This window comes from Pleurodeles waltl, chromosome 3_1, assembly GCF_031143425.1.
Source record: "Pleurodeles waltl isolate 20211129_DDA chromosome 3_1, aPleWal1.hap1.20221129, whole genome shotgun sequence".
Lineage (NCBI taxonomy): Eukaryota > Metazoa > Chordata > Amphibia > Caudata > Salamandridae > Pleurodeles > Pleurodeles waltl.
Window position 1 is genome coordinate 1,763,529,366 of NC_090440.1, and position 72,089 is coordinate 1,763,601,454.

Genomic DNA, 72,089 nt, shown 5'->3' on the forward strand with positions numbered 1-72,089 from the left:
ACCACCTGAAACCCCCAAAATTTAGCAAAGTGACTAGAGATAGCACACTCATTTGCATTATAGACTCAAAGGTTTTGTGCACACGCATACAAGCGCGCTCACACTATATCTGTCAAGCCACCTGGATGACATGTTTTGAGACCTTTTCCAAGATCCTGGTGTTGTAAGGGATCATTCTCAACCATTATCAGTATAAGCAAAGAGCACATCCTGTTTTATGCAAATTCATGCTTTTCTATGTTGAACAAGAACCACTTATTATACCATGCAGCATTAACCGAAGCAGTTCCCTTGTTATGGTTCTTTTTTCACTTTCATTGACATCACTACACTGTTTCCTGAGCTACCCGTTTTTTTGCTTATTGAGTCATTGAATGTGGTGTTGGCCATGTGTGCCTTTTATTGAAAGTCACCTCATACTGTCTGACTGGCCTTGCAGTCAGCAATGTGCCGGTTTTTCAGGCCTCTGAAATTCATTCTCCATATATCACTGCTGGGAAGTGCTGAAAATAACAAAATCTATTTCTTTAGGTCACCCACTCCTTCCCGGTCCTATGACTTGTCGCTCCAGTGGGTTCTTCATGTTCTTTTCCTAGGAAATAAACCACATCGTCCCAGCGTCTGTGGTGTCTCTTGAGGGCTGTGCGGCTCTCCAGAGTGACCCCTTCAAAGTAACCTGCCAGCTCCACTTGGTCTTCCCCCACACTCATCCTAGTCATCTAAGGAATATTGTCAGGCCAGGTTCCCCAGGGAGGATAATTACTTGACCTCAGGACTGTTCAGGTGGGAGAAAGCTCAGGGCCCCTAGCAATTGTCACCAAAGTTATGCAGTCCACAACAAATACTGGAGGCTCATTAAGACATTCTTGACTCACTGGGTAGATGTGTGTGAGCAGTACATGGCTTAATTAAAAAGAGGGTGTGTGCATCGAGTTGGATTACAATACAACACAGTAATCTATGTGACAAAGTATCAATTTTCAGACAGGAGTTGTGCATAGAAAACAATTTTAGTGATAACACGGATATTGTATTTTCAGAATAAACAGAATGAGAGCAAATGAGAAGTACCCAGCACAATACTCAAAACTATACTAAGAACTACACTGATGTCACACAAGTCATGTGATTTCATGTTGTCATGTTATGTTATCCTAACAGAATTTGTAATCACCTGGGAGGGTATCCACACACATTATGATAAAATGACTCGGAGATCTCGAAGGGACACAATGAAAACAAGCAGATTACTTGTAAACACAATGCACCAATAACATTAAGGCGACTAACTACTGTATGACTTTTCTGAAAGGTTTTGAGTTTCTAATATTAACAAAGTGTGGATAATGCAGAGAACATTGTGTATGCAGAAGAGCAATGTATAAATACAATATTAACAGCAGTGGCTGCCGATAATCTCAAGTAGAGGGGCGGCGTGTGACGGGGGGAATAAAATAATAATATAAAAAATATACCAATCCGCCACTGCTGCCTGCCGCCTGGCTCCTCTGCTCTCCTGGTGTCCCAGCAGTTCCTGGGACACCAGCACAGGCTCCCCGTGCAATCCTGGCACTGATCTCATGCTATGCCTACCATGAGATTAGCGTCAGGATTGGTCTGAGCAGCTTGGTCTTCTGGTCAAACAGTGCACTGGGGTCTGTGCAGTTTCTCCAACCTTGCTGTGCAACTTAGCCCGGTTGGAGAAACTTAAGTAGGCATGTCAGTTTGGCTATCCGAAGATGGCCGGCCAAACTGACATGCACACTTAGCACACTTCACTCCTCCTCCCCCTTCCCAGCTCTGCCCCTTCCTGCACATGCTGGTTGAGCCAGCAGCTGGAAAATAAAACAATAGTAAAATATTATTTTATTTTTCAGCTGCTGGTTCAGCCATTGAAGCGACACTCCTTTTCCATTGCGAAGGAGCCGACCCTGAGTATGAATACAGCATGTAAAGATTTGCAAACACGATTGAGGACATTTGCAGAGAACTGAAACTGGAAAATGTATGTATGTATTTCTTTAGAACAAACATAGCCAAAAGGCAGCAGCGTGTAAGCGAGGTAGCCTCTCTGCGCCTCTGGCTACTGCTTGATCTTGCTGCATTTTTTAATTATTCCAGTAGTGAATGATAGTCAAAATTGCCTATTAATCTCTATTAGTATAACAAAAAAGGGTCGGAAAACAAGGAGGACGGAGCCCCGATGCCTAAAGGGTGAGCAGCCACTGACTAACTCACTCTTTGGTTAGCCATTGAGTGCTTGGGTCTGAGTCAGAAATTAATCTTCCTCTTAATTACAACTTTTCTGCCTCCAGCTGATATCTGCACTGGGTGGATAAACAAAGAGGTGTGATGTGTTTCCATTCATCTCTGTGGAGAAATAGCCCTATTTTATTAAGGTATGATACTCGAAATTCATGACATATGGAATGTATTGAGCAAAAGAAAGGCATTACTATGGTCATTTTTGGCATTAGAAGTATTATTGTTCCTAGTAGCTGCAGTAGTAATAGTAATAATAATAATAATGACAACAACAAGAACAATAAGGCTTCGCTTTCAAGTGATATATTCTGATATGTGTGGTCACTCTTAATAATGTATGTATCTGAAGTCCTGCAGTTTGCAGGTGGTACATTTTAGCATGTCATTTGAGGGAAATGGGAAGTAAACACCAATACTTGAGGAAGTTAATGCAGTAAGGGCCAGATTTAGCATGTTATTCCACACTTACAGAGTCTCAATTAGAAAAGGAGATATTGAGGCACCCAGTGGCGTAACAAAACTTGAGGGTGGCCCCCCTGCAAAATACATGGAGGGCCCCCTCCAGACTCACTCTAGCGCTGTCTGGCCAGAGTACTGTGCTGAGGGGGCCCCCTGGAGCTTGGGCCCCCCCCGCACCACAGGGGCGGCAGAGGCCTTTGTTACGCCACTGGAGCCCACCTTTAAATACTTTACTGTGTAATGTCAGTATTTACTGGGTAAATACACAACAAACATCTGCCCCACACCAGATCCGTGCCTAAGTGAATAGTTATAGTTGTTGCTATTGTTACTGGTTTTATAATTAGCATTTGTGTGTGTTTTAGGTGGTGAGTTTGCTTAGTTGGGTAATCACCTGCATAAAATTATGTATTTGCAACCTAAAGTCACACGTTCACACCTTACGTTATGTTGATTTGTATAGCGCACTAATCATCTGAGAGGGTATCCAGGTGCTTGGGCAAGGTGTGTAGGTTTGTGGTCCCAGAGTCTGGTCTTCAGCTTTTTGCAGAACCCAGGAAGTGAGGAGGAGGCTCTGGTGTGTTGAGAAGGTTGTTCCATGTCTTGAGTGCGATATAAGATAATGAGCAACCTCCAGTTTTGCTTTTGCAGATGTTGGGAGTGTGTGCGAGTGAGGTAAGGCATAGGTGACTGGTAGGTTGGTAAAAGTGGATGTGGCTGTTCAGGTATTCTAGTCCTGTGTTGTGTAGGACTTTGTGTGCATGAAAAGTTCTAATTGGCTACGCTTGTGAATGGGTAGCCAGTGAAGCTTCCTGAGGTGTAGTGTGATGTGGGTGCGGAATGGGAGGTTGAGTATGAGTCCTGTAGCTGCCCTCTGGATGGTCTGTGTAGGAGTTGTTTAAATGTTCCGGCATAGAGAGTGTTGCTTTAGTCTATCTTGCGCTATTACTATGACTGTCCTGGTGGGGGTGACTTATGTATAGTGATACCCTAGAGATTGGTATTTATCAGGCTCAGAAATAACTGCAAGGATGCATTTTTCCCAATAAAGTGCTCATTTTTGTTTTTATTGCACTAAAATCCATATGAACTGGTAGCTACTGATTAACAAGCCCCTCCAACCCCCAACCCTCCTTTGAAATGTTTGGGATGTTTGACCTGCCGAAACTCACCTGGTAAATATTTCAGGGCTGCAGTAATTACTGCTAAACCTGTGCGCAAACAAAAGAAGCATTTGCAATGTAATAGGCCTCGTGTATGCTCAAGTTAGAGCTATTAGCATTGTAAATTTCTATACTGGAACGTTCTTGCCACACAAACTGAAAATAAAAAGTAAAACAGTTGACATAAGCGAGCCAATTCAAAGCGCCGCCGTGAGCAGAAAGGATAGAGACAAGAGGAAAAAAGTTCACTCGCAGTCAAAGTTACTGGTAATATACTATTATCCATGTAACCGGGTCGATTGCCAAGGAAGTAACAAAACTTGCCTAAAGAGGGACAAACGTAAAGCAGTTACCAACAAAAACAAAGGTTTTTTGAAAGGCAGGCCCATGAACGAGTGATAGTGATTGGCGTGCGGTGGGCGTGGTTAGTAGCGCAGATACATACCAACATGTTGGAAAAGCAGCGCTAGCACGCTGCTATGCTCAACATAAAAAAAGTAGCCTCTCACAGTGAGGGTCTGGGTGGATCCACACTGCTATCCATCTTTCAATGTCAATAAAATAAATACCACTGGATTGAGATATATGAAATACATGCATTCCACTGGTAGTACATACATAACTATGACAATAATACTGCCCAATGTTGCTCATCATTTTATCTCGCTGCAAAGTCTTGGTTAAACTTAGTAGGAAAAGAATCCATGTCTTTCTGTTTGAGTGTTCTCAGATGATTTTATTGTTTGTCTTTCTGAGTGTGTCTGAGGTAGGTACAACAATGCACCATGCACAGCAAAGGTGGAGTTAGAAAAAAAAACAAAAAACACTTTGAACCATACCACAAACGGCACTCAAAGAGAGAGAGAGAGCTTGGTAGTCATTCAAGGAATGCTCTCTTCGAGTGAAATATGAATTTCCATGTTTCCGTTCATCCTCCTTTCAGTCCTGTTTCCTTCTTTCCTTCATTCCTTATTTAAATGTTTTTCTGACCTCTTTCCATCATTATTTCTGTCCTTTAATCATCATCCATTTGCCATTCCATCCTTCTTTGCACCATTCTTTCTGTCTTCTTCATCCATCCATCATTCATCCATTCGCTTTTTTCCTTCCTGTCATCCATCTGTTCATCTGTCCATCTTTCCTCCTTTGAACTAGCCTTCTAGTCTTCATTTAAAAAAAATGATTCTTCTTTCCATCCATACACTCTTATTTCAATCCATCCATCAATCTCTATGACTCCGCCCTGCTTCCTTCTTTTCATGTTGTATATGTTGCTTCCCACCAAGGCTCTATCACACTATCCTCTGGTAGTGGTATTAGGGCATCTGTTAAAAGACCAAACACTTTTTGAGCAAAGTCAAAGAAGTTGTAAACAAAAATGTAAAAGTTGTATATTAATCAGAAGGGCATAGTGGCACCCAACCCTGCTGAAGCTACTAAAGTGGGGGGCTCATGACGACCCAGGCGTCATGAGCACCCCTGTTATGTTCATGTTTTAGGAGCTCTACTTTTCTTAGCATGTCTAAGCGCTCGTCCTTGAGTTTCCTCAACACATGCCACAATTTATGAATTTGGTGTGAAGTGTTCAGAACGCTTGCCAAGGAGAATTCTCAAAATAGCCATATATAGTAACAGTTTGGTTAAAAAATCTTCTCTAAATGACCAGCCACAGCTGTTTGATCTCTGCACACATATTCTGCCGATTTCTTTCAGCCCAGTCACTCTGCACGTTTGGGCTTAAGGTAAAGTGAACAGAGAATTTGTAAAGAATATTTCAGAGTTGACGTGGCCACCTCAGGTTTAAAACTGATAGGCATACAGTTATTGATTGATTTTCACTTAGAACCATCGTTGTCTAGAGATGCCAGCGGTCTCTACTGCCTCAAAGGGCTACAAATACAAGAGACACCGTGATTTCGTCTAGTTCACACTGTGTGCGGAAATGCTTCTAGGCGCATGGGCATTGCTGTCTGTGGAAGATAATACATTACGGATGTTAGAGGCGAACAGGCGCAGCCCATCTTTTAAGGCAAGGGGCCACACCCCCCCACCTTTTGCCCCTCATGAAGAGTGTCCGTAAGGCTGAGCAAAGGTCAGCCCGACAGACACTCTTCATGTTCAGGTCAGGCAGCAAGGAGCAGACATGCGCAATTTGCACAGACTCCTGGAGGCCTGAGCTGAACTTTTCTGGGCTGAAGAGGTCACAGCTCCTATGAGCATGACCTCCTCTACTCAGCAAAGGTGTCTCGAGGCCCTCCCCCGGGTGACGAGGAAAGCATCACCCATTGACTTCGACCTGGACGCTTCAGGTTTAAGCCCTGAAGCGCCCAGGGTGAGTGTCAATCAGTGACACTTTGTCACAAAGTGGGGTGGGGTCAGCAGTCTCACTGACCCCATCCCACTCTGTGACGAGGCTGGGACTGCTGCCTTCCCTCACTTCCCAGCCAGTGAGGGAAGGCAGCAGTCCCAACCCTCCTGGGACCTCCGAGGCTGAAGATAAGTGTGTGTGTGTGATCTTTTTTAATGAATGTTTGGTGCGTGCGTGCATGTTTGAATGTTGATGAGGGTTTTTAATGGATGTGCATGCGTGTGTGTGAAAGTGTGAGTGTGCTTCCCGCCTGCCTCCCTCCCTCCTAAAACTGCCGGCCACCACTGGAGGTGAAACCCGCAAAAACTGGATCGGGAGACAAACAGGGGAGTCTCGCACAGCACCAAAGGTAATGGTAAGCCTGACCTTCCCTTCTCTAGTGGAGTTTTGGCAGGGAGTTGGGGAAGAGGATGGATTCTGGGGAATCAAGGTGCCTAAAAAGTCACGTGCAGACAATTCAGATGATGAAATGTCCCAAAACATTAGGGTTTGCCTTAATGCATAGGAATAATATTTCTCTGCAGCAAACTATCTATATCACATTATGTGCCTGATACAAAACAATGGATGCACAGCAGGCAATCATTATCCCAAATAAGAAACAGCATGATGCAGAGTGCTTTCAGAAATCCCTTGATAGTGTGCTAAGGCACAGTGACCAGAACGGTTCCCCTGCCTGTTAGGCCGGATAAAATGTATGCGTCATAAAATAAAGTACCATCATTATAGCTATAAGCAAGGCCCAGCCATTGTATCAACACAATAAATATCTCTCTCCAGTTTATAGAGCTATAGATATATGTTAATGACGCCAAAACAACAAAAATCCAATCAGGGGACCTGGAGATATGAACTTCTAAAGTTTTAAATTAAAATAGTGCCAGGAAGCATTAAGCACTAACCATGGTCATCTGGTTGACCTTTACAGGCACATAGGTAGGATTTAAGGCCAACCACAATGGGGCACGTATCGGATACAGAAACCAGGTTCGACCTGGTTGGAATTTTTACTTTCTGATTTAGTTTCTGAAATGGAAGTCAGAAATCCAAGGCAAGTCTACATGCTGTGGCCAAGAAGGGCGTAGTGAGGCCGGGGACCCATCAGGTGAGGTTCCAGTGAAGCCACTGGTCAGAAAGTTCAGAGCAGGAAAAATTCAAAATGTGTGCCCAATGAAGGTCCCTTGCCAGTTGGAACCATTTTGGCACCTTTGCCTAGTGAAGATTTTTACGTTTTAACTTAGTTACTGTTTTGGAGCTTGGATTCCTCCTGTGGGGCAACGCTGTAAGCTATAGCTGAAGAGGAATTTGTGAGGCTGGATACCTTCTCTGTGACATCCCACTGAAATAGCTTTGCTGCTCCGGAAAAGCTGAGATCGGGACAAACCTCAATCTTTGGCCCAGCAACAACACACCTTTCTCATACGGAATTGGCAGGTTTGGCTCAGTCCTCCAGAAATCTTTGTAGTGAAAAGGTTTCTAAATTCCAGGTTTGCCAGGAGTTTAGGTGGAGAACACTTTGGCGCAGCCAAATGTCCCAGGACATCAGGAACAGCACTTGGGTGTCACGACTCAGTTCATCAAAAGCAGCTAGCAGGGTCTAGGGCAGGTCCAGTTGGAACTGATCAGCTGGGCTTCTCAGGAAAAAGGGCTTATATTTGTACCCTGTAGCTTAAGAAAAGGTCAGCCAACTGACCCTTGGAGTCCACTTCATTATCCTTGGTACACTTGGGAGTAGCTCCAACCCTTCAGGTGACCTCACACATTTCAACAGCAGGTGAAGCATTTCTTTTGCCCATTATTGTTCTGAAGAAGGTACCCAGGGGTGCCACATTTTGACTGGCACTAGCTTGTGGGTGGGACCGGCTCCTGGACTCTTCCTGACCACTAGGGAAAAGTTCCCAGATGTAACTCTACACTCCTTTGCAGCTGGTCCAACCCCACAATCCACACTCTGCCAAAATCTAAGATGATAAAGTCCTTCTCACCTTGTGCAGAGCCTGTGTCCCCACACCAGAAGGTGTGGCCAGGGAAGTGAGCAACCATTCTTCTTTGGTCACTTCAGACCAATTCTGTGGGCACGTTTAATCATGCCCAGTGTCTTCCTATGCCCTTCTTGCCTGGCGTTCACAAAAACTGAAAAACAAGCCTTAGCTGCAGTGCTGGGCTGTGCTTGTGAAATCTGTGTTAGACTAAGCCCCCTCAAAATTGCTTCCAAAGGACCCTTGCACATTCAGGGTGAGGGAGAAAGAGACCCACTGATGAGGACTACTTCCTTTAGAAGGGGTCGTTAGACTGAACCGCTAAGACACAACCACGCTGTCCCTTACATTCATGAGTACCTGCCAGTTGATGAGGGGGTCCCAGAGGAAAGCCCTCATAATAACAAATTGATGAGGGGTGCTCTGGAGGCCCAACCTGCCCCTGAAGAGGCCTAGTTTTGGGCTACTGAGTAAACACCAGGGCCACATAAATGCGCCCAAAAGTGCTAGGAGAGTCCTGAAAATGGAGACAACCAGAACAAACAAAAATGGACAAATTTTGCTCTTTACTCCTGACAGTGAGTAGCACTTAATACTCCCAATACCGCTCTTAACGCTTTGAGTAGTTTCTAAACCTATATAAAAAATAATCTGGCAATGATGTGTCAGTGAGCTCTTCTCTTTGAATTACCAGCACTCTTTTACTACGTACATCTCACCGTTCCCGGATTCCTCCTTCGCCCAGACATAGACAATAAACTGCACACACAACATCTTGTAAGGATAACTATCTGTAGGCTCTCAGGAACAAAGCCCTTCTTATGAAAATGAAATGACTTTCTGTCAATCATGTCTGACAGTTTTATCCTGCTGAAGGCTCGCTGCTTGGCAACAGCATAACTTCACCTCTGCAGAACAAGTTATCGCCCTGTAACCTGCACAGCTCATCCTATACAGCTCTCTGCTCTGAAGCAAGGAACCATGGGAGCCTCGAAAATAATTGTACTAGTATGAAGTATTGTCTGTTGACCTTTTATGTAATGCAGTCTTTCAACTTGATAGTTTATTTTGGTTAAAATAATAGTCTATTACCTAACAATAAGAGAACATGTAATCGATGCAGGAAGAATGAAGGTGTAAATCCCTCTGGGTTGGTTTTGCTTACTAAAGGCTTCTATACCTTTATTAGAACATGTTATTTCGATGCTACTGCTCAGGGTTAAATACAAGGATTCTTAGGCCTCATTTACTGATGTGGTGTAATTGCATCATAACGTACCATACCCGATAAACAACAATACCCTAGGATTCTACTCATCTGAAGTGATAAATAACAGCAATTCTGTCCCGAAAATGGGGTATAACATGCAGGTGTTGGCGCATATTACACGAAAATCTGCATGTCCTGTTAATTTTCATGGCCTTTTTCACCCAATAAAATTCAGCAGGTTTAAACTATCAACTGATCGGGGGAAAACCCTACTGGTGAAAAAAATTGACATACTCGTAGCATAAGTGATTTGCACCAGTGTCGGAATTTAGTTATTGTCCAAATTGGAAATTAAAAATGATGTAATTTTGCACATGATACTATTCCATGCGGAATTACCTCTGCTGTTTCCGGAGACAAGTTTGTCAGGTCGAACTTTAAGGAATTTTTCAATAGAAACGGGCCCAGAATACAAGAATGGCAGGTGAAAAGTGGTGTAGAACACAGATCTTTTATGTCATCCTCTGTTATGGAGATGATTATTCCTACATCCAGGCTAATATTTCATTCCCAAATTACTGATACTAGCAGTATTGCTAATTCAGGGTAACATTGCAGCATCAGAAGTCACTTTGCAAGTATAACTAGTGTCCTATTGTAGCAAAGAGACCACCATCTATCCTTCCATTTCTACGTCTATTCCAGATACAAACGAGAACTTGCATGCCTGCCTCTCAAGGGCACAAAAGACATGCTGGCAGTTGAGGCAGGTCCCGTTTTTGGGAATGCCCACATCAGGGATCCAACATATTACATTACCGAGGTTCCACAAGCTACCACATGCTGAACATAGGGAGAAACTAACTTGCTCATCTTCATAAGCTCAATAGTTTGCAGGTTGGGACGGGTGAAAAACGTTGCTTTGCTGGCAGAGTTCGAAGAGTTTTGCCCTCTTTGTTCACTCTGCATTCCGCTTGGAGCACGGATGTCTGGCAAAACTCTGCCAATCGCTGTGTGGTGGAGTTTTTTAAATTGGTGAGTGCGAGTGAGAATTCCACCCACACTCGGAATTCCACGAAATCTTATGGAGTTTTTATGCAACTCCACAAGTTCTGACCAGACCTACTTGCAAGTGGCACAAAGTGGCACTTTTGTACAGAATGCCACACTACTCCATTTGCTTTCCAACATCCTTACTGAAGTGAATTTTAATCCTATTATCAGAAAACCCTTTGTTCAAAAGCAGGGCAAGAAAGTACCAAATCTGACTGGCAGTGGCATATCACACAAATGACAGAAGGTATAACATACCATATCATACTGTATGTTGATGTGATGCAACATAACTACAGCTGTGCAAACTCATCGGTAAATAAACATTGGCAAAGCCAATACGTATTTCCTTTTCGACCTGTTGGCTTTCCCCAGTGTTTTTGGTGGTGATGGTCAGTATTGACAAAAAAAAGGTTATTGGCATATTGCTGATCTTTAAAAAAAATAATTAAAAAGTGTGATGCTGTGATGATACATATATCCACCAACGTAATCACTCATACAAATGCATGCATCATGACATTATGGAATCCTCCAGTAAGACAATGCAGCAATCTTTTATTTTCTCAATTTACCATTCCAAGATGTCCCACGCCTATTTTGGAGTTACGAATTAAAAAATCATGAAATGTTTACTGAAGTGTGTTTTTAGATAGGAACATCTGGACATCAAATTACACCTTCAAAAATATATTTTTAAAAACATAACAGGGATCTGAAAATCAATGGTTGAGAGGGGGAATAACATCGGGACATACTTCAGTGACACCAATCATTCAGTGTAAAAGGTCATTTATTTAGGACAGGATTGTAACAATAATATATAACTTTAACTTTTCAACGATAAACTCCAACTTTAATAGAGCCCACCCTTTAAGATTTCCTCGCTCATCATTTCACTCAAAACCCACATTTTTCGCTTCCACTCTCCTAGACACTCTCCTTTCCCTTTCATGCCCTACTTGCTTTGTGCATCCCCCACACTCTGATCCTTCAACTGCTTGTTTTTCCCCTGGAAGGGTGGCCAAGCCTGCATCTGACTCTCCACCCTTCCCCTATCTACTGCCTCACTTTCTTCATCACAACCTGCCCTAACTGATGTTCAGGAACCCCCCCACCTACATCCCCTCAGTATAACCCCGCATCGCTATTTCCTTACTACTACTTTTGCCTATTGCCGGGTGGGTGGGTGGCCAAATTCCGCTCCGTGTGCTGATCGGCGCAGAAAGAGGCCGATCCCTCCCCCACGCCCCTTTTATCCTCCCAACCCTTAAACCCACACCCACCTACCTGTAACCTGTCCTCTCTCAGTCACTTCCTGTCTCCCGAATGTACCCGCAGAGAGACTAGAGCGAGTCTCTCTCTCCGCGGGCCCCTCCATCGGGACATACTTCAGTGACACCAATCATTCAGTGTAAAAGGTCATTTATTTAGGACAGGATTGTAACAATAATACATAACTTTAACTTTTCAACGATAAACCCCAACTTCAATAGAGCCCATCCTTTAAGATTTCCTCGCTCATCTTTTCACTCAAAACCTGCATTTTTCGCTTCCACTCCCCTAAACACTCCCCCTTCCCTTTCATGCCCTACTTGCTTCGTGCATCCCCCACACTCTGATCCTTCACCTGCTTGTTTTTCCTCTGGAAGGGTGGCCAAGCCTGCATCTGACTCTCCACCCTCCCCCATCTAGTGCCATCCAGCACAAACTCACTTGGCGTATTGCTGCCACACCAAAAGGAAAAAAACACACTACTGCAACCTGATTACTTTACGCCTGCTCTCTGAGTCACATCTTCTCTCCCCACAAATCTCACACCAATCACCTCAGATCTGTCAGATAATGTGCGTTCCCCAACTCGGACAAGTGTATTCTGTCTGCCCTGAAAAGTGCCTCATCATGCTCCGTGATGTCCTCATGTTTTAAAAATTTTATTGCATGTGCCCAACAGAAACCCTTCATAGCCCGATTAAGTTTCTTACGAGCCCGCTCCATGGCTCCGTGCTTGACTGCCCCTCTCCACGCTTGTCGAGGCACAAACTCAGTCCAGACTAAGCAGGTACCATGCAACTTCTGTTTGAGGAGCTCCAAGTATCTCTGCATGTGTTGCAGTAGTGTGAGCCTTGACAGTTTCACAAGGTCGTTTTCCCCCACATGGATCAACAGCAAATCAGGACAACCCCAGTTCGGCAAGCTAGAAGTAATGAATGGAAGCAGACTTCCCCACCTCATTCCGCTTTTGCCCCACCAGAAAACTTCATGGTGACTGCTAGGGAGTCCCAAAGCCCGTCCATAAATCTGCTTTTCTGCAAACTTCGCCGCCCAGTGGATAAATGAATGGCGGACCAGCCATGTGACCATCTTCTCCTTCTGTGGGCCGGACACACACCCTGCAACGAAAAAGAACTGTAACAGTGGTCCCCAGATTTAATCCCATACCCCAACGCATGCTAAACTTGACTAACCAGCACTGCTCCAAAATAACAAAACCTTTCTACGGCCTCATATAGTGCTCGCAGCATCTAGACTTCCATCTCCCTATAGCCCTAATCTTTGTCCAGTCCCAACCCAAATGGGCCGCAGCTGTAGCTGCCCCAATCCTGAATGAATGTGTACTCAAGGCCATCCTTAGCACGTGCAGCAACTGGAAACTAGTAAGCTTCGCACCAGACCTATGTACAAAAACTCGATTCTCTCCCGCCAAGCATCTCACTCCCCGAAAACTCAGCCATTCCAAAACCGGGCAAGCAGCCACATTACCACCTGTGTCCAACCACCCCTTTCCCTAACTGATCAGTCTTAGAGCACCTGAGCCAAATCCCCAAAAGATCCCCATGCAGGCAGACCTCCTTGACCTTCACACCTACTCCTCTCCCTACCCCCAATAATTCTGACACTCGAAACGCGCCAAAAAACATCCACACCATGCATAAACGAAACAAAGCCAACTCGTATTCGTCTGGGCAGCATACAGGCAAAACATGCAAAAGTTCCAGCAATATATCAAAAGTAATGGGCTTCCTAGCCGCCCTACCTGAACCAAACCAGTGATCATCACGCCCCCCACTCCCAAATGTCTGCCGGGACCGCAGTCTTGTTCCGCTCCGCTCCTGGTGCCAAAGTGCGAAAACGTTGCCACTGTGAACGAGACAGGGAATCTGCAATCTCGTTGTAAACCCCAGGTATGTGAGCAGCTTTGAAACTAACATTTAATGACAAACATTGAAGTGGTGCAACAAGCCCAAAACCCTGAGGTCCCACGCTCTCTGCCTGTTAACTAGGTCAACGACTGTCATGTTGTCAACCCGAAAAACCACTGTCCTATTAGCTAACTCATGCCCCCAAACTGCCAAGGCCACCAAGAGTGGAAACAACTCAAGAAAAGCAATGCTCCTCCCCTGCTGCAGCCATTGGGTGGGCCATGTTTCTGCGCACCATCTTCCGTCCCAAAAAAGCCCAAATCCTGTGGATCCTGCATCTGAAAATATCTGTACTTGCCAAACTGTAGCCTCCTTGCAGAAAAACATGGACACACCATTAAAATCTGGCAAAAAGGTTTCCCACACCCTGATATCCTCTCTCAAACCTACCGAGAAGTGGATTCTATGGTGTGGCAGCACTGCTCCTGATATGGCTAAACCCAAACGCCTACAGAACGTCCTACCTCCCCGCACTAAATTAAGGTAGCCCAACAGCTTCTGAGCTGTCCGCAGATCAATCTTGTGGAGTACATGCACAGTACCCAAAAACTCCAGCTTCTCTTCCACCTTAGGCGCTGGCAATCTGGCGACCAAGATGTTCGCATCCAATTCTATACCCAAAAAGGTTAAAATGGATTGTGGCCCTTCTGTCTTCAAAGGCACTCCCACATGTTGAGATAACTCTTGAAAAGCCACCAGCGCCCTCCCACAAGCCCCAGAAATAGCTGTCCCTACAAAAAGGAATCATCCAAATAGTGCGTCACTGTACGATGACCACTCTTTTTGACAAAAACCCACTGTGAGAAGGTACTGAAGGCTTCAAAAAGTGCGCATGAAATGGCGCAACCCATAGGCAGTACCCTGTCAACATAAATTGCCCCATCAAATTGCATACCCAGTAGATCAAAATCCTCCAGGTGTATGGGCAGCAGCCTGAAAGCTGATTGGATGTCGCATTTTGCCAACTCCGCACCTTTGCCACACCCCCGGCCAACTTGATGGCATCATCTACAGATGCATAAACCACTCTAGTGTCCTCGGGTGCAATGAATTCATTAACAGAGGCGCCCTCCGGTCATGTCAAATGATGAATCAGGCGAAATTCACCTGGGGCCTTTTTAGGCACTACTCCCAAAGGAGATATCATCAAATCCACACTTGGCCAATCATAGAAAGGCCCCGCAATTCTGCCTAAAGACACCTCTTTAGCCACTCTTGCCCGCACCACTTGTGGCATCTCCTTGGCAGACCGCAAGTTGTCTGCCCATCTCCTCAGACGTGGACCCTGGTAACCAACCCGAACCCTCTCGAAAACCCCACGCTAACTTACAAGCTGTGACGCCATCTGGGTAGCTATGCAGCCAGGGCAGAAGAGTCTCCAGCCTAATTGGCGTAGGAGCCCTTTGGCGCAGTAGCGCCCTGCATGCCTCATCCCTTGGACGCCCTCCATTGCTCTGCTGGGCTGGAGAGGGAAAAACATTGTGTGACCGGATGACGGCCCCCGCACTTGGAGCAGTCATGCTTAAATTTGTAGAGCTGTCTGGAACAGAAACCTTTATTAAAGTTCCAACATGCTCTTGTCATGGACACCGGGGTCCGTTGACCCACGCCCGCCCCTCCTTGGGCGGGACGGGCCTGAAAAGGCTTGTAAACCACTGGTAAGCCACTTGCCGTGTGTGTAGACGCCGTGGACTGCGCTGACGCCATCCGCTGCATCCACAATTCCAGGTCTACGTCCCCCCAGGGTTTATCGGGATTGACACTCACCCTAGCCCTGAATTCCTCGTCATAGCTCAGCCAAGCGAAATCCCCAAAATGCATCTGGGCTTTCCTGATAATATCCATGTACTTAAAAAGTGCTATGGCCCTGTCTGGGAACTTTTCACAGTATATGCGTGCAAAAATCAAAAAGGCTGAAGTCCAGTTATCCATCGTGATTGGAACTCTTGGCCTACACACTAACTCCCACTCCTCTTCTTTGGATCTCTCTTTGGCATGTATGTCCCTATGTAGGAGCTTAAAAACGTCTACATATTCATGCTTCCATATCCTAGCTTTTGTTTTATCCCCTGCGTGTGAACACAAAGGCATGGCCAGACCCATGTATGGAAGCCGCTTCCTGTGTCCCCCCTCCATCTTTGCCCTCAGACCTCGTGGCCTCCCCAGTCGTCTGGTTTCCTGTTTCACTCGCTGTTGTTATAACGGCCTCCTTAGCTTTTGCATTGTCCCACCCTGCAATACCCCTTCCGTACTTGCTTCATGAACCGAGAAATCATCTACCCCTATAGACTTACGTGTACATGACCCACTGAAACCAGAACTGTCCCCCCAGACAGACCACCATTGCCCCTTACCTCTGCCTTGTGCCCCCAAAGGCTGCGTAACTTTCTTTGACCCACGACCACGTGCCAGCCCGTGCCGCACCTCCTGTGGCCTGCCAACAGACATGGGATCCTGCAAAATAGAAGCAGAAGAAGGGGTTGCACCGCACTTGGGCCCTCGCCCCTCCCCTTAACACTGCTCACCTCCGCTTCACGAATCTCCCCATCCTCCCACTCATCCATATCCTCCTCATAATCGAGTTCCACCACATCCTCGTCAACCATCTCACACCTGTTGTCAAAACCACCCCTTATTCGCAAATTACTCGCCGAGTCTTCTTCCGGGCCCTCATGACGCACACCATCTCTGCGTGGACCCCGATCCAATGGTGTAGTGAAGGCTGCCGAAGACCCCTCTAGTGCTTCAGACCAACGTGCGGGGGCCGTGTTGTGCCCTGTTGGCATCACCTTCTTTCTGCCCGCCTCAGGAGCTGGCATTGTCCGTCCGCGCCCAGCGTGGCCGTATGCGCCACTGGGACTTACTGCGACGATCAAACCTCCGGCTGCACAAGCCTCCTGATCCCTCCCCACCTCTACCTGCGGCACCCAGACCCAACTACCTGACCCCATACCTGGAGGAGAGGGTCCCATCCCCTCTATACCATCAGCAGCACTTTTTAGCTACCCGCCTCGTGTCCCTGCCTCGTCCCTGTCTCTGCACAGCTGGGCCCACCTCTCTCCAGTCTCCGCCACAATACGGTGCTGTTCCCGAATCCTGGCCTCCAAATCCCATGCTTCAACCAGGTCCCACCTGCCCTGCTTGTCACTACCCCCCAGCTCCGTCCCTGCTGTCACCTCCCTGACCCCAGCTTTGACCTTCTTGACCTGTTCACTCCCTGCCTTAGCCTTAACAGACCCACCCTTTGACTTGCCCACACTCTTACCCCTCTTTTTTATTGGGGGCCCCGGGTCCTTCACTGGTGCTGCACCACCCCTGGGGCAAGAGAGATCCAAAGGGGCCCACTCAGTACTGGGCCCGGGCAAAACCTGCTCTTTCTGGTCAATGGCCAATTCAGACCAATCAACAGTTAACTGCTTTTGGCAGTCCCCAGGGGCCTCCTCTATAAAAACCTCTGGCCCAGCTTCAACTATTGTTCCCTCCTCTGCCTGCCCAGTGCCAGGCTCCTCGGCATCTTGTGGAGGGGAGGACGCGCCTCGCCCCTTTCTGGGGAAGTACACGCGGCTGTTACTGCTGCTACCCGGTCCGACGCACTATACGTCGGCCGCACCATGCCGACCCAGGCCCGGTTGAGTTCCCCAGGCCTGAGGAGATTGGCTCGGCCGGCTTCACCGATAATGCGAAGCGCTGCCCTCACTGCCTCAGCGTCGTGGCCTGTTGCCATGACGCTGAAGCAACAGTGCTCAGCTCTACTAGAAACTGTTCCGGCATGGCGTAACGCTGAATGCCGGTAATAAGTGGAGCACTTGCCTGCACTAAAACACGCCCAAAACCACCCTCTGCCAAATTCCGCTCCGCGTGCTGATCGGCGTGGAAAGAGGCTGATCCCTCCCCCCCACGCCCCTTTTATCCTCCCAACCCTTAAACCCACCCCTACCTACCTGTAACCTATCCTGTCCTCTCACCGTCACTTCCTGTCTCCCGAATGTACCCACAGAGAGACTAAAGCGAGTCTCTCTCTCCGCGGGCCCCTCCAGTTGAAAATTTAATAAAGTAATTGATGAATTTCGGGCAGAGAGCAATGGCAGAGCTTGGCAATGACAGAACCTTAAAAATATTTTTTTTAAAGACAGGGCGAGGCAGTGGAACCAATGGACAAGCTAGGGAAGTGGGTATGAGGACCCAAAGGCATTTAGTGCTGCAAGAAAAAGGAACAAGCATTGGCAAAGCCATTTGGTCTCGCCTTTCAAAAGCAATGCAGATTTATTGGCTCTGGCAAAGAATTGTGCTGATGCTTTCCCATGCTAGCAAGAAAATAATGCTTGTTTGCCAAGGGTGAGCAGCACTGCCAAAATATACGTTTTGTGTATATGCCATGTTGTTACAGTGACATAGAGTGATGACATATACACACACATGCATCACCAGGCATGCATATAGCATGACGTGATCTCCGTTTTTTGTTTGCTTTTTTTAAATGTGTAGTTCCAAAATGGGGGAATTCTTATTTGGAGCCGTAAATAAAAAAATGTAAATTACAAAATTTTGCACCAAAAACTTAAGCAAGAGTGGCCCGTCATCTAATTGAAGTTGCCATGCCTTCACAAAAAAAATGGTAAAAAAGAGTGCAGTGGACGAGTTGTGGGTGTAACGTAAGGGTGTATGACGGGATAAAGTCAGCATCAGAGCGAGGGGGCAAGAAGCAATGAGGACCTTGAGGGTAGGGAGCAATGAGGAGCAGGGGTTTAAAAATTAAAGTAATAAAAAAGCCGGACAAGTAGGAGCAGGGATGAATGGAGTACCTCAGAGGAGGGAGAGAGCTCTGCAGAGTAGCTGGATCTTGTGAGAGGAAGTAACACATGAGGGAGAGAGCATGACAACACATGTGCTACCACGGAGGGCTGAAAGAAAAAACTGTTGTTCTCTGAATGCAAGTAGTACAGGGACACAAGTCACCCAATCACAAAATAGTAAAGAAGAGATGCTTCTGAGGTGGGACAGTCAAAAACACAAGAAGTGGAAACATTTAATAAGAAGCAGGCTAATGAGAAAGAGCAGAAGGCCATATAATCAAGAGCAAGAGGCTGACATAAAAGCCACTTTATTGTATTAGAACAATAGCTTAACCTGTCTTTTGTCAAATACCTGTCTGTAAGTGGGACCTAAAAAGCGGAAGACAGTATGCAGGTTTCACCCCTGCAAAATCTTAAACCTCTACGGACTTCGAATAACAGTTGATGATAATTAAAGCATACCTACTCCTAACTGACTTTTTGCTATGGCACAGGCTGTCAGGGACAGTCTAGTTTGCAGCACTTTAACAACAAACAGAAAGCATGTCGGCTGGAAATGCTGTATGCAGTACAAAAAAAGATGCGCGAGATAGGAAACATATCGTACTGGATTGGCACAATTAGAGTTGATGGATATGTTTGTATGTGGTTCGCGTAAACACCACACAGTGAAAGATGCATCTAATAATTAACAAACACACATACAGAATATTTACACACTACTATAACACGCAAATCAATGCTACAGCAACCTTTTCTTTCAAAGCACCACCCATAACAAGCCACCTTCAATCTACTAGACACACCTCTTAGATAGGATGATGCCCAAATGCCTTTCATAGGTTACATCTACCACTTAAGTCTGAATTGTGAATAACCAGGAGCAGTATCTCGGCGGGGGAATATGTATTTGAACCATTCTGAATAGGCTTGTGTTTCCACAAATGGGATTACTAGGTGCTATTTTCCCAGGTGTGTAAACTTGGGGTCTGCTCCACTGGGAGCAATTCCACAACGGTAAAACCTGTTTGGTGACTGTGAAGGGCAGAGGCTGCAGGCAGGAGCCCAGCCCGGGCGTCGTCCACCCCCTGCTTCCCCCGGGGAGGAGATGACCACTCTTGCCCCAGTCTTCCACCTTTCCTGCCATTGGATTCAACACCCTTTTCCTCCGCCCAAAGTAACAAGGACCTCTCTGGGTCATTGGAAGTGATCTGGGCTCACGGGGACCCACTGTCCACGGCTCCTTTCCACCACATGCAGCGTGAGCGTTGGGCCAGGGAAAGTGGCCAGGGTAACACAGCTAACCCTCTTTGTCCCAGATTGCATCCTTTTCCTCAACTGTACCCTGTAGCAGCATAGCTGTGCTAGAGACCGCAACAGGCAAAAGGGAGACAGGGCTGCCCCAGACCAGGAGTAGAGTCCTAGGTCAAAGAGCTGCACTCCCGCCACACACACACACACCATGACAGTTTAGCTACATTCATGTCAGCAGACACCCTTCAAACACCTGCAACCCGCTCCCTGACCAGCACTGGCCAGGGAAAGTAAAACCATGTGTTTTTGCACTTTGAAAAAAACAATACAAATGTGAGTAGTTATTCCCCATTTCAGCCTGTTTAACTTGTAATTGCTCAGTGGTGGCATTACTGGCCGAAACAGTTAATCCAGCTTCAATAATTTGGCTATCCTTACACTGCTAACTCATACTCCACACGTGTACAAAAGCACATAGAGGGACCAGTGGAGTCCACAGGTAGACAGTAGTTCTGTAGTTCTTGCTAACCCTAATCTCCCCTGCGAAGAAAGTACCCTATTCTGGGTGCTTCTAAAAGGCGATGAGCATCTACCCCCAATGTGTCAGCACTTCTGATTTTCACACAGCACCCACACTTAAGCAAACAACACAGACATATTTATATCCCTTAAAACACATTTTACAGCAGACAGCTCCTCTTACACTTTAGAATGTCGCATTAGCCTCCTGCAGTTTTACTTTGCAGGCTTTTATCATATCCTCTAATCTACAGTGTCAAAAGAATGTTGACTCGGAAGTAAATACAATACATATTGTACCATATGGGGCCTTGCCTAGAGACAGAACAGGACCGCACTGCGTGACCAAATCCCACAACACCTCTCCTGCATCCACCCACACTTCCACGTAGAGATCTTTTCAGACAGAATGCACATCTTAATCGGAGTCATCTGCTTTAGAACACCCTTGGTATATGAGCCATCGCAGAACATAGTATCCCTAAGAATGGAAGTTAATTTTAAGGACGGCATTTCTGTTTGTGTTAAGAGTGGAAGCTAATTTGCAAAGCACATAGATGGTAATGTAGCATTTATTTTCACAAATATAAACAAAGTTTAAAGTAACGTTATAGTTAGGTGAAAATTTCAGTGAGAACATAACGTTTTCAACAAAAAAAAAGAAAGCACTAAAATTCATCTTATATAGTTATTGTGGGATTGACTGCCCCCCCTTCAAATGTATATGGGCCCCAAGGGATGGGGTCAGGGGCTGCGCTTGCCGTTCCTTAATTAATGATTCAGTCCCAGGAGACGGGCCTCCAGGGGCTGTAGAAGGCTTGGGCAGGGGGCACGCATGGCCTCTCTCCTCTCCTGTATTAAATTGTGGGCCTAAGGGTATAAGGTCCAGGTCCCGAAATAAGCTTGGGGAGGGGCCCCACACACACCTCCCTCCCCAAATTATTATATTTGTTGACCCCCAGTCCTGGCCCACGCCTTGGGTCGTATTCATTTTTTTTTAATGGCAGTCTAATTACCTCGAATCTTGTGTAACATAATCATTGCAAAGCATTTCAATGCCTCGTCAGAGGTAGTAAGTGCTATTTAAATTACATTTATAATTGCAATTACATTCCTAAAGTTTTCATACATTTTTTGACTGTTTGTGCCACATATATTGTGTTTTGGCACTCAAACCTGTTGCATGCAGTTTAGTTAGTGCAGGTTAGTGCAGTAGACACTGCACTGTAGTGCATAATTTTTTCAAAAGAATATTCTAGACATTTATTCGGGTTTCCAGGACAACCCTCTCCGGGTGGCAGACTCCCCTTGTCATTTGACAATGCAACATCTCACTATTTCTATTTTAGTCTTCCCTCCTCTCATAGAAAACTCGGTCATTAACCTTCTTCTCTCTCTAAAGTCGGGTTCCCCTCTTGACCCAGTACCACCTCACATCTTAGCTCTGGGGGCATCGGTCATTGCTTCGGTTCTGATGAACTTTCTCAATTCCTCCTTAGACATGAGCTATGTTCCCTCCCATTGGAAGCACGCTATAGTCAGGCCACTGCTGAAAAAAACCTGTCTTGATGCAGCTCTCCTTAATAACTACAGGCCGATCTCCTTGTTGCCTGCTGTGTCCAAATTGATCGAAAAACATGTAAATAGTCATCTCTCATGCTTCCTTGAGGACCACAATATCCTCTACCCCACTCAAATGGGTTTTAGGCCCAACACACTACTGAGACTGCATTGCTCACAATAATGGAAGAGGTCAGAAGATGACTCGATTAAGGTGGTGCTGCTGCTATCATTCTGTTTGACCTTAGCGCAGCCTTTGACATGGTTGACCACTCCATTCTGATTCCGAGAATGGCCGAGGCTGGTATCACTGGCAGTGCATTAAAATGGCTCCCTTCCTTCTTGGAGGATCAGATTTTTCAAGTTCTCGACTGATCCTACTTTTCCAACTGTTTCTCAGTCACTTGAGTGGTGCCTCAGGGTTTCTCCCTGAGCCCCACAGTGTTTAATCTCTATATGTATCTGTTAGAAGAGATCAGACAACCATATGGTCCGTCGCTAGTGTCCTATACTGACGATACACAACTGGTCTTCTCTTTTTCCACCAAATTTAACATGGACCACTCCTCACTGACCCCTTGTCTTCAAGCAGTAACCAGATGGATGTCTGACTGCAAACTTATATTAAACAAAGACAAAACAGAGGTGATGTTATTAGGGAATCGTTTTCTCCAGGGACCCCAGTCGCCTATCCCAGAATGTCTGCAAGCCCTGCCTCATCCTAAAAAGATCATAAAAAGCCTGGGAGTCTGGCTTCACTCGTGGCAAACTATGGACTATCAATTGAAACAGTTGGCCGCTACCGGTTTCAGTCTTCTTAGACTCTTAAGGAAAGTTTTTTAAGTCCTCCCATTTTCAGCTAAAAAGCTCATAGTCCAGGCCCTTATTATCTTGTGTCTGGACTATGGTAATGCCCTTTACCTCAACTTCCCTAAGTATGTGGTTAAAAGACTCCAGGGGGTTCAGAATGCTGCCACTTTGCTCCTTATGAATATTCACAGATACCAATCCATCAAATCTTCCATATCCTCCCTCCATTGGCTCCCGGTGGAACAACGGATAAAGTTCAAAACCCTATGCCTCCCGCAAAGAGCACTGAACAATAGAGGCCCCGCCCTATTAGGATCGGTTGCCTTGCTTTATACGCCTCTCAGGTCCCTCAGATCCTCGACTGCCGCTCTGGTCAGGCTTCCTTTGGTTAAGAGAAAATGGTGGGGTGGTAGGTCCAGGTCCTATTTAGGAGCTAAACTTTGGATCTCCCTCCCTCCTGAGCTCCGTTGGACCAGCCACGAACTCTCCTTCCGCATATTGCAAAAAACTTGGTTATTCAGAGTCTAACCACTGCGTTTGGTCTGTCTGGATTTCTGTTAGTGCTGGGAGGCCTCCAAGTAGCCATGCGCTCTAAAGCACACTAAGCTAAACTAAACTAGACACTTAACTCACCTATCTTACTAACTTCACATTTGCTTGCAATGCCAATAAACTACACGCTTACCTACCAACCAAATGTGCAATAAGACCCTGTAAACTTTAATATATCCCTGGATACTTTCTCTTCCTGTTTAACTTTTGGGCGCAAAAATTGCCTGACATTTAAAGAAGGTGTTTACTAATCCATTCACCTCAATCATCTCTTTGACTGACCTAAAGCAATTTCATCAAGCATTGACAAAGCCAATAGGTTTCACCTTTGTTTTTTCTTTAGCATTCCATCTTACTAACTGGATTATAAATATTAGAAAAAGGTCATAATATTGTTTGTTTTAAATTTGATAAATCGTTAATAGTTGTTTATGTTGTGATATATGTTGAATTAATATCACAGAGTTCCAAACTTGTAATTTGTACCGTATTTAATATGGCATTGTATTAGAGTATAGTGATGTGAGGTTAGTTAAGTGGCACTGCACCTGCTACACCATACAAATCATGCCCCTTTTATCTGCAAGATAATCACAATTGTGACCATCTGTTTAGTAATAAAATATAGCAATATTAGTGTTTAGAGGAGCTATGACAACTTTTGGCCCTGGTGCCACTGCACCTGCTGCACCAATAAAATCACCTTAAAGCCTGCACGATAACTGCACTTGTGACTCCGTGTTTAGAGGTAAAATGTAGTAATAATTTGTGTTTAGTGGGGTTCCTTGAGGTTTTGGGCACGGTGCCACTGCATCTGCTGCACCATTCAAATCATGAACCTAATGTCTGCAAGGTAACTGCACCTGTAACTGCTGGTTTAGTAGTAAAATTTAGCAATAATCTGTGTTTAGAGGGGTTCTGACACCCTGTGGCGCTGGCGGCACTGCACCTGCTGCACCATTCGAACCATGACCCTAATGCCTGCAAGGTAACTGCACTTATGACTACCTGTTTAGTAGTAAAATATAGCAATATCTGGTGTTTAGAGGAGTTCTGACAACGTTTGGCCCCAGAGCCACTGCACGTGCAGCACCATGAAAATCATGACCCTAGTGCCTGCAAGGTAACTGCACTTGTAACTGCCTAGTTAGAAAGAACAATGAGTAATAATTTGTGTTTAGTGGGATTCCTAGAGTTTTGGGGCATGGTGCCACTGCACCTGATGCACCATTCAAATCATGTCTCTAATGCCTGCAAAGTAACTGCATTTGTGACTGCCTGGTTAATAGTAACATTTTGCAATAATCTGTGTTAAGAGCGGTTGTGACACCTTGTGGCCCCGGTGCTGCGGCACCTGCTGCACCATTCAAATCATGACCCTATTTCCTATATTGTAACTGAGCTTGTGACTGACTGTTTAGTAGTAAAATACAGCAATATTTGGTGTTTGGAGGGATTCCTAGAGCTTTTGGCCCCGGTGTCACTACACCTGCTGCACCCCTAAAATCATGACCCTAGTACCTAAAAGGTAACTGCAGTTGTGACTGCCTGTTTAGTAGTAAAATGTAGCAATAATCTCTGTTTAGAGGGGTTCTGACACCTTGCGTTACTGGTGCTATTGCACTTGCCTCACCATTAAAACCCCAGATGTAGTACCTGCAAGATAACTGCACTTTTGACTGCCTGTTTAGTAGTAAATTAAAGCAATATTTGGTGTTTAGAGGCGGCCTAGAGCTTGTGGCACCAGTGCCATTGCACCTGCTGCACCATTAAAATCATGACCCTAGTGCCTACCAGATAACTGCTCTTGTAACTGCCTATTTAGAAGGAACATTTAGTAATAATTTGTGACTGCCTGTTTAGTAGTAAAATACAGCAATGTTTGGTGCATAGAGGAATTCTGACAACTTTTGGGCCTGGTGCCACTGCACCTGCTGTTCCGTGCAAATCATGACCCTAGTGCCTGCAAGATAACTGTGCTTGCGATTGCCTGTTTAGTTGTAAAATATTGCAATTTTTGGTGCTTAGAGGATTTATGGTATGTTTTGGCTCCAGTGCCACTGCACCTGTTGCACCATTCAAATCATGACCCAATTGCCTGCAAGGTAACTCCACTTGTGACTGCCTGTTTAGACATAAACTGTAGCAATATTTGTTGTTTAGAGGGGTTTTTAGAGCTTTTGGCTCTGGTGTCATTGCACCTGGTGCACCACTAAATTCATGACCTTAGTGCTTGCAAAGTAACTGCACTTGTGACTGTCTGTTTTGTAGTAAAATTTAGCAATAATCTGTGTTTAGAGGGGTTCTGAGAGACTGTGGTCCTGGTGCCACTGCACCTGCTGTACCATTCAAATCATAACCCTAATGCCTGCAAGGTAACTGCACTTGTGACTACCTGTTTAGCAGTAAAATATAGCAATATCTGGTGTTTAGAGGAGTTATGGCAACTTTTTGTCCTGGTGCGCCATTCAGATCAGGACCCTAGTGCCTGCATTGTAACTGCACTTGTGACTGCCTGTTAATAAGTCACTGAGAGAATAACAATTTGAAATAAAACGTTGCTAAGCTATACAAATGACTTTTCTTTAAAAATGAGTGACTAGTAATTTAAGAAAGGAACACACAAATAATTTTAATATTTACAACTTTTCTTCATCAGAAATGTAATTATTAAGTAATGAAAAACACAACATAACGAGCTCACTCACTGCTTGCTTTACTCTAGACTCCATTGCTAGATGGCCAACAAGTTTACACACATTTCAACAATAATTGACTTGCGTTCAGTTCATCTTTTCATGTACAAAGACTAACAAGTAACCAATCACCAAAACCCGGAAGGTGTACTTTGGCCATTTGATGGCAAAAGCAGTACAGAAAGCAGAACAGAAGAGCAGGAAGTGACCTGCTAGCCAATTAAAAGCAAGTAAATTCAAGCTATTTTGGAGTGACGTTTGAATGAACAAATGGGAAGTTCAGATAAATAAGGGGTGAAGTAGGGGCGGGGTCCAAGTCCCTTTAGAGATTTTCATTTAGTAACATAAGACTTCTCAAGCACAGCGTAAGTGCTATGCAGGCGAAATCTAAAAATGAGAGTGGACTGGCCACTCATGACTCTTTAGGCTGTTTCTGTGCCTGTGGACAACACCAACTGGCCATGGTACATCTGACCCTACCGAGGTCTCGATCATCATTGCCTTAGTATATCTAAATTATATCTTTTGTGCCACACACCGCACCTTTGCACTTTTCCCCAGGTACCTTTCTGCAGGCTAAATCTCTTAGTATTCATGAGGGGAAAATGACTGGAAATACCAGGACATCGAGATTTTGCTCATTTTTCAAGAAAACTCTAAACAGGCGCTAATTATTGCAACCGATAAATTCCAGAAACGTCAGTGTTTGATTGTATTGGGTATAATAATTAATGCAGCACTTTTAATCTAGGCCTAAGGGCTGTAAGAGATGTTATCACTTCTGTTGGACACCTCATAACCTGAATTAGTGCTAGAATTATAGGTGCTGGTATTTCCCAACAGAGTGGTACCCGTTTTATCGACAGAAGAATAATAAAAGACTAATTTAATGTTTTTCGGTATTTATAAGGCCGAGAGCACGTCTCCTGTAAACTTCTCTCCTAACCGAAGGCTATTACGTTGTTGAGAGAGGATGCAGCCTAGTTGCCTTTTCTGCATGTAGGTGACCTGGTTTCGAATCCCAACTTTCATTGGACGCAGGTGTGATCCTGGGCATACCACTTTAGCTCGTTTTTTTAATTCCCATTTCTGCCAGCTCTGGAAATAAAGCGCAATTAAAAGGTAATAATAGGCTAAACACGTAACTGGTACTTTGTATGAGGTAGTACCTGTAGGGATTGAGATAACGGACACATTGTTAAACACATAGCGCTGTTATCATAGCCAAGTTAACAGCTTAATATATAAATGAAGCCACCTAGTTTAATTTCGTAAAGTGTTATATTGCAGTGTTTACTGAACAAGATATTGGCTAGGTTATGGGTATTCAAGGGCTGCCAGCGATGTTGCGACTTAAGATGACTGCCCACCTGATTTGCCCACCACCACCAGAATTCGTTATAGTCTGGTGTTGTCACCTTTGGGTTTGCCCCTCATTTGGACTCCTTAACAGCACGTGTGGGTGCTCGATGCCAGCCCAGCCCTCCAGTTGTCTGGCTTCCAACCGTCCTGTGGCATGATGGGGTGATGGCACTTTCCTCCTAGCACCCTTGAGCGCATGGGCGTAGGAAGTGTGGGGGACGCGGGGGATATGTCCCCCCCAGATTTTGGAGTGGGGGGGACACGGGGGACAAGGGTGGGGGGGACGAGGGGACAGAAGAATTTTCCCTTCTGTAATTCGCAGGGCCATTAGTGCATGAAAGCGCTACCTATATGGCCCTGCACTTGACCTGTGACCTGGCTCCAGGACACTCGCCCTCTGCCCTTTTGTTGTGCTGCAGCACACAAGGGATTCTTTCTCACCTTGCCGCCACAGCTGCCTGCAGTCTGCACTTCTGAGAACAAAGGGAGAGGAGAGGCCCTTTGTTGATTGCTGTGTGCATTCAGTCCCTCCTGAGCCCGACCCTTCCTGTCCCTTGAAGATCGAACCCTGAAGACAGCAGCAAGATTTGAGAAGGTAAGGAGGTTTGGGTAATTAAATAAACTATTGCTAAGTAACTCCCTTTCTTTTTAAATACAGTGCTGTGTTGCAGAGTATCTCCCTTTCTAAAAACAGTATTGTTGAGTTACTGTTAGATATGAGCAGGGCAGGCTTTAGCGCGCTTGTGGCACCCTGTGCGCCAGTTTTTGTTAGGGCCCCCCTTTCTGTCGCCTCTCTCTCACTCTCTTCTCTCCTCTGTCTCCAGCTTGCCTGCCCCAGTGCTAATTATTGTCCCCTAAGTTGACATCCTGCCCCCCCCAACATTTCTGTCCCCTGTCTCTCCCCAAATCAAATCAAATCAAATCATTAACATTTATAAAGCGCGCTACTCACCCGTGCGGGTCTCAAGGCGCTAGGGGAAAAGGGCGGGGGGGTTACTGCTGCTCGAAAAGCCAGGTTTTTATGAGTCTCCGGAATGCGGAGTGGTCCTGGGTGGTCCTGAGGCTGGTGGGGAGGGAGTTCCAGGTCTTGGCTGCCAGGAAGGAGAAGGACCTCCCACCCGCAGTGGAGCCGCGGATGCGAGGGACGGCAGCGAGCGAGAGGCCCGAGGAACGGAGGAGACCGGTGGGGGCGTAGAAGCTGAGGCGACGGTTGAGGTAATCCGGTCCCTTGTTGTGGAGGGCTTTGTGTGCGTGGGTGAGAAGTCGGAAGGTGATCCTTTTGCTGACTGGGAGCCAATGCAGGTGTCTCAGGTGTGCGGAGATGTGGCTGTTGCGGGGTACGTCGAGGATGAGGCGGGCCGAGGCGTTTTGAATACGTTGCAGGCGTTTTTGGAGCTTGGCGGTTGTCCCAGCATAGAGGGTGTTGCCGTAGTCCAGGCGGCTCGTGACGAGGGCGTGGGTCACGGTTTTTCTAGTGTCGGCGGGGATCCAGCAGAAGATCTTGCGGAGCATGCGGAGGGTGAGGAAGCAGGCAGAGGACACGGCGTTGACTTGCTTGGTCATGGTGAGAAGAGGGTCCAAGATGAAGCCGAGGTTGCGGGCGTGGTCTGCGGGGGTCAGTGCGGTGCCGAGGGCCGTGGGCCACCAGGAGTCGTCCCAAGCGGACGGGGTGTTGCCGAGGATGAGGAATTCCGTTTTGTCAGAGTTCAGCTTTAGGCGGCTGAGCCTCATCCAATCTGCGACGTCCTTCATGCCCTCTTGTAGGTTGGTCTTGGCGCTGGCGGGGTCCTTGGTGAGGGAGAGTATAAGTTGGGTGTCGTCGGCGTAGGAGGTGATGATGATGTCGTGCTTGCGTACGATGTCGGCGAGGGGGCTCATGTAGACATTGAAGAGTGTCGGGCTGAGCGATGATCCTTGAGGTACGCCGCAGATGATCTCGGTGGGGTCTGAGCGAAACGGAGGGAGGTAGACTCTTTGGGATCGGTTTGAGAGGAAGGAGGCGATCCAGTCCAGGGCCTGGCCTTGGATCCCGGTGGAGCGGAGGCGGGTGATTAGGGTGCGGTGACAGACGGTGTCGAAGGCAGCCGAGAGGTCGAGGAGGATGAGAGCGACTGTTTCACCGTTGTCCATCAGGGTTCTGATGTCGTCTGTGACTGAGATGAGGGCGGTTTCAGTGCTGTGGTTGGTTCGGAATCCGGTTTGTGAAGGGTCGAGCAGGTTGTTGTCTTCTAGGAAGGTGGTCAGCTGTTTGTTGACGGTCTTCTCTATTACCTTGGCGGGGAAGGGGAGGAGCGAGATGGGGCAGAAGTTTTTCAGGTCGCTCGGGTCAGCCGTAGGTTTCTTTAGTAGTGCGTTGACTTCGGCGTGTTTCCAGCATTCGGGGAAGGTAGCAGAAGAAAAAGAGGAGTTGATGACGGTCTGGAGGTGCGGGGCGATGATGTCGTCGGCTTTATTGAAGATGAAGTGAGGGCAGGGGTCCGATGGAGCGCCGGAGTGGATCGAGTTCATGGTGGTTTTGGTTTCTTCGGTGTTGATGTGGGTCCAGTCGTTGAGGGTGATGGTCGGAGGTGTGGGTTCTGTGATGCTTGGTTGGGTCTGGTGTCCGAAGCTGTCGTGGAGGTCGCTGATCTTGCGATGGAAGAAGGTGGCAAGGGAGTTGCACAGATCTTGTGAGGGCGTGACGGCGTTGGCGCTGGGGTTGGAGAACTCCTTGACGATGCTAAAAAGTTCTCTGCTGTTGTGGCTGTTTTTGTCCAGTCTGTCGGTAAAAAAGTTCCTTTTGGCAGCGTGGATCAGGTGGTGGTGTTCGCGGGTAGCGTTCTTGAGGGCGGTCATGTTGTCAGCGGTGTGGTCCTTGCGCCAGGCCTTCTCGAGGGCGCGACAAGTTTTCTTCGATTCTTTGAGGGTGTCAGAGAACCAGAGAGGTTTTTTGGTGTTGGCCTGTCGATGCGTGCGTTTGAGGGGAGCAAGGTTGTCTGCGCAGTTGGAGATCCAGTTCGTGAGGCTGAGGGCTGCGTCGTTGGGGTCGGTGGTGAGGGTGGGTTGGTTGGCGGCGAGTGCGGAGAAGAGTTGCTCTTCGGGGATTTTGTTCCACTGTCAACGAGGGATGGGTTGAGTGCGGAGGTGGCGGGTCTCGCGTCGGAATGTGAAATGTACACAGCTGTGGTCGGTCCAGTGTAGAGCGGAGGTGTGGCTGAAGAAGACGTGTTTGCTGGCGGAGAAGATAGGGTCAAGCGTGTGTCCGGCGATGTGGGTGGCGGTGTTCACCAGTTGCTTGAGGCCGAGGTTGGCGAGGTTGTCGAGCAGGGTGGTGGTGTTGGGGTCGTTGTTTTGTTCCAGATGGAAGTTGAGGTCGCCTAGGAGGATGTAGTCCGGCGAGGCGAGGGCGTGCGGGGAGATGAAGTCGGCGATGGCGTCGCTGAAAGGGGCGCGCGGTCCGGGAGGACGGTAGACGAGGGATCCTCTGAGGGTGGTCCTGGGGTCAGTGCGAATCTGAAAATGCAGGTGTTCAGCGGCGAGAGGGGTGTCTTCGGTGGAGGTGGTGACGCTGATGGAGTCTTTGAAGACGATGGCGATACCTCCTCCTACTTGGTTGGTGCGGTCTTTTCTGGAGATCTTGTAGCCTTCGGGGATGGCGGTGGCGATGTCTGGAGCAGAGGAGGCGTTCATCCAGGTCTCCATGATGAAGGCGACGTCCGGTGCTGTGGAGTCCAGGAGGTCCCAGAGTTCAACGGCGTGCTTGTGGACGGAACGACCGTTGACCAGGATGCACTTGAGGTGGTTGATGGCGCGTGGGCTTGCGGTCGTGGTAGTTGCGTGGTGGAAGATGCGTTTGCAGGAGTTGCAGGCGAAGGGTCCATGGGTGCGTTTGGGGTGAGCTTGGAAGCAGGTGTTGGTGCGCCCTGGGTTGAGGGCGTGGAGGGTGGTGGGGTCGTATCGGATCAGCGGGGCTTGGGAGAGCTGGGGACCAGGGGTCGTGGCGCTGGGCGCGGGCCAGGCGCGGGCCAGGCGCAGACGGGCTTGCCTCTGGCGCAGCGGCCGCCATATGAGGTAGGAGGGGGGGGAGGGGTCAGCTGGGTGCGAATGGGAGCTGGGGGGTGGGGGTGTGCAGGAGGTCGCGGCGGGGAAAGCGCGAGGGAGGGGGGACAGGTAGAGTGAGAAGAGCTGGGGGAGGGGGGTTTAAGGGTGGAGGGGGGTGAGTGTTAGGAGGTTTAGGAGATTAGGGAGAGAGATAGGAGTAGGCGAGTGAGGGAGGGGGGTGAGGCAGGAGCAGGAGGGCAGGCGCAGGGAGAAGAAGACGGAGGAGGCAGAAGAGCCGAAGACAGAAGACAGAAGATAGAAGACCGAAGAACAGAAGAACAGAAGACCGGAAGAACAGAAGAACAGACAAACAGAAGACCGGAAGATCACAGAAGAGCAGAAGATCAAAGAAGAGCAGAAGATCACAGATGAAGATACGGAAGACGAAGAACAGAAGGCAGAAGACAGGCAGAAGAACACAGAAGAAGATGAAGAAGAAGAGAGGCGACAGGAGAGGCAGAGAAGCACACAGAAGAAGAGAGAAGACGGGGAAAAGAAGAGTACAGAAGAAGATTACAGAAGAGGAGCGAGGAGGAAGAACAGAGAAGGAGAAAAGAAGCAGGAGAGAGGGTGAGTAGCGCGGGGCAGGGCGAGGGGCTGGGAGGTACTTACTGCGAGGTGGGTCTCAGGAACCTGGAGGAGCTGGAGGAGCTGCAGCGGCAGGGGGAGCGACCTACCCTTGGGTCAAGGGTCGCTACCACTGTCGTGCAGCGGCCGCCATATGAGGTAGGAGGGGGGCGAGGGGTCAGCTGGGGGCGAAAGGGAGCTGGGGGGTGGGGGTGTGCAGGAGGTCGCGGCGGGAAAGCGTGAGGGAGGGGGGACAGGTAGAGTGAGAAGAGCTGGGGGACGGGGGTTTAAGGGTGGAGGGGGGTGAGTGTTAGGAGGTTTAGGAGATTAGGGAGAGAGATAGGAGTAGGGTTGTAAAGATTGGGGAGGGGGGTTGTAGAGGTGGGTGAGGGTGAGAGGTAGAGTGAGAGGATAGGAAGATAGGTAATAGAGGGGGTGGCGGGAAGGGGGGAGAGATAGAGAAATAGATAGATAGAGAAATAGATAGATAGAGAGACAGGTAGATAGGAGGAGTGAGGGAGGTAGATAGCGACCGGGGTATATAGGGGTGATAGAGAGGGGGAGGCGAGTGAGGGAGGGGGATGAGGCAGGAGCAGGAGGGCAGGCGCGGGGAGAAGAAGACGGAGGAGGCAGAAGAGCCGAAGACAGAAGATAGAAGACAGAAGATAGAAGACAGAAGATAGAAGACAGAAGATAGAAGACAGAAGACAGAAGAACAGAAGACAGAAGAACAGAAGACAGAAGAACAGATGACCGGAAGATCACAGAAGAGCAGAAGATCAAAGAAGAGCAGAAGATCACAGATGAAGATACGGAAGACGAAGAACAGAAGGCAGAAGACAGGCAGAAGACCACAGAAGAAGATGAAGGAGAAGAGAGGCGACAGGAGAGGCAGAGAAGCACACAGAAGAAGAGAGAAGACGGGGAAAAGAAGAGTACAGAAGAAGATTACAGAAGAGGAGCGAGGAGGAAGAACAGAGAAGGAGAAAAGGAGCAGGAGAGAGGGTGAGTAGGGCAGGGCGAGGGGCTGGGAGGTACTTACTGCGAGGTGGGTCTCAGGAACCTGGAGGAGCTGCAGCGGCAGGGGGAGCGACCTACCCTTGGGTCTTCCTGGTATTTGTGACAGCCTGCTCTGAAGGGCAAGGGCTGTCTGTAAATCTAATTTCCTGCCAATGGCCTGTGGATGCGAAGCCAGCACTGTGGCAGCTCACAGGCTTTACAGGACTTCACAGGCTATGGTGGAACAGAGCCTGACACTGCTGGATAGACAGCGGAGAGACCAGCACACAGCATGGGTCCCAGGAAGAACCAGATGGCCTAAGAGATGGACAGGGCAAGGTAAGGCAGCTAGGGCGATGCAACCGGTGCTCCCACACTGGGTGCTGACTTAGGATGGGGGTGCTATGTTTGCAAGTATATTGTGACTTTAAAAGCACCTGCTGGATGTTCCTTGCCACCAACAGTTTTCAGGCAACAATAAAAATCTTAAGATAATTCCGGTGATTAATGGTCATTCTGGAGAGAGACTGAAGTTTTGTCTAGTGGAAGTTTTGACTCATCATAACGTACAGGGTTACTATGCCTGCTACAAAGGCCGTCTACATGCAGATCACAAAGTGTATATAATGTGAATAGGTCAGTGGGTTTCTGCTTTTGTCAGATGCAGAAAAGTACCCTCTTTTTGGCATGGTTATCCCACTTTTTGCCTGTTGTCAGTATGTTTTGACTGTGTTCACTGGGATCCTGCTAACCAGGACCCCAGTGCTCTCTCCCATTAAATTTGGTTGCTTGGACCCCCCCTGCCCCCCCCCCCCCCACTTGGCATACTGGTGCCCCTTATAAGTCCCTAGTATATGGTACCCAGGTACCCAGGGCATTGGGGGATCAGGGGTTCCCATGGGCTGCAGCATTTATTATGTATTATGCCACCCATAGGAGCCCATGTAAACTGTGTCTGCAGGCCTGCCATTGCAGCCTGCGTGAAAAGGTGCTTGCACCCTTTCACTTCAGGCCACTGCACCAGGTCACTGTAAGTCCGCCCTATGGTAGGCCCTCCTAGCCCAGAGGGTAGGGTGCAAGTACCTGTGTGTGAGGGCACCTCTGCAGGAGCAGAGGTGCCCCCACGAACTCCAGCTCCATTTTCCTGGACCTCGTGAGTGCGGGGACGCCATTTTACGCTTGTACTGGACATAGGTCACTACCTATGTCCAGCTACATAATAGTAACTCCGAACCTGGGCATGTTTGGTAACAAACATGTCAGAATCATACCCCAATACTATTGTCAGTATTGATTGTATGATTCCATGCACTTTGGGGGCTCCTTAGAGGATCCCCAGCATTGCTCCTACCAGCTTTATGGGGTCTTCCGAACAGCTCACGCTGCTGCCACCCCTCAGACAGATTTCTGCCCTCCTTCTGCTGCTTGAGCAGCTCATGCCCAGGAAGGCAGAACAAAGGATTTCCTTTGGAAGAGGGAGGCAACACCCTCTCCGTTACAAGGCTTGGGAGGGTTAGCCTCGCCAAGCTACTAGTATGCTCTGAAGGGCACATTTGATGCCCTCCTTGCATAAACCAGTCTGTACCAGTTCAGGGACCTCAGCCCCTACTCTGGCGTGAAACTGGACAATGGAAATGGCGTAACCACTCCCCTGTCCATCACCACCCCAGGGGTGGTGCCCAGAGCTCCTCCAGGTGGCCACTTGATTCTTCCATCTTGAATCTAAGGTTGGCAGAGGCCTCTGTGAGAATCTGAGTGGCCAGGTCAGGGAGGTGACATCACAGCCCCCTCCTAGGTGGTCACCCGGCTAGGTGACCAATCCCCCTTTCTGGGCTATTTTGGGTTTCCCTCTTGGGTGGGTCCTCAGATTTGACGTGCAAGATTCCAGCAGGACTCCTCTGCAACGTTTACTTTGACTTCTGGCCACTGAAACCGCAACTGGACTTCACAGGAACCTACAATCTGCAGCTCCAGCGACGACTTTGCCACGCAACATTGTTTCTCCGACTCCTTCCAGCAACTGCAACATTTGCCCAGCTGTGCTTCCTCTGAGGGCAGCAAGTCTTCAGTCTGCATGAGAAGAAAGAAGGAAAATTCCTTGAAGTGAAGGAGTCACTTATCTGCATCCGCAGGTGGTTTCCTTGGTCCTCTCTACCAGCTGCCCAACTTTGGAGTAGGTAGGTCCTTGCCTTCCCATGCAGGACAGTACCCCCATGCACCGCATCTCTTGCAGCTACCCCCGGCACTCTTCTCTGTGAAGCACAGCCCTCAATGTGCTTTGCCTGTGAAGTGGGACCTCTCTTCAGGTGTGCTGTGGGCCTCTCTACAGCTCCTGGGCCCCTTGCCTGTAGGTCTTCTGTGGGGGCTGCCTCTCCTCCTCCAGACTCTCTGCCTTGCTGATGGTCACCTGAGACTCCCCTCCATGGGTTGAGTCCCCCTGGACCTTGCTGGTCCCCGGTAGCTCCACTTTTCTCCTACTGCGACATTTGCTTTTGCCAAGGCTTGTTGGTGGGTTTTCCACACCACAGACTGACTGCAATTCTTCATCTGGCGTGGGACGTCGACTGCATCACCTAGGAACTCTTCATCTGCTCCAGTGCTGCATTGCTGACCATCTTCATCTCCCCGTCGACCAACTCCTGCATCCACAGATGGGTGGGTAGTGGCTCCTGCCACGACCGGACCATCCTACGTAAACTGGACTTGGTGCCCTTCTTTTCCAGGTCTTACTCTTCCAGGATCCACCTCTAGTTTCTTGCAGTCTTGTCTGCGTTTTGCAATATCCTTCTCTGAAGTCCTTTTGGTGGGTCAGGGAAAAAACTGTAACTTACCTCTTTTCTCCAGGTCGCTGGGGGGCAATCTGGTACTCACCTTTGGGGTTTCCTAGTTCCTCCAGCTCCCCTCTACCAATTCCACTTCCTTGGGTGGGGACCCGGCTTTCGCATTTCACTTTCTTAGTATATGGTCTGGTCCCCTCTAGGCCTTCAGTATTGCCTATTGCTTTTCACTGTTTTCTATTGCTTTTTATGCCAATTTGTGATTGCTGCTGTACATATAATAGTGTGTTACTTACATCCTATTGGAGTATTGCCTATCTAGTGTTTTAGTGTTTGTGTTACTGTAATAAGGAAACTTTATTTTCGTAACACGAGTTTCTTTCATGTGTGTAAGTGCTGTGTGACTACAGTGGTATTGCATGATCTTTGCATGTGTCCTAGATAAGTCTTGGCTGCTCATCCACAGCTAACTCTAGAGAGCCTGGCTTCTAGACACTGCCTACACTTCACTAATAAGGTGATACCTGGACCTGGTATAAGGTGATAATACCATAGGTACTCACCACACACCAGGCCAGCTTCCTACATCAGAGAGCTCCTTTTTTGTCCCCTGCAATTTATAAATGAAAACTGAATATAGAACAGTGAGCAATGAGCTCATCAAAGAGCTGCATGCAAACATCAAGGTATAGATTAGAGCGTCATGATTTCCCCCCACTTTTTGATTAACTTAATGTTGCAAAACAAGTTGATTTGAGTGCAGTTCTTATTATTAAAGAGAGCCCCCAACCATGGTGTTATGTTTTAAATTCTGAGTTTGCGCTTCTCCAGATAAAGCACTCTGAAACTATACCTGCTACCAGTATGGATGACCTGTGACACCTACACCTTGTAGTCCTCTGTCTTATGTAACATTTCATATACACTGATTTACACATATATGATGATTGTCTCTGCGTAATGTCTGTGTGATGTAAAGTGCTTTGACACCCTAGACTGGTATGAGGGATGAATGATAGAACAACACATGCGTATATCGTGCATGCCTTAACATCGCGGTCTCAACAATGACCGTGTCTTTACTACGCACGCCTTTACAACGAATTTCATTGTAAAAGCATGTTTGGTAAAGGAACATGCGTGGTAAATTCTCCCTACCCTGCCCCCTTACACCTGATACCATACTCCACCCATCCAAGCACTTAAAACTGCCCCTGCCCTGAGCCCTAAACCCCCCTGCCCTGAGCCCTAAAAGTAACCCTTCCCTGTCCTAAAAACTACCCCGACCCCCACTCTGAACCCTAAAACCTACCCTGAACTGCTCTAAAAACTACCTTGATGCCCCTGCCCCCACCCTGAACCCTAAAACCTACCCCGCTCTGTCCTAAATACTACATGACCCCCACCCTGTACCCTAAAACCTACCCCACACTGTCCTAAAACTACTTGAACTCCATGCACTCCTCCTGACCCCTAAAACCTACCCCACCCTGTCCTAAAAACTACCCGACCCTACCCTGCCCTAAAAATGACCCCAACCTCCCACTCTAAACCCGGCCACAGCCCTACTTACCTCTCTCTCCTCTGCTTCTTCCTGTTCCACCCGGACAGCTAGACCGCTCTCTATGCTGTAACCACGCATATGTGTGGTAAAGACATGTGTGGTAAAGGCATGCGTGCTAGACCCATATGTGTGGTATTGACAGCGTGGTCAATGCATTGCATTGCATTGCATTGATTGCGTTGTAAGGGATATTTCCCGGTATGAGTGGTGCTATAAAACGAATGAAATGCATCTGAGAGAGAGTGGTGATGGATAGTAGTGAGGGAATCCGTGGCAGAGGTGGTCACTGGGGGGCACCAACAAACAATGTCGCACAGGGCGCCACCAGCACTAAGGACGGCCCTATCAGACAGTACAGCAGTTCACAGGAACGCGGCAGCACAGAGACTGCCACTTGACAGTCAGACAAGGACCTAGCAGCAATCATAGGCCTTACTGGCCTTCATAGGCAGGCGGGGGCCCAGAGACTGACACAGCCTGATTAGTAAGAAAGCTCCCAACAGGCAGCACAGTGCCTGGCAGGCAGCACAGGAATCGACAGGAAGCACTGCGCCCAGCAGGCAGTACAGGCCTCTTAGGACTTCACACAGGCGAACAGCATCACAGAGCCTGTCGCTGCCTAACAGGCAGCAAAGGGCCCAGCAGACAGGGAATTGCAGGCCACACAGGACTCGACTGGAAGCGACCGTCTTCCCCATCTCCCCCCACCACAGCAACCCTTCTGGGTGCCACCTTTGTGCAGGGGGCCCACCTCAAGGTTGTCCCTGTCCCCCCCAGAAATTTAGTGTCTCCTACGCCCCTGCTTGAGCGCACTCTTGAGGTTACTTTCTGCACCAATGTGCTTTGGACTGCCATGAAACCTCACCTGCATCGTCCAAAAAACGGACAAAAACGGAACAATAAATCAAACATTTACTTTTTCTCAAATAACTTTGAATTAAGGTTTATCAGTAGAGGAGGTTCTAACAAAAACATGCAACAGAGAGGGGGCGTGCTTGCCTGCGGTTCAGATATCCTTCTTAGGGTCTCACCCAACCCCCAGAATTGAAGTGTCGCGACTGAGAAGGGGCCTTTCCCGAGTTCTTTCCACCCAAAACCATGGGAGGATAGGTGGAGTTTACCTTTCATGGGGAGACAACACTACGTTGCCGACAAGCGTGTAGTCACCTGATCTTTCCAAATCTGGCGTTGAACCCACTTCCTAATAGAGTGACCACCCGTCCGTAAATTTCACGGACTGTCCGTAATTTCGCCCTGCTGTCCGATGTCCGTGATGAAAGCTTTAACGGACGGCATTTGTCCGTAATTTTAGCCTTTCACCTAAAGGGCAACGGAGGCAGGGCGAAATTACGGGCAGAGGAGTTTACCCAGCTGGGCTGGAAGGCAGGGGGTCTCCTGTGCTCTGAGGGAGGGGCAGACAGATAAGAAAAGGCCTTCTTGCGAGGGGGTCTCCTTCCCTAAAGACATGCAAATGTGGGCAACTGGTAAATCTGCAAATACAAAGGGGCTTGAAAACCTGCATTGACTTTACTAAAAGGAGTCACTTGAAGTTTTCTGGTGGGAAAGATATTTCTTTCAGAGAGGTATTGTAATGGATTTCCAAGGTGAGCTGTGGAGTGTGTGGTTTTAATGGAGTGTTATAACATTTTTTTAGCACTAGGTATAAACTGTATATTATTCAAATCTGTATTTGAGAAGCGCTTTTTTTTTTTATTTAACCGAAATGTATTCGCACATTTTGTAGCAGCCTTTATTATGATGTAATTGTATTTTTTACAGTTCTTTCAGGTACCTCAGTACCTCATAGTACTAACAAACATTGGCAAAGCCAGTAGGTCTCATCTACGAAAGAGTTATTGGCTTTGCAAAGTAGCTGCTGTTCAGCATGGCTTAAAGCTAGTGGCATAGTGGTGTGGTGTGGAGTAGAGTAGCATAGGAGCAGTGGCATAGAGCCCAGTGGTTCAAAGTACAGAGCAGTGGGGTACAGTGCAGTTGTTTAGAGTGCGTTAGCGTAGAGTGCAGTGGTTTAGAGTGCAGTGGCATGGAGTGGCATGGGACAGAGTAGAGTGGCATAGAGTGCAGTGGAGTAGAGTGGCATACAATAGAGTGGAAGAGAGAGCAGTAGTGTAGAGTGGTGCAGTGGCATAGATTGCAGAGTAGACTCACGTTGCAGGGAGTGCAGTGGTGTAGTGTAGAGTGGTGCAGAGTAGGGCAAAGTGCTGTAGAGTGGAGTGATGCAGAGTAGAGTGGCATAGAGTGCAGTGGCATAGAATGCAGTAGTACATAGTACATTGGTGTATAGTACGGTGGTGGAGAGTGCAACACTGCAGAGTAGAGTGTCAGTGCAGTGATGTTTTGTGGAGTAGAGTGGCACAGAGCAGTGGCGTAGAGGGCAGTGGCGTGCAGTTGTTTAGAGTGCATTGGCGCAGAGTGCAGTGGCATGGGGTAGAGTTACATAGAGTGCAGTGGAGTAGAGTGGCATACAATAGAGTAGCAGAGAGTGCAGTAATGCAGAGTGGTGCAGAGTGGTACTCAGTGCAGAGTAGAATCATGTGGCATAGAGTGTAGTGGTGCAGAGTGGAGTGGTGTAGAGTAGAGTATAGTGCCTAGAGTGCAGTGGCATAGAGTAGAGTGGTGAAGAGTGCAGAGTTGCAGAGTAGAGTGTCAGTGCAGTGGTGTAGAGTGGTACAGAGAACAGTGGCATAGAGTACAGTGGTGCAGAGTAAAGGGCAGTGCTGTTGTTTAGAGTACACTGGTGTAGAGTGCAGTTGCATAGAGTGGCATTGGGCAGAGTAGAGTGGCATAGAATGCAGTGGAATAGAGTATATTGGTGCAAAATGCAGTAGTACAGAGCAGAGTGGTGTAGAGTATAGTGGCGGCCAGAGCAGTGTTGCAGAGTGTCAGCTTGCAGTAGTGTAGAGTGCATTGAACTAGAGTGCAGTGGTCAGAGTAGTATAGAGTACAGTGGCGTAGAATAGATTTTTTCAGAGTAGAGTGCAGTTGCATAGAGTGGAGAGGTGCAGGGTAGAGTGCAGTGGCATAGAATGCAGTGGCATAAAGTAGATTATTTCACAGTAGAGTGAGGTGGCTTAGAGTGGAGAAGTGCAGGTTAGAGTGGAGTTGCATAAAGTGGCATAGAGTGTGATGGCATAGAGTAAAGTAGTGTAAAGTGCCGTGGCATAGAGTGCAGAGGAGCAGAGTAGATTAGAATGATGTACAGTGTATTGATGTAGAGTGCAGGGGCATAGAGTTGAGTGTTACAGAGTAAAGTGCATTAGAATAGAGTGTATTAGCTTAGAGTGCAGTGGCGTACAGTGCAGCGTTGCAGAGTGGCAGAGAGTGGAGTTGTGCGGATTACATTGGTGTTGCCTAGACTGGAGTGGTATGGCGTGCAGACGAGCAGAGCGCAGTGGTGTAGAGAGGCGTAAAGTGCAGTGGCTTAGAGTAGAGTAGTACAGAGTAGAGTAGAGAGGCATAGTGTGAAGTGGTTCCGAATGGAGAAAAGGGCAGTGGCATGGAGTGGCATAAAGTGGAGTGATACAGAGTAGGGTGCAGTGGTGTGGAGTGGTGCAGAGCAGAGCAGAGTGGAGCATGCATGGTGTGGTAACACACTGCCATTACAGACAACACATTTTTGATTGAAATTACCATTACATTTGCACAGATATACAGTTTTTCAAATCAAACTATATTGTGCAGAGACGATGATGTGTGGAAATTGCATCACCTAATGCAATGATTTGTTTTAATCATGTAAAGGTATTTGTTTCCAGCACAGTTCAGAATTAACAAAAATGTGCTTGATTTGTACTTCAAATTCTGATATATTCTGAAGTCTATTTAAATGTTGTCATGTGATAGAAAAAACTCTTTCCTAACCCCAGTATCCAGCAAGATTGTTTCATAAATCCTCTCACTTTGAAGTCAGAGAAAGGAAAGTAAACACTAAGGGGGTCATTCTGACCCTGGCGGCCGGTGACCGCCAGGGTCACCGACCACGGGAGCATCGCCAACAGGCTGGCGGTGCTCCCTCGAGCATTCTGACCGCGGCGGTTCAGCCGCGGTCAGAAACGGAAAGTCGGCGGTCTCCCGCCGACTTTCCGCTGCTCGGGAGAATCCTCCATGGCGGCGGAGCGCGCTCCGCCGCCATGGGGATTCTGACACCCCCTACCGCCATCCTGTTCCTGGCGGGTCTCCCGCCAGGAACAGGATGGCGGTAGGGGGTGCCGCGGGGCCCCTGCAGTGCCCATGCCAATGGCATGGGCACTGCAGGGGCCCCCGTAAGAGGACCCCGCAAAGTATTTCAGTGTCTGCAAAGCAGACACTGAAATACGTGACGGGTGCAACTGCACCCGTCGCACCCCTGCAACTCCGCCGGCTCCATTCAGAGCCGGCATCCTCGTTGCAGGGGCATTTCCGCTGGGCCGGCGGGCGCTCTTTTGGAGAGCGCCCGCCGGCCCAGCGGAAATGTAAGAATGGCCGCCGCGGTCTTTTGACCGCCGCGGTCTTTTGACCGCGGTGCGTCATTTGACGGCGGGACTATGGTGGGCGGCCTCCGCCGCCCGCCATAGTCGGAATCAGGCCCTAAGTTCCCACCGAAGACAGAGCCTGACATTTGACTTTGTTCTTTGAATGCACAGCAAATATGATAAGATAAGAACAAGATTTACAGGACTGTTTACAGAAAGGGGGCACTCAGCAGTATACTGTAAATAAGGTTTTGGCAAGGGAAGGGAGGAATTCAAGCTGCATAGCCTAAAACAAATAAAGCCAGCAAATTGAAAGCAGCAAATTGTGAGTTAGAAACCACAAGGCCAATGGCAAGCAACGAGCAGAATGCATTCACAAGGAAGCACAATGAATTTACTTAAAGTGACTGCTGTGGGATACTTTGTGGGGAAAGTCCAGTATTTTAGTCCATATCTTGCAGAGGTTTGGTACATCAATCACCCAGGCAGTATGACAAGAAGACCTGGAGTGGTTTCCATGTTGCAGGATAGGTCTGTACACCCATTACATCAGTTTGCCACCATTTCCTATGGTACAGAGCTTCTGGCACACCTCTTGTAGGGTTTGTGCTAGGTAGCAGACATGAAATAGGGAATTTAATGATTATTTAAGGTGGTTTTAAGTAAGGAGTTGACTGGGTGAAGATGGTAGTCTGCCACAAGGGTTTGGAAATTTAGTAGCTCACTGTTCAGAAACAAAGTCCCCAATTTTAAGACACCTGCAACATGCCACTGATGGAGTTGCTCTGAGCACAGCCATCCTGTGCGAGTGGGAAGGCTTAGCAAAGGTAGTGCAGGAGCATAGGGTTTCTTCGTGTCAGTGAGTTTACAGGTTCTGGCAAGGCAAGAGAAAGCCATGCATGATAACCCCGGATGGTGATCCATAGAATGGTCAGTAGGAAACGATGAGCAGTGCATTAAGCCTTCCTTAAAAGTCTTTACTGGTAAACCCCATCTCATGCAGAGAGGTGGGCAGAAATCCAGTGAGCCACCCATTGGACATCTGCAGCTGAATAAAAGCATTCTAAGTCCAGAAGATCTAATCCACCTGCAGTCACAGTTAGTTTTAGAGTGGAAAGAGCTCCTGATGGCGCCGCAGCGACCAAATCAGATGTGTGGCCTATCTGAAGAAGGAATGAAGGACGAGCAGGGGAAGGTTTGCAAAATAATACTATCATTGTGGTAGCACACCATCTTCGCTAGTGCCACATGGCCTCTACAGAAAGCAGAAGAGAAGACCAAAAAGTAAACTGGGCTTGGAGGGACCGTTCGCTCTGCCGAGATTTTCATCCTGGAAATCAGTGTAAGAATGGTAGATATTAATCATTAGGTATCGAAAGGTAACTGGTTCCCAGGTCAATCTGAGATCTAATTGTGTATGAAGGCTAAAACAGTGCCATATGTTAAAGAAACACTAATTAAATTTTAAAATTTGTAAATTTTGTTTGTGCAATTTACATCCCAAATATTTTGAAGATACTATGTGTACTTGACACTTAGGGATAACCCAGATCTCTAGTTTGGCTTTTGCTCAATTTCAAAACCATATAAAGACATGGACTAAGTGGGCAATTGCCTTGCACAACCTTGCAAGGGGTCTGGCCCCTGCTCACCCTTCACAAGCACTAACAGCGAACCATTGCACCAGAAGAGTTTGCCAAGGTGGATGGGTGTTGATTGTTCAACCACTTGACAGTGCCCTTTCTGTTTTGCTCATGTGTGCAGACAACTCCCCAGGTACCCAATACCTTCAAATAGTCTTGGTGGACCCATCTTGTCTGATTTTAGGAATTGTCCCACCTTGTTCTTCTCTTCTTTATTTATCCAGTTGTTCGCAACAACCCTTTGAATTACTTGCTGTGGATCTCCCATTTGATCTCGATTTCATCCTACTCTTTTATTATCTTTGATTGTTAGTCCGGGCTCCCATTTCTGAGATAAATGTAGAGTCCCAAACATACACTCTAGTGCAGTGAGACTACAGACAAGTTATGGGTACATCACATCCTGTCATTACGTGTGAGACTGTCACCCACACCATCTGCCCTGCCTCTTTAAAAAAAATTAGGTTGAAAGTCCATGGGCGGTTGGGGTAAGCCCGGTGTTTTTGTTCAATTTGTTTAAACTAGCATAAGGTTAATTACCTTAATGTTTCCCAAACTGTTTGCCAGGGGTTTTGAAATGTTCAGAAACATAATCAAAATGTTGCTGTTATTTTCTCTTCAGGAAAGATCGGGTAGATTTGGGTAGGGGTGATGGCCTTGCCTTGAAGGGCATTAATTTACTACTGAACAAGGACGTAATGTGACACCTGAATGCAGCACACCAGGAGGCAATCACAAAAGGTCCACAGTGAATTAATAGTGCTATGTTAAAAAAGAGTAAATAAATGCACTGACAACATAGTGAGGCATGGCCTCTCTTGCGTGTGTCTGTAAAACTGACGTTTGTTCTTGAATTTTTGTCCTGAATTTTGACCCTTTGTCCTGAATTTTTGTCCTGAATTTTGACCCTTTGTCCTGAATTTTTTACAGTCCTGTCCAGAATTTGCCTCATTGCCAGGTGGTCACCCTACTTCCTAATCAGCTCGCGGCTCCATCACGAACACCCCGCCCCCTCGCCTCTTGCTTACTGTGCAAGCATGCGGAGACATAAGGGCCTGCACAACTCGCAGCACGGGATACATTACAATATATCTGCTAATATCGTCGCATTTCGCTGGCTAAATGTAGCGACTTGCTGTCGTGGCTTAGTTCACGAACAAGACGGGCGCGTCTTTCTTTGCCTCCTCGTCATTACATTAGCGCATTTATCATGTCTCTCCTGGCCTTTCCTTGTGCGCGCTGAGCCGCCCAGACATCCCCCTATCTGTTTGTCTCTGACAGGCGGCTTTGTGCGCGGATTCTATTTCTGTCCCAGCAGCAGCGACGCTAGCAGTCGGCAGCAGCAGAGATGAACCCCTGTGGCAGGGAAGCTCTGTGTCTCTGGCATCTTTCCTCAACTACGCCAAGCTGCCACCTTAATTGCTTGCCGAGAGCCATACTTCACAGTTACCTGCCGTAGACAGAGTTATGAAACTCCAGCAACGTGTTACTTGTAACAAGTGGCGGGCCTGGCACGCAGCAAACGGCCCTGCTTGCTGAAGGGGTGTGTGACGCCAAAAGGTCAACGTAGCTGTGCCAGTCTTTCTGCTGGGCATAAGATTTGGCGAGGCACAGAGGAACTTAACATCGTTTAGTGAAAACTGACAAGATGCTGCTTCACTGGGTGTCGAGTAAGAAATGTTGCGCGTGAAAAGCATGATGTACGATGCGAGCACCATTTTATTGAATGACGGAGACCCTTCCACATAACGATATGCAATTCACTTTCTTTTAGAAGATCTGAGTTTTCTGACTATTTCCAAAGCCAAACGTTTGTTAGTGTCGTTCCACGTCTCGTCAGGGGCAGTAAGCGCTATATAAATGTGCTATGTTAATTTTGCAAAAACGATATTCCACTTAAAGTTATAAATATTTTGTCATTGTAATACAAAATTCATAGACATAAATCAATTAGATAATTCGTTTGAAAACAGCATCTTCAGTATGTGCAAACGGATGAGGCATATATACGATTCGAAGTGACATAGGACACTGGTCTGCGATGGGGAACATAGTTTGGAAAATCGACCCAGGGCACCTGAAAGCTATTAATGTCAATTACTAATCACAACATTCAAGCCGCATAGTTCTGGCTTCCCCACTTTTGCCCTATTACTTTGTTTACCTTGTCCAAAGTCCTTATACTGCCATATCAATTTACCCTGTTAGTAAGGTACAGTACCTGATTGTGATTGAGCAAAATGCCAGGGACTGAGGAAATTACATGACTGACATTTGAATGATGATGATCTTATGGAGTTGATTCATTGCCCCCCCTCCTTAACCTGTCAATTCTCCAAAATTTTTCCTACCAATGGGCTTGGGGAAGGGCAACTGGGTAGAAACAACAGACTAACCAGAACTCTTGTAGCCTGTTTTATTTTCTGTTTCGTTTGCGTCCTCCAGGGCACGTAAACCAGGCGTACTGAGGGCAGAGCTGGGAATAGAAGCTGCTACCTGTGGCTATCCATAATTGATGCTCATGGCTCCATAGCTCACACCTTAAACTACTCTCTTTATTGTAGAGCACTCTAAACTACTTTACTTGTGTTTTTTTATTGTTTTCAAACTTCACTGGGAACAATTATAATGCAACGTAGCACCAACAGGTGATCTCCTGTTTGGGCAAGAAATCTGACCAGTGGCATAGCAAGTGTAGCATGGCCCCAATGCACGCTGGTAAAATTAGCCCCTGCCCCTTGATTGTAAAAGACAGACGTGACTTAGATTAAGTGGTTCAACCTTCCCCCACGGTGATACTACACTGCCAGAATGAAGAATAGTTACATTCTTGAATCTGCCATAATTCTTACATTGCTTACTGTTTGGCTGTTAAAACAGGGTTTCTAATTTGTCTATCTGATACAGACTTCTAGTTGCAGATTTCTTACCTTAGTATTACCCTGGGGCATCAGACTGGATCCAGAGATTTTTTCTTCGAGCAGTACCCTTGTCAGGTGGCATCAGTCGACTCCGCATGCATAATTGGCATCATGATCGCCATCATGACATTGCCGTCATATATAGGTGCCACCCCTGCACGATGACTTATTTTCTTTTCACGCCAGCCTACTCGCAGATCCGGAGTGAGCTACCTTCAGTCATTTTTTTCACTGACTTCGACCGTTTTGTCAAGTTCTTGACACTTTTTGTTCTGTTGAGGATGTCACTGAAGACCAGGTTTAAGGCGTGTGACTCCTGTCACCACATGATGTCGGTGATGGATCCACACCTCGTGTGTTTGTGGTGCCTGGAGAGCGACCACGACCCGAAGTCAAGCTTGAGTGCTGGGTCAGGAACCCGAAGGCTTTGAGGGAGTGGTCCCTAAAGCTCAGGGTGGCCCGACACTTGACTCCTCATTGCTATGGTCTCGATCGAGAGGGAGGTCATGAGACCATTTGTGGAACCATCACCACGCTTCTTCGTCCCAGTTAAAGTCCTCAGGACTTTTGGGTCACAAGAAGAAATTGTCGAAGAAGAACAAACATTCTTCAACTTCGTCCGTCCCTCGGATGATGCAGCACAGGAAAACCGTTGATGCTCTAGGCCTCTGTCTTTGGAGCCTGTTTCTGGGCCGACTATGTGCCTCCCCAAGTTTTCAGGAGCTAGAGCAACCCCTGCCCAACTCAGAGAATTCTATGAGGCCATGCGCCTCATATTTGGGCAGAAGGACCCCACTGCAGCAACTTTGGGCCTAGTGGAGTCGGATAGGGTCCCAAACTGTTGCTGACAGGAGGGATGCAGCCAAGTTCACTGTACGTTCTGGGCTGGACATGAGTGACTCACTGGGCAAATCGTTTGTGTTGACAGTGGCCTTACAGCACCTCGCCTGTTTCAGGACATCTGTTTTTTGGGGGATGTCCAACAGTCACTCGTGGACATGCCCTTCGATGGCACCCATCTCTTTGGAGACAAAGCAGACTCGGCGCTTGAGCGCTTTAAGGAGTCACAGATTACGGCTCAGTCCCTTAGCCTTGCAGCTGCTCCTTGCCCCCCACAGTTCGCTTTTCCCATTCCCATTTCCCATTCCCATCCAGCCACTGTGCTGTGCATGCTGCACAGCCTCTGTGTGACCGTGGATGCAGGATCCCATGTGCTTGTGAGTCAGGGAGCCAGTGATCCTCCCAGTCAACCTCTGCCCCTGCTGCAGTTTCCAAACCTTCCTAGTCCATCGCTCTATCCTGGACCAGTTGGTGGCAGGATCCACCATCACCTGCCCTAGTGGGAATGCATCACAATGGACAGGTGGAATTTGCAAATAGTCCGAAGAGGCTACTTCCTCCCCTTCAAGACTACCTCTCCGGCCATGCCACCATCCTACGATCAGATGACGGAGGATCACCTGTCACTTCTCCACTAGGAATATATGTCTCTTTTGGCCAAGGGAGGAATAGAGAGGGTCTCTGTGACAGAAGTAGGATGTGATTGTTATTCCTGCTACTTTCTGGTCCCCATAAAGGACAAGGGCCTCCGCCCTATCCTAGACCTCTGGTCCCTCAATCTGTTCCTCAAAAAGCAGAAGTTCAAACTGCTCACTCTAGCTCAGGTCCTATCTGCCCTGGACCCTGGAGACTGGATGGTAGCGTTGGACTAGCAGAACACCTGCTTTCATGTTCCTGTCCTGCCTGCCCATAGACATTACTTGGGATCCGTGGTAGGTCACAAGCACTTTCAGTTTACTGTGCTACCCTTTGTCCTTACCAGCGCCCCTCGAGTGTCCATGAAAGTGATGGTGGTATTCGCAGCTCATCTGCGCCAGCTAGGAGTTTCAGTCTTCTCCTACTTCGACGACTGGCTGTTGAAGGAGAGATCACCCCAGGCTGTCATCTACCACCTCCAGACTACAGCAAACCTCCTGCATTTGCTGGGATTCCCTATAAATGTGCCAAAGTCACATCTGACTCCCTCGCAGATGCTTCCTTTTATCTGAGCTGTTCTGGACACAATGCAGTTTTGGGCCTATCCTCCTGAAAAGCAGGTCCAGGATATTCAGGCTATGATATAGATTTTTCGGCCTCTATCCTGGGTGTCGGTGAGAATGACTCTGAGGCTTGCTCGGCCTCATGGCCTACTGCATCCTGCTAGTGACACTTGCCAGATGGTTTATGCGGGCTCTGCATTGGGACCTGAAATTCCAGTGGGTGCAGCATCGGGGGAATCTCTCTGAAATGGTTCAGATCTCCGTGAAACTGGCATGAAAAGTTGTGAAAAGAAACTCTTTTCAGTGTGCTGCGGTGGTGCTTATATACGACGCAATGTCATCACGGTGATCACTATGCCAACGACGCATACGGAGATGACCGACACCACCTGACAGCGAGTGAGGGTACTGCTCGAAGAAAAAATCTCCAGATTCAGTCTGATGCCTGGGGGAAATTCTATGGTAAGGAATCTGCAACTAGTAGATGTCTCTACCAGATAATTTGTTGCCAAAGGTCAGTAACTTGTTTGTTGAGTCTCCCATTAAATAAGTAAGATAAGGGGCCAGTGTTAATTGAATGATTCATCACACAAACCAACCAACAATTTCAGAATTTTTTTAACCACATTTACCACATGCTATTTACCCCAGCTGTGGATCACTGCTATATTAGTATGTATGCCTTAATTCCAAGTGTGTTGTATTTATGAAATGAGGGTAAATACCTCTGGTAAGTTTGGCTTCATAACTTTCCCCTTGCTTAATTGATTCTTTCAGAGACCAGGCAGGCTGTAGACAAGGATGACACATTGTTCTAAGTGGCTTTACCAGTTATCCACATCAGTGTGTTGACTTGAACTTCTTTAGTTTTGTGATGATGCTTATAGACAGGGCAACTGGAATTTTGTGGCACCGGAGGACTGAAACATTTTGTGGTATCATCTTTATGCTGTTTGTTGTTTTAATACACAATATTACTGTGCTCCTTGGTTGACTGTTAGGGGGTCATCTCTACATTCCAAGACCTTCTTTAGCATTTGCATTCCACTACATGCGAAACCTTCAGCAAAAAGCACTGGCTGTGTGTGCCATGATTTGGCTGTCTTCCAACAGAGCCAACTTCAGATAGACTGCTTTAAACCACTGGTGCAGTTCAGCACTTACTCTACCTGTGACTTCCGTGTCAATCAAGTAACCTATATAGATGTTCCTGTCTGTGGCATGTGAGGCAGCCTCAGGGGCAGTCAAACACACTCTTATCCATTCTACCATTCCATGAGGCCTTTCTCAGTAAGCCTTTCTGCTGCAGCCATGGCATGCTGAAAACATGCATGCAAACAATTGACAATAAGAGTAAATGGTCTTTGAAGGGAAAGCCCTAGGGTGGTTCAAGTCCTCCATAGAAAACCGCTTACAAGTGATGAGTGGATTACACATGGTCTAACTCATCAGCAGTCTTTCAAGGTGTTCCTTAAGGTTCTGTTTAGCCCCACCCCTGTTCAGCCTCCACCTGGCGCCACTGGGTGGGCTAATAAAGGACTCCAATATTTCCTATTTCAATTTATAGAAGACACACAGCTTACATCTCTGGACTGGCTTCTACTCTGGACAAAACGTAAACTTGTATGACTGTACACAATCTGAAGTTCTACCCCATAAGACAGGGTTCCTTGTCTTCTTAGCAAAGTCTTCTTCCACACCAGTCAAAGAAAGCTAATGTTCTACCACCTTCATAGGCAGCTCTGTTATCTGTGGAAATAACACATTTCTTGTCTTCACGCTAGACAAAACAAATTAATATCCCCAGCCATAGCAGCATCACCACAAAAAATGCAAATTATTGATTTCAACTTATCCCGGGTATCACACCCTTTCTTCCTGCCCACAGCTTGAAAATAGTGATTCAAGCCTTGGTCCTTCAGACAGTACTTTGGAAACAGTATCACAGCTGGATTCCACAAGACATACCTCGCCAAAGAAAGGCATGGTCACATACTGCTGTTCCCCTCCTCAGAGGCTAGCCTGTGGGACTGGGTCACTCCTATAACGCCTTCCCTTAATTGTCTGGCAGTTGCAGGTAGATCCTGTTGCCTGTCTAGTTCACAAAATCATCTACTCTGATCATTTGCACTATCTAGCTAAGAAACTGAAGCCCTGTGGTGGTTCCCTGCAATTTGGCAGAACTGACTTCCTACTATTTGAAATCACAGCTTTCAATATAAAACTTACTTTGAGCCAATCATTCTCTGAAAGTGTCCTAAGGATTTGGAACTCAATCCCACTGGAATGTTGGACCTTATCATGTCTACCAGTCTTTGAAAACAACTCAAAGAATGCTTCTTTAATAAGTTCTGTCCAAACTCAACCCCTGTCTAGCTCAACTGGATGATATGTAGCATGCTTGATTGCTTGATTATATTTGTCTGTTTATTAACTGCACCTTCTCCTTGACTGGAGTTGAGCTTAGCTATTGACTCTGGACCTGTGGCCACATGAAGCAAAAGTATGATTATTTTTTGTACACTGGAATATGATTAGCAGTCATCCCCCTTCACCTTCCATTGTCTATTCAGTGCTGTGCTTGCATTCAGTTCTACTTTTATTTGTGTTGACCCTTCTGATATGGGCCTAGATTGCATGTCCCTTAACACCTACCTACCCTCATATTGCACAATAACTTACAAGTTTGGAAACCTACCTACGTTGTCCACATGCTTTCATACAGCATTTATGGCACTCTCCCTTCTAATGTCTATTACCTGTATAATTTGTGCTTTGTTGGGTCAAGGTTTCTAATGCTCTTGGGTTTAGGGCAGGCTATCTAAACACTAAAACTGATAAATAAAATAAAATGGATATTATGCACTTAAGTGGTACCCGTTTTATTAAATAAGGGAAATCAATGGCTGAATTGCCCTTGTGGAATTTTAACCTGTGACCTATAGACTACACTTTTTGAATTCTAATTGCAATAGTCCAAAGAAATCCCTGGGTAAGCATCTACTTTACAAATACTAGTAGCAATATTGTATTGTATTGTATTGTAATCATATTTATAGAGCGCTTACTACCCCGGACGAGGCGTTGAAGCGCTTTTCGGTGAGTAGCACGCTAATCTGGAACCCAACACGAATTAGTGATGGATTAGTATCAGGAAATAATGAGTACAGTTTTAGTATCATTATGAGTTAATTTGAGCCGCGGATATGAGTGTTTGTTAGTTAGATTGACTGGAGTAATGTAGCAAGCAGATATTTGCATTGGGCATTCAGCCCATTTAGGTAACAGTACTTAACTCATCTCAATCGCTTTCGAAGTGTATCAAATTATGACTGCTTCAACTCCCATGCCATCTGAATGTTACTAAGCACTTTTTAATTCTTCAGAGACATACGTCTACGTGGCTAGTAAGCATATCCTTCCCAGTGTTAAAGAAATTCCTTCTGCTCTCATTTCTGCTTTTTCCCCCTGAAATTCGTGCAATTTAGCATTACTTTTTACAAATTCCTACCGTAATTTGGACATGGACGAAATTAGAAAAAAAAATTGAATAATAACAAACCATTGGCTTTCTGAATATAATATGTCTCCCTGCTGTTTGATAAATGTGAACACGTATTACATTTATGTTACAAAATGAATGCTCAATGTCCAAAAATGAGGCTAACCCAAGTTCTTCATTCAGATATGTTGGGCTAAATCCAAATAAGTGTTTTGCAGGTTTTATGTATGCTGTTGACTTTCTTCACAACATGCATTTTTTACTTTGTGATGTTTTGATGTTTATAGTAGCTTACTGAATTAGTCAATGTACAAGTCCAAGGGCCGATACAATACACAAGAAATCTGAGCTGGATTACATATTCACATGTGGCAGTTGCACTTGTTTCCAACTGGATGCCCAAAAATAGCACACTCTTTTAGAACTATGCGAGTTCTGCAACCAATCCCTATGTGTCAGAACCTTTTTCAGAGGGCCATGAGACATGCTGGGGCAACTGGGTCCAACCATGGTGGTTGATACCTTTTACTCCTGGTGTCTCAGGGCCCAACCTACTATGGATCCTGAGCAACTGGGCCAGGTACCCTTTCCGAACTTCTCTCAATGGTATTTGTGTACGAGCATTCAAAGGCATCTTTTGTGGGAAAGTGTAGATACAGGTAAGAGAACATGACTCGTAACTCAAAGTGCAAACACGACCATTAAATCAGTGTCCAGACCAGTACTTACTTTTATAAGAAAAATAACTATTTTATTTCTAACTCTACACATTCAAAGGAATAATAATGTCCATTAGCAATAATACAAACCCCTTGAGGTTGAGGCTCCAGTAGTTGACAAGCAAATCCCTGCCCCACAGACTTCCTTATAACATGGTTGGGGGTTATTTCTTGTCACTGGTGGCTACATCCAGGGAATGCTAACAACTAGGTGTTCCCTTTAGACTCCTTAGTTATTAGTGAACCGTGTCTATGGTGCCACAGCACCATTAGCAGCAAGCCCCCGGAGTCCCAAAGGCCCAGTTCTAGTCTTACCCGCTAAGGCGGTAAAGGAAGCATCCAGCAGTTCAGCGAGTGCCCTCTCCAAGGGTGCTCCTGAGTCCTGATCCAGTTTGGCGAAGCTGAGCTGCTCACGATACACACTGCAAACCCAGGAGGCACAGACTGTCTCCTTTGAGCAGCGCTGCAGGTTCGTCCCAGTGACTGGAGCTGCTCCTGCTTAGCAAACACTAGGGGGGTTATTACAACTTTGGAGGAGGTGTTAATCCGTCCCAAAAGTGACGGTAAAGTGACGGATATACCACCAGCCGTATTACGAGTTCCATAGGATATAATGGACTCGTAATACGGCTGGTGGTATATCCGTCACTTTACCGTCACTTTTGGGACGGATTAACACCTCCTCCAAAGTTGTAATAACCCCCTAGGTAAGTTACTTTTCCCTCACTGGGGGGGATTCCCTGGCTCCCGACTGATGGGCCCAGCAAGGGTGCAACATCTTTGGTGGCATTTTTACAGTCCTCAGGGAATCAGTCAGGTGCAGATCACATTGTGCAGGCTTGACCTGTTGGTCACAACAGTAATCCTCCCATCCGGGCAACAAGCTGAACACCAGGCCACAGTGGTACCAGCAGCACTCTTGACATACAGGGTTGCCGTGTTACTCATGCTTGAGCACAAACTCTTCTGGTGTGATCGCCCTCATTATGGCGGCCCCTCCTGGCATACAGGGTCACCGATCTTGGTGGAAACAAGTTTCATGCTCCAGCCCCAAACAAATTAACTTGTGCCCCCTCTAGGATATGTCACTATGGCGAGATGAGGCAAGGCTGGCCTTGCGCTTTCGTGCATAACTCTCCTTCCACGGCTCAGATCACAGTGGCCCTCTCCTGGCTTACATGGTTGCTGGACAATTCCTGCGTATGGGCAATGACCCGATTGGTGCACAGCCGTTCTCTTCACACCTTTCTCAGACAGTCCTCCCGTAGAGCTCCTCACTGGATTTCACACCCTCCAATGCTTTCCTCTTCTTCACAGGGCACACTGACCTTAGCAAGCAGGCAGGCTCTGGTTCTGCAGGGCAGGTGATTATGGTTTCCCTGGGTAATGTTCCCTCACCCAGCTGGGGGACTAGCAGGATTTGACCCCCAGTGCTAATCGCAGGTAGGAGTCTTGCAGAGCTTCCCCTATTCACACGGCCCGTTTGGCTGCTTGGTAGATGACAAAGTTTGGCGTATTAACCTTCACTTCTTACACATCGTTTCCAGACACCATAATTTGTTTTAGGGTCGGAGACTTTTATTTTGGTGTTCTATTTCTTTTGAAGTGTTTGCTTCTCTTTTCTTCTTTCTCTTTGAAAGGATATCTGTCACAGCAGGCAAGACTCAGAAGCTGACTGACCCGCAATCCAATTCATGGGAGTGACCAAAGTTCACACCTGGATGTCAGCCACAGTGATATGTGCATCAAATGTTAATCCCAGACTCCCAGTCCTATCCTTTATGATTCTCTTATAAACCTCATCTCCTTTCCTGAGATGTGTTTAGGCCCCTCTATGTGATCTATCACCATGGGCGCCTGCAGCCATTTTTTCAGGGGGGGCATCTCGGACTGTTTTTGGCAGGGGCCAGGGCAGTCCTGCTGGCAGTGTAACACTATGGCGGCTGTAGTGTTACGAAGCACTGTGAGCCTGCACACCAGGCTGTACCTAAATCCAGGGAGAGTGGGGGGCAAGCACCTTCCAATGCCTTCCCCCCTGCAGACGCCATGTCTATCACTGAATCAAAGAGCAACCTTTTGAAGTATGGAGGAAGAGCCCCTTCTTCCCTTACTCCAGTGTGTGTCCTACCCAGCTCACAGGAATGCAACAATACACAAATCTGTGAGGGGGATTTTTCTACTCCTCATGTCTTTACTAGACAGGGCTTCTCAAAATGGAACCCAGGGTCCTCCATGTAATTCACTATTGCAGGCACACTTGGATTCAGTGTTCATTTTAAGCACACTTATTGTCCAGTACTGTTGCCTCCATGCATTGTGCCATTACAGACACACACATTCAGCACACATATTTAGTTTGCGTGCACTGCTCCGGACTGTAGCTTTTCTGCATTGTACTAGGATGTGCTGTTTGCAAACACACACTGACAGCACACACACTCACCATGTGCGCAACCCGCAACACTTCACCCTTCATGTATTGTACTATTCGCAAGCACACATACACCCAGCACATGCTTCCATTGTGCATGCGCTGCACAACAATACATCTCTCATGTAATATATTCCCAACAGACATACTTATACTTAGTATCCACTAACCAAACATTTACTGCACAATACTGCTGTGTCCCTGTACTGTACCCGTCCCAGGCATAAATTTATCCAGCGCAGTCACTACTCCTGTGCTGTGCAGCACTCCACATCTAGCTGATGTAGGGCACAGGGTGAGTTAAACACACAGCAATGGAACTTTTAAAAAGGTGAGTGAGCATGTAGGCCTCACTTCAGCAAACCAGGGTAAAAAAATACCTTTTCGCTTACTACTGATCACTACATAGTAAGCTGCCATCACCGTGCTCCTGCTGCTTAACTCCTGGTGAATGTGGTAGCCTTCCACCACTATGAGTATCCCTCACAGTCCAACAAGACGACAAACCATGAGACAGCCCAATGTCTTTGTGCACACACATGATCTGTGTTCGACTATGACAAAACATCTGCATAAGGGATCCAGACAACCTTACAGTTGGGCACTCAAGGCCGGCCTACACATCTTCAACCATGCAGAGGACCTTTTACGTCCTAACACCATGGCTGCTGTATCCCTGCCTCCTCAAATGCTGCACATCGCGTGAAACAAGTCTACAAGGTATGCAAGAAGAACTGGAGATGGGGCCTTGCCACATGGTGTACAAGAGGAGTACGGGCCCATCAGCACTGCACTACAGGCTTGTACCAGGATGCATACCTCTGCTCAGGTGTTGTCCACAACAAGGTTGCAACCATACTCTGTGCTGAGAGTCTTGAGCTGCAGCAAAAAGAACAGATGATGGACAGAATGCTGAATAATGCAAACATTCACTCGTAGTTGCGAAGATCTCTGTTTAATCCATTTTTTTTTTTGCCCACCACGCCATCCCAGTTTGGACCCAGCCGCATGCAAATCAGTCTTGACCTTGTTCGCCATGGGAGCAGTCCAGCCTGAACTGCCACACCAGGTCCTCCCTGGACCGGAAACAAGCATTGTGGAACTGGTTTCAGTGTATCACCCTTCATCAGCCACCCTAGTTTGAATCTAGTGGTGCAGTGAGCACAGGACACATGTCTGGGCATAGCCTTCCCACAAATGTTTGCATTGTTCAGCATTCCATTCTTCTGTTTTTTTTTTTTTCTTGCCTTTGTCGTCCTAAGTGGGAGGGCTAAGCCCAGACCTGGGTACCATGCTCACTGCGCCACTGGATTCAAGCTAGCCCAGCTGATGAGGAGTGATACCCTAAAACTGGTCCCAGGATGCTTTTTTTCTGGTCCAAGGAGGACCTGGCCTGGCAGTTCAGGCTAGACGGTTCCCATAGGGAACAGGGTCAAGGCTGAATTGCATATGGCTGGGTCCAAAGTGGGGTGGCGGGCAAAAACAACGATGGATTAAACCCAGATCTTTGTGATTGTGGGTCAATGTTTGCATTGTTCAGCATTCCGTTTATCATCTGTGTTTTTTTTGTTTTTTTTGCGAGAGTCTTGAGTTGGACATTGTGTGATTACCTCGCAGTCCAATGGAGGGGCCCGCAGGAAGCAAGAGCAACGCTCTAGTCTTCCCGCGGGTCATTTCGGGAAAGGAAGTGACGGCGAGGGACAGGGATTGTGAAAAAGGTAAGTGGGGGCGGGTCTAGGGGGAGGAAATAAAAGGGGTTGGGGGTGGAGGGACCGGCCTCTTTGCCGCGATTCCCTCGCGCGTTTTAATTTGGAGAGGCCGGTCCCTGGGGCTCTTCACTGCGGGTTTCTTTTTGAAGTGCAGGTAGGGAGGGGCCCAGGGCGGGGAAGGGGTATGCGGGTATCTCCACTTGGGCAGTATTTATGTAGGCTGGGGCGCGCGTTTAGCCTGCGCGCCTCCCCCCTCCCCCCTCCTCTCATCCTTCACAATTACGGGGGGGGCGGCCATACGCTCCTTTTCGAGCCCCCCCCCCCCTTTTCACAGGAATCAGGGCACGTGTTTGCTGGCCGGCCGCGGTAACAGGTGGCTGGTTTTTAAGCCACTGCGGACCCTGGGGGCCCCGCAGCAGGCCTTTTTTGTTTTATAGGCCCAACATATCCTTGATTGAGCAGCGGCCAGATTGTGCTGGCCCCGACCACGTGGGGGCCTAATATAAATTTAAAAAATAAAAATAAAAAATAGGGAAATAGGAAGAAATAAATAGAAATAAAAATATATATATATATAATTCTATGCGATAGACTCGGGTTTGGATACTACAATTATCCAGGTGGGGAGCCTCACATCATTCAGTGGGGGCCCCCGCCGCCGGCCCCGGCACGTTGGTCAGAAGCGCTAGAGGTGTCTCCGGCGGCCTTCTCTACTCCGCAGGATCGGGGACAACACAGAGATGGCAGACGCCATGTGGGTCACAATGACATGTCTAATAACTACATGATGAGGAGTGGGAGTTTGAAAAACGGATGGATGTGTGTGAAGAGGTTTGTGTGGGAACTTGACTATGAAGAGGATCTGGAAGAATGGGAAGTGGGGGAGATCAAGGAAACAGAGGTTCACAGCACAAGGGGGAGGGGAAGAGGACTCAGGAGCGGCGCAGCCCCTCTCTCCGTTTCTATTTTTCAGGAGCGGGACAACAGCAGTGGTCACAGGAAAGAAGGCAAGAACAGGCACGGGGCCGAAAGGTTTTGCGGCCGGGGGCTGCACATTGCAGAGGTAAAGGGCAATGGTGGTTGGTTTGGGGTACGGTGCAAAAGGGGACGACACTCCAATTTACAAGTCGGTGGGGGTAGGAGAAGGTTCGATATTTGACACGCTAACAGGTAAAGATAAGAAAGGCGGGGAAAAAGGCACAGAGCTGCAAGCCAGAGGTACAACTTAGGGGGGACAAGGCAGCGGAGAGAAGTCAGGCACAGAAGAAAAGTAAGGGGGAGAACACAAGAGGAGGCTACCCTAGAGGGGTCTGGCTATGCCATTGGGCCCACACATAGTGGAGAAAACAAGGCCAAAATATGGAGACACGTACATGTAGACGTTTTTTAAAACTGTTACATAGGGACATACAAGCCACAGAAGGGTCTACGGAAGAGGAATGGGAGTTGGCCACTAGGCCGAGGGTGCCAATTAATATGGACAATTGGACATCAGCGTTTAATTTTTGCAAGCATTTATTGCAAGAAATACCCGGACAGGGCTATAGCGCTATTTAAATACATGGACATCATTAGGAAAGCGCAGATGCATTTTGGGGGTTCAGAGCTGGAATGAGCATTAACCCAGATGAGCCATGGGGGGACGTAGACTCAGAATTATGGAGGCAGTGGACGGCATCATCACAATCCGCAGCAGCGACACATACGGCCAGGGGGTTACCAGTGGTATATAAGCCGTTTCAGGCACGTCCAGCCGCGGGGTGGGGGGGGACAAAGAACAACATTTAACACGACAGGAGTGTGCGGGAATTTCAACAAAGGTTTCTGCTCCAGACATCATTGTAAAAATGAAACATGACTGCTCCAAGTGCGGGTGTTGTCACCAGGTTACGCAATGTTTTTCACTCTCCAGCCCCTCCGTACAACAGAGGGCGGCAAAAGGGGAGGGACACAGGGCGCTACTGATCCAAAGAGGGCCTAGGCCAGTGTAGGTTAGTTTTTATCTTACCAGGGCTGCGTATATAAACGGATAGGGCAGCTGCCTTGAGTTAGCAGAAGGGTTTCAAGAAGGTTTCAGGGTCAGTGACCACGACCCACGGGTGAGACACTGGGCAGACAACTGGCGGTTGGCAAGGAATTACCACAGGTGGTAAGGAAAAAGCTGGACAAGGAACGGTCATTGGGCAGAATTGCGGGCCCGTTTTTTATGAGGGGCCAAGTCAGATTTTGATGATATCCCCGCTGGGAGTCGTGCCGAAGAAGGCCCCGGGTGAAATCAGGTTGATACATCACCTCTCATGGCCGGAGGGCACATCTGTGGACGATGTCATGGCAGCGTAAGACACCAGACTGGTGTATGCATATGTGGATGATGCCATAAATAAATAAAAATAAAAAAATAAAAATAATTGGTCAGGGCGTGCGGCCATGGGGCAGAAATGGAAAATGCGATATGCAATCAGCTTTCAGGTTATGGCCGATACACCCAAGGGATTTTTGAATTGTTGGGGATGCAGCTTGAAGGGGCAGTCTATGTGGACAGGGTCCTGCCCAGGGGTCGCGCGATCTCATGCGCGTTGTTCGAAGCTTTTAGCACCTACATGCAGTGGGTCTCTGTCAAGAGTAGTGGGCATTATGCGGTGACCCATTATTTGGATGACTTCCTTTGCGGGAAGGAAGGGTTCGTGGGGAGTGCCGGACGGCTCTGGAAGACTTTCAGGATATGGCACAGCAGATGGGACTGCCGTTGGCACCCAGAAAGACCAAAGGCCCCTCATAGGTTCTCACCTTTCTGGGTAGGGATTTAAGACTCCAGTATAATGATGGCCAGATTACCTGCACAGACAGTAACGGAGATCCTGTTTTTTCTTGGTCATATTGATAGGAAGTACGAAAAATCGATTCGAGACAGCCCAGAAGGGGTTGGGGTACCTAAACTTTGCTTGTAGGACAGTTAAAGGGGGGGAGGACGTTTTGCAAGTAATTAGGGTTGTACATGTCAGGTGCAGTTTTGCCACACCACAGAATAATTGGGGTCAAGGGGACTCGGAAGATGTTAAGGTGGGAAATATTTCTGAAACAATTAATTGGGGTATCCAGGTGGTTCTGGGAAGAAGAGACAGTATGGCAGGTGCAGATATTTTCAGATGCGGCAGTAGCGCATGGTTTTAGTGATTTTAGGGGATGGCAGATGGTGCCCGGAGGCGTGGCCAGCATTTTGGTGACAACTAAGGAGGAGCATTGCTTTGCTGGAAATTACTTTTTCCTTTCTGGTGGCCAGGGCAGTATGGGGGGCGCGAGTTAGCAAATAGGACATTTTCTTCAGAACCAACAACATGGCTGTCGTGGATTCAGGAACGGACAGAAAGCGAGGGATGTGAAGGTTTTTGCGCTTGTTGCGCTGATTCAGGTTGCAGGGCTTATCTCTGAATTGTGATCTTTAAAGCTGTCCCTATACCAGGAGTTGTCAACGAGATTGCGGTTTCCCTGTCCCGTTCACAGTGGCAGCGTTTTTGCAACCGAGCGGCAGGAATGGAGCAGACCAAGACAGGGGTCCCCAGCAGACAAGTGGGAATGGGGGGTATGATGATCACGGGTGGGCGGAGATGTTTTTAGCGGACTCCACTCGGCGAAGTTACCGGCTGGCCTGGTTGGGTTTTTTTCCAGTTTTTTGAGCAGCTACAGGAAAGTTTTTGTCAGAATTAGAGCGGTGGGGGTAGAACGGCCAGGGAACCCTTTGATTTGAGTCGTTACTAGAGTTGTTACACAAATTGCTGGTATGTTGCCCAGATGAATACGAGCTAGCACTTTTTCCGCTTAGGCAGGGTGGATGTTTTGGAGCTTTTAGTCAACCCTCACGGTTGTCAAATAAGGCAGCCGGGGTTTTTTGTGCACAGATCAAGGTCCAAGCTCACTAGTTTTCAGCTCTTACGAGTGTTGAGTATGGCTTTGGAACGTGTGGGCCGCCGGGCCATGGTTTTTCGGCACGCATTCATTTAGGTTTGGGGCAGCTACGGCCGCAGCGCATTTGGGTTGGGACTGGGAAAAAGATCAAGGCGAGACTCCGCTAGCGATCAAGGTGTTGTGAACTTTAAGTTAAGACCCGAAAGGTGGGGCGATACAGTTGGAGGGGTTTTTTAGAAGGGGGGGGGAGGGGGGGTTTGTTCTGTCAAAAAACACAGGTTACAGTTATTTTTCCATTGCAGGAGATGCGTTTGGTCCATCACAGAGCAAGATGGTTACATGGCTGGTCGGCCATTCATTGGTCCACTGGGCAGTGAGGTTCGCGGAGAAAACCGATATATGATCGGGTCCTGGGACTATCCAGCAGGCGGCACAAGGTGCTATGGTGGGAAAAGAGCAGAAGGCGGTGGGGTAACCTGTTTCCTTTCATCACTGCTAATTTATTGAACTGGGGATGTTGCGGAATTGTTAATCATACATTTGGAGGGGATGGCTTGTGAAATTGTCAGAACTCACGTTACTGCAACACATGCAGAGGGATTTGGAGATTCTCAAGCAAAAATCGCATGGTACATGCTTGGGTGGACAGAATTTGTTCCACGTAGAGGGTGGAAAGGGGCATTTAAGTATGGAGCCATGGAGCGGGCTCAAAGGAGTAAAGGTTTTGCTGGGCGCAAAAAAAAAAAAAAAAAAAAAAGAATTACTGAAACACGAGAACATTACAGAGCAGGAGGTTGCACTTTTCAGAAACGATGGTTTCACCTGTCCACAATGGGAAACGCATAATATTTGACAGATCCGAGATTGCTGGTGGAAGATTTGGGGGGAGAAAATTTGTGGATTACAAACAAGAAATGAGAAGCACTGGGTCGCAGTAGCGTGGCCTTTGTGGGGGTGGGGCAGCAAAACGCCAAATGGGTTTGTGCTGGTTGGCAGTAGATGGGGGAGGATGGTGAGTCAGATGCGGGCTTGGCCACCCTTCCAGGGAATAAACAAGCAGGTGAAGGCTCTGAGTGGGGGTACGCACGAACCAAATGGGGCATGAAAGGAAAAGGGGAGTGCGTAGGGGAATGGAAACGAGATAAAGGTTTTGAAGGAGAAGGATGAGCGAGGAGAGGTTAATAGGAGGGTGTTATTAAAGTTACGGTTACGTTTGAAAGTTAATGGTTATGTTACTTATGCAATCCTGTCCTAATAAATGACCTTTTACACTAAAACAGCTGTCACTGAATTATTTCCCGATGGAGGGGCCCGCGGGAAGCAAGAGCAACGCTCTAGTCTTCCCGCGGGTCATTTCGGGAAAGGAAGTGACGGCGAGGGACAGGGATTGTGAAAAAGGTAAGTGGGGGCGGGTCTAGGGGGAGGAAATAAAAGGGGTTGGGGGTGGAGGGACCTGCCTCTTTGCCGCGATTCCCTCGCGCGTTTTAATTTGGCCTCCCACCCACCCGGCAAATGGAAGAGCGATTGGAAGGACGGAAGTTAGAATCGAATAGCAAGGAGGGGAGGGAATTGTCAGTTAGGGCAGGTTGCAGGGGTGAGCGAGCAGTAGATGGGGGAGGGTGGTGAGTCAGATGCGGGCTTGGCCACCCTTCCAGGGAATAAACAAGCAGGTGAAGGCTCTGAGTGGGGGTACGCACGAACCAAATGGGGCATGAAAGGAAAAGGGGAGTGCGTAGGGGAATGGAAACGAGATAAAGGTTTTGAAGGAGAAGGATGAGCGAGGAGAGGTTAATAGGAGGGCGTTATTAAAGTTACGGTTACGTTTGAAAGTTAATGGTTATGTTACTTATGCAATCCTGTCCTAATAAATGACCTTTTACACTAAAACAGCTGTCACTGAATTATTTCCCGAAGTACCTATTCGAGGTCATGCGCTTCTGCTCCGTTACTACATTCCTTGCGGTTCTTCTTGGATTCCTACCTAATTTACACGTCCGTGCAATGTTTACACAATTAATTTCTCTGAAAGTACATGACTAAATGGCACAACTCGCTGGAATTTAACAATAATACTAGGATTATGTGGGTATTGAGCGATTAGCACAGTACATTCTTGATTTGAACTGTGGATGTTACACAACCCAAGCATGAGATTAGATTCAGTGTAGGCTTTGTTTTTTTGCCCAACAAGTCTGAAGGAGACGTTTATTTATACCGAGGGATGGCACGCTTTTTCAAGCTGCGTGAAACTATAGCAACAGGCGTGTCTGTGCGTATTGCCAGTATTAACTGAAACCTTGCTCTGAATGTATTTGTCTGTTTTGATCGCTGACCACAGTGTCTGGGCTGAAAACGTCATCATTGCGCTGGATAGCATTTGTATGCTCGCAACGCACTCACTGGTGACTCCTTTTTCGAACCGTTACTAGGAGACCTAAACATTCATGTGAACAAGGCATGCACTTGAGTTGCCCCCGTTGCTTACTCACCTGTTGATGAATATTTGCACATCGCCAAAAGCAGTTTCGTTCCTTGATTCCCACGGGATGGCTTCTGATAAAAGTTGCTAAGGTGGTTTGTGGTGGGGGGATGATCACAGGGCTTGCTCCTTATTGCTTCTCGCTGGCCCTTGTTAGCTACATACCCCAGTCGGGTTCGCTTTGGATGCTGCTTCGGTGTTGCCTTTGAAATGAGTGACTGACCGAAGTGCAAGTCGTGGAAGTATCAGAAAGCTTGGAAGAGGGAGAAACTCTCAAGTGAAAAATGACCATTGCAGATGAGTTTCTTTGAAACCTGAGGGCAGAATATATCTCTGTCTGTTTTATGTTAAAGCTGGTAAGATAAATGAGTAGGTTCACGTGTGTGCTGAAAAAATCTGCACACAGCTGGCTTGCAGGTGGGCAGTCAGGTCGACCCTACCCACCTCATTTCCAGCATAATGAGAAAAGTACGAGTGAGGTGGAGCGTGGTAGCATCTGTTATAAATCACACTGCTATGCTGTGCTGCTGTGCCAGCTACGAATATGGGGCCTATTCACAAAATACATCTTGTAGTACATGTAGTAATACTATAATAGTACTGCTCATGTGATACAAAATGCTGATCATTAACCTAAGTGCTGAGGTGTCTGTCCCCTCCTTTCTAAACTTTTAAATGAGATCTCCTGCCCAACTGCAGAGACCTCTGTACACGTACATCTGCATTTTAATTTAGTAGTGGGAGGGACAGGTGGAGTAGCTGGAAAATGAGGAAAACCTATTGCTAAATGGGAGGGGTTTAGGGAAGAGTAAGGTAGGGGTTATACGAGGAGTAAGGAGGGGTTTAGTGAGGGGCAAACGCCAACATAAAAATGAATGACACCATTGATATTCATAAACTGCACGTCTATAGTTATCACAGCCAGAAAGAACCAAAATAATTCTAAATGTACATCAGCTCGCACCTGGCGTAAGTCCAGCACCACACATGGCCCACTACCTGTACTGCAACACCCTCACGTGGAAAATAGTGGTGTCAGGGGCTTAAAAGAAAACCCACAAGAAACAATGTAAACATAAATTATTTTATTTCAGCATTTAAAAAATATATATACATTTAATTTAATGTTAAAAATATATGTAAATTAAACATATTTTGTTAAAACATTTTAACCTTTTTAATTTAAAAATAAATATAGGTTTAATTTGTTTAAAATAATTACATTATTTATATTCATTCTATACTTAACATTTAGCAATTTTCAATACATAATAGACACATTTTACCTTAGATGAGATTTTCTTTTAATACATTTTTATAAAGAAAATTTGAATTAAATATATTTACATTAATTAATTATTTAAATAAAACATAATTTAATAATGCTGTAGCATTTTCTCTACCTTTATTATAGGTGTTTCAAATTAATTTACAATAATAGTTATCACAAAATATTTGTATTTTTTGTTTGGTGAAGGAGATGTCTGTTTGTTGTAACGTTATACATGTAAATTAGCCCCATCATCTGGATTCAGGTCATAGAGACATGTAAGTTTGCACTCTGTAATACATTTACACTCCTAAATGGCGAATATACAAAAGTAGTACATTTAGTACAATATGTTGGAGGAAATGTACACATGTAGATTTACTCATGTGTAAATTTACCTTTGTCTGGCCGCCTATGTGTTTAAAGCCATTATTTAGCCCTTGGTCAACTGGTTTGCAAGCTGCTCAGGTAGCGAAGACCATGATTCCTACAGCCTGATAGGAGCAGGGCCACATTAGAGATCATGTGCTGGGGTTTTCTGCAAAATGTGCTCCTACCAAAAGAGAAGGATTACTCTTATCAAAAATGTCATCATCTGGTGGAGCTCACCAAGGTATTGTTTTTATTTTTCAGAAGAGAAAGAAACCCCCAAACAGGTGGCTTGTCGCTGAAAAACAAAAAAGACATTCTTGAGAAGTCAAGTGATTTCTTCAAGGGCGTGGGGGGTATTGCTGGCATTTGTGCTGCCTATGATCAGCGTTCCTCTCATGACTGTCACAAACAGATAACATGTCAGGAGGCATTAGGGTGGGCCTTTTGACACTGTAAAATCAGATGAGCTGCTGACAGGGTTTTGATGGCATTGACAGCTGAGGCTGGAATTCAAGCAGGGTTTCCCACTTCTAAATGCAGCAGGCAGATGACTGATTTCTGCCCCAATATAAAGGGCAAACATGCTGGGAGGATGTTGCTGTACTTCCGGCGGCATCCCAATCTGTCGTATTACAGTGTTCCTGCCAGGCTGACCGGCGAGAACATTGAATTAGGACGTTCCCACTGGACTAACCGGGGAGAACAGTGCTATGATATTGGTCCTGGCTCCCATAAGGGAGTCAAGGCCAATACCATAGCACAGCAGCACTCTCGGAATGCGCACTGTCTGCAAAGCAGACAGTGCACATTCCCAGGGTGCTGGGCAGGAAGGCCCTTGCACTGCCCAAGGAGTGAGGCGGTCCGACCGTCACTGCAAGGCTGGCGGTCTCATGGCCGCCAGCCTTGTAATGAGCCCCTAAGTCTTTTGACTGGTACATGCTATGAAAGGTTGAAACTTCCATTCTACTCAAACCAGGGCACCCAAATTTGAGAAATGAAATTGGCTTAATTTTATCATATGTTGCGTTTCAGAGCAACATTTGAGGCATTTCAGATAATAAGATATTGTAAAAGAATATCATCTTACTTAAACTTTGCTGTAGTTATTGATTCCACTGGGATAAGAGGCTGTAGACACTCATAAAGATTTAAATTTGTGGCCTGTATGTTATACAGATCTCTAAGAACTATTCACCTACCGAACCATCTTGCACATTTTCAAAGAGTGAGCACTGAAAATAAAAACTTTCATGTCCATGGTGTACCTTTCCTGTGGCTGCCTCTGGAGACACTGTGTTGATCGATAAATAAAAGAACATATTGTATAAGAGCTAGATGATCAAAGTTTAAGAGTTTAACACAAATTGAGAGTGCTTCAGTTTGAGACTTGTTAAACATCCTGAAGCTGGGGAGGCTTGGTTTATTGGGTGAATCCTTGAAAGGAATCCCATAGATGAAGATATGATGAAGAAAACTGTAGCCCTACGTAGCCCAGATCTAGAGGAAACTATCTACTATATATATCAATATCTGTATATCAATATACATATATATCTATTCGCCTATTTTATATGGCTGCCAATAGAGATTTTATAGGTATGGTTATGTTAAGGTTTCCATTGAAAAGGTGTGTATTTGGTTTGCTTATAACTGTTTGAATAATGTGCATAAGATGTTCTAGTCATATATTGTAAGTGACTACGTTCAGCACGTCAGTGTTTGTTCAAGTCTGCTTTAGGGGTTGAGGAAAATAAGAGGGGTGGTCCAAAAGTGTGTGCTCCATTTTAACTTTCATTGGAAACTGTACTGTCTGTTCAGCGTTTTACAATCTGGGGAGATTAATTCATTTGAAAAGTGAACTAATCAGATTTAAAGAAAGAATATTTCCCCTTTTTCCAGTGAGGGATTTGCGTGCCCTTTGAGTATTCCAAGATCAAGGCAATCAGATTGGCTGACGTCAAATGAAAACTGTTGTGGTCTTGACCATTACAGGATGCCATGCTCCAAATCCTGTGTCCTGAAAAAAAGTGACTTAGGTCTACAAAGGGGCTGGAGGAGCATCTTCTGACCCAAGAGTGATGTGGGAGTGGGGTCCCAAAAAGGCAGATATTGCCCCCAAAAGGAAAAAAATATATATATTCCACAATTTTCTTGCTTATACAATGTAAAAAAAACTGAAAGAAAATTCACAGTGCCACCATGCATAGCAATGACCATGCACAGCGAGCATTGTGGACATTAGGTTAGAGGCTGTGTACAGCTGGGACAGGGGCCAATGCATGGCCTGGGTTCACACAAGGCTTTGCCCCTTGAGCCCACTACTCCTATCTATAGGCCATTTGTTTGTTCTATGGCACAGAAGCTGGCACAAAGTTTGGCTACATGCCAGGCCCTGTGCCTAGAGATAGTTGTGCCCTGTGGATGGTTTTATACTGCAGTTTCAGGTGCAAGGGGCCTGGCACAGGACCTGCATCCTGAGCTGACTACGAGTAGGTAATTACACTTATGTCTGTTACGCAGAGCTGCATGGCTGGGTATGCAAAAGGGTGAGTGTGTAGCCTCCAGACAGCCCCTGATATGCACAGATCACATGCTATCTGCAGCAAGATTGAGAGTGGAGGATGCTGGGCACAGGATTTGGCCAAATGATTTCCAACTCACGTGCTACAGCTCTGCATATGACACACTAATACTACTTATATTGGAATGCCCCAAAGACATTGAAAACTCACAAATCTCCGGTTGCCTCAGAGTCGTTGATCGGTGGATAACTTGGAGCCATCTCAAACTAAATGCTTCCAAAACAGAAATACTCATATGTGGTGACTGGAAAAGTTATGATTCACTGTGTGTCTGGCCTGACGATCTCGGACCACCTCCTCAATTATCCAAGGAAGTTAAAAACCTTGAAATTACCATCGAATTAGGTTAACAATGAATGCCCAAGTGGACAAATTAACACGAACAAGCTTCATCACCTTGAAGACTCTGCGACGCATCTTTCCCCACCCCGGATTTCCACACAAGGTACAGGCTACTATCTCTCTTGTACTATCCAAACTGGATTATGCCAATGGCCTCTACCATGGATCATCTCTATCTATTATGAAAAAACTATAACATATTCAGAACTCCGCTGCCAGGCTACTATTACATGTACAGCCGCAAGCTCACAGCTCCCCTGCCTTGAAAGCACTACATAGGTTACCCCTTGCCAGAAGATCCCCCTTCAAGCTGCTTTGTATCACCCTCAAAGCTATACATGGAACAGGATCACTTTTTATCAGAAACAAAATAACCAAATATATTCAACAAAGAAACCCCTGCTCAAGATTGGCACCCCACCTTAGAACACCACCATACAAGAAAAAGACTAAAGGTGGTACATCCTTCTCCGTTCAAGAAACTATGGAAATAATTACCCCAAAATATAATATCCACGGATAACTATCTTGTCGTTCAGACAACTACTCAAGAGTTGGCTCTTTCCTTCATAACCACCATATTCAAACAGCAATGGACTGCATATGCCTGTGTTGATAAATATTTTTAATCTGATTATGTGTATATTCTAGATATGTATAGTTCTTTAGGAAATATGTATCGCTACTATGTCATAACAATAAATTATACACATACTCTTTAAACCTGTTTAACAAATGTATATTTACTCATGGTTAAATATATATATATATATATATATATATATATATATATATATATATGTGTGTGTGTGTGTGTATATGCATGTGTGTATGTATATATGTGGGTGTATATATACATATATATGTGTATGCTATTCTATGCTTAACATGTTCCTAGGTCATTGCATAGCTCCTACATAAGTTGTTCAATTACATACTTATGAATCCCTGCTCTCGTTTTATATCACACTGATCAAATGTTTTATTATCATAAGCATTTCGCTATTCAACAATTGAGGAAAGATAAATAAATGTTAGAAAAGTACACTTATTAATTAACTTCAAATATTACAAATCTTGAGAGTCTGTGTTTATACAATACTACTTTTCTTCTCATTTTATTATACCCATTATTATATTCCTTGAAGATATATATTCCTTTACTATGTATTTACATATCTATTTATTACTCTAGTCCTACTGTATTAGAGACAATTAAATAAAAAAAAATCTATAAATAAAATTCAAATTATAAATAAGTAAATTAGAGTAAAAAATAATAAAATAAAAATAATGATTAAAAATGTGTGTGTGTGTATATATATATATATATATATATATAAAATTATAAATAAATACAAATAATATAAATGTACTCTCTTGTAAGCTTTACTTTGTCTACCCATCACCCTATGTCATGTCTCTATCAATATATCCTCCATCCCCACTCTGACTCATCCCAAGCCCATTCTACTACTTTCATCTCCAAAATAACCCTGCCTAAATTCCTCCCTCCTCTTCCACATCTAGTTCACCCCAAACCTCAGTTTACTACCATTATCGCCCAAACAACCCTACTAAACTCTCCCTCATTTATCTCACCTTTGACTCATCCAAAACACCTCCTGCTAGTATGATCTCCCTAACCCTTTCCACAGACTTTTCCCTCCTCCATCTATCCTTTACTCATCCCAAGCCTCATCATATTACTATAAACTCACAATTAACACTCCTGGATTCTTCCCTTCTCTATCACTCCATTACTCTAGTCAATCCAACTAATAAACTCACATATCCTCTGCTTAAATTAACTCATAATAATACTAAAACTGCACTCATATTTCCCTATACTAATCCACCACTAATTCCTCCTGGGTTCCGGAGTAGCGTGCTACTCGCCGAAAATCGCTTCGACGCCTCGCCAGGGGTAGTAAGTGCTATATAAATACTATTACAGTTACAACCCCACCTGTTCACAACCAGAGGCCTTGCACAACTACAGTTACGTGTACAATTCATGCACAGGCAGAGTTAGGTGTGTTTGGAGGTTGGGCCTAGGGTGAAAAAACATTAAAGATAAACTGTATTTTTTGTGCTCATAAGACTTTCACACGTGATTAAAAAAAAGAAATGCGGTCCCTTAAAAGCACAGTAATAATTAATGAAAACCGGTCAAGCCCCAAAATTGTCGAATAATGCTTAGCTGAGTGAATCATAATTCCCAATCTGTCATCCAAACCTTAAATGGCATCTAAAATGCAAAGCTTGCGACCTCACAACAATTACACTAACTGACCATACTCCTAGGTCCAGGCCCTGGCAGGCAGATTCCTTCTGTCCTAGCCAGTGCTTAATTTGTGCTTGTTGTTTCCGGTGCTGAGCACCGGCACTTATTTTTGAGGGCCGGTGCTTATTCTTCTGCCCCAAGCATTTGCTGTGAGCAAAAGACACGTATGGGAAAGACGGAGGAAGAGAAAATCGAAAAAGTGTCACAGTGGGAGAAAGCACAAAGCAGAAAGCTGCAAGAGTGAGCTGTAGGGACAAGGAGTGGCTTAAAATTGATTGAAGAGGCCCGAGATGGCTTCAGGATTACTCTGCCTCAGTATTCCTTGTTCCCACATTTAATTGCAGCAGCTGCGTGTTTAAGAGAAGGGCTTAGAACACCGGCACGTTTTAATTTACAAATTAAGCACTGCCTAGATCCATAAAAGCCAAGAGGATGTTTTGACAATGAGATGTGCAGCTGCCACTCTAAATCCTTCTGAAGATTTAAGATCTAATTCAATAATTTAAGAAACTACCAAACTTACTGCATTTATGTGGGTGCATTAGGAAACTGATAATTCCAAGATAGCAGGCAATTGCCACTTCTTTCACCTCGCCTTGTACCCCCGCCCTCTTCTACTTGTACCTGAATGGGTGAGCAAGACTGAGACAGTCAGTGGTTAAGGAAGTGTAGTTTTGTATTAGGCATATGAAAAGTGCCTCAGTTCGCCTTGGTAAACTTCCTGCAGCCATCCAAGCCATATATGAACACTGCTGCAGAGTGGGCTCTTCATTTGGAACAAGTCAAAAACAAAGAGGTATTTTTACATTTGTTTGATGAGCAGTGATCTCTAATTATAGCACTAGCTATGTGCAGTGAGGATGATGATGAGAACATTCAGGGAATTCAAAGACGGGTAAATGGTTACTGGAGCACGTTTTCTGTAGGTGGATCCTGGAAAGTACAGAACTGTTCACAGCGACGAGAATAGAAGCAAAGAAAATGGAATAGCAAAGGATTTTAAAAGAGGCGTGGTCCTGATTTCGTTTATTGTAATAGTATTTATATAGCGCTTACTACCCCTGACGAGGCGTCGAACCATTGGCACCAAAATGGCCATTGCAGAAGTGAGCACTGTTCTCCGGGATCTAAAGGCCCTGATGCCAGTGGTTCTAGCAGAAGGGCATACATTAGCTGAGCAGTCTTTCCAGACATTGTGAGTCAAGTGCAGAGGCGCCTGCTTTACATTCTGTTTCAAGATGGCATGTTTTACTTACCTGTGCTGAAAGTAAACTTTGTAATAGAGAAGCCTCTGCTTTGTTATTTCCTCCTAATCTGGCTTTCAGTTTTGTTCATTTTTCAAAAGCGCTGGAATTGCTAGACAACTCTGCAATATAACGCTAATTCTCTTGCATAATACTTTCTGTTACAACCCCGTGCCTTCGGGCACTGTCATTTCCACTGCTTCTGTTTCTCAGTAGTACATGGGGTCCTCCTTCTCCTTAGAATCAGAGCCACATTTCTACTTAACCACTAATACTTCGAAAAAGGCTAATTGTACAATGTATGAGTCAAAAACATTCACACAAGTTAAAATAGTTGATAGAAATAATCGCACACTAACACAAACTTAAAGGTAAAATCGAGTCAGTGCAGGAAAATTCGATGGCCATCATTTTCGATGTTCCTGGTTTGCTGGTGAAACTTGTTAGCTCCTCTGGGGATTGAAAATGATGGGAGTGAGTTTTGCCTGGTGCTGTACTGCCATTACTATGGCCTCTTCGGCTTCGATACCTCCATGCCCGGGTCTGAAGGATTCATCAAATAGCAAAGTTTGTTTTTGTTTTCTGCATTCTGTTGAACGGGGTGATTGTTTACTACTAGCACTGGTACCGTAGTGAGTTTGGTGATATTCAGCTACATGGAGTACCTGCGCGGTGTTGCCCTCTGCGCTCTGTCTAGTGTGTGCAGTTAGGGTTTGCCTGTTGTCTGATGGGAACAGCATTAGCAGTTATTGGCCCATTTCCAACAAATTGTGGCACATGTTACCTCAGCTTATTTGTACAAAGAAACGTGAGAATAAATCACATTCTTGTTTCTTAGGGTCATCATTGTCAGATTTGTATTATTGTGAATGAGATTTGTCAATACAGTGGTGCTTCTGCCTTTGGGTGTGTTTGTAGGTGTTGCTGGCATGAGTAAGGGCAAG